Here is a 60948-nt window from a genome sequence, read left to right as displayed (position 1 = left end):
CGACCCCCTCCCTCCCCTGACACCCACCGTCCACTCTCCATCCCCCTGAGACACGGACCCCATCCCTCCCCCGGCCCCGGGGCCCACCACCCACTCTCTGTCCCCCTGAGACACCGACCCCCTCCCTCCCCTGGCCCCTGGCGCCCACCGTCCACTCTCTGTCCCTGCGAATCTGGAGACTCCAGGGACCCCATCTGGGTGGGATCCCGCAGTGTTTGTCCCTGTGTCCGGCCTGTTCCACTCCGCGTCACGGCCCCCAGCTCCATCCATGTTGTACCAAGAATCTCCTGCTTTGCTAAGGCTGAGTAATATTTCTGTGTCTTATTTTAAAGACAGTGCAACCCTTTCAGTCTCTGGCTATGTTGCCAGACCTCTTGATAGGCCAGATGCCCACCAGGAAGGTCTGAGTCACAGGCTTCCTGGGGAAGGAGCCTCCTCTCGGGATCCCTGAGGGCAAGGGGAAGGCTTTCCCCAGGAACCCCAAAGGTGAAGGCACGGAGGGCTTGGTCTAGTTTCTATGGGAGACGGAGCCGTGGAAGGGCCGTGCTGGGCAAGGAGGCATCGGAAATGGGGCTGAGAGATGGGGCAGAAGTCGCCTCTGTCCCCAGCCCACCAGCCTCAGTTAGGACTATCTTGGGCACATGGAACAGGGCAGGAGTCTTCACCACCCAGCGAGGCAGCGGAGCGGGGCTCGGAGCTGGCCTGGGGTCGTGGTGCCACCCTGGGGGCCAGCTCCTTCTCCCCCTTGGTGAGTAGTCTCCGTCCACACGTGCTCACTGTTGCTGGACCCGCAGGCCTTGTGGCCACATCTGTGCAGGACAGAGAGGCCAAGAGCAGAAGGCTGTGCTCACCCCGTCCGTCCTCTTCAGCAGGAGCACGGTGGGCTCTCCTGAGCTCAGCCGGCAGGGTTCCTCTTCTCTGTCATTGACCAAGACCGTGCCCCATGGTCACCTTCTGGGAAATCAAGCCTTATAGGAAGGCACTTAGCGACCCCGCAGCAAGTGGGGCTCCGTCAGGAAGAAGGAAGGGCAGAATGGGTCTTGAGTCAGCAGCTGGCAGGGCCCCCACATCCTGCTCCATTCGGGACCCCTGCAGGCCCGGGGGCGGGGGGTTGTGTTGGAAGGAGAGCTGAGAGCCGTGGTTGAAGGTATGGTGATGTGGGGGTTCGCCTCTGGAGAGGAGAGAGCGGCCGGCCCTCAGGGAAGCGTGCAGATGTCGGTGTGCTGGGCGCTGGAGGGAGGGGAGGGTGAGGAAGTGGGCCGGCAAGGGAGCTGTTCGGGGCTGCGACCAGGAGAGCAGGGGAGGCAAGGAAAGAGGGCAAGAGGGGATTTTTAGCCCCTGCCCTGAGCATGGAACTTTGGGCACAGGGAGGGCTCCCCAAGGAGCTTCTTCTAGGGAGACATTGCTCTGTGAGGCGATGACTCCTGTGCTGCCCCTCTGGGAAGCTGAAGCACAGAACAGTGTTTTCCGAGGCCTCCAGGGCTGAAGGGGGGGCTTGTTTCTGGAGTGTGTGTGAGCCCTGAGTCATGAGGCTGCTGAGATTAACGTCACGGCTCTTAGGGGGTTCTCGGAAAAGTAGCCCTAACCAGCTGCTGGACCCAGATGCGCGTCACCAGCCCTGGAGGCCCTGGCGCGCACTCCAGGTCGAGGGGACTAGCGGGTTGGAATCATAATTTTTTGGGAGAACGGACTTAGGACAGAGTGTCTTTTGACGTGGGACTTATGCCTGGCGCACTGCCCAAACTCCCCAGTGCTCAGTGTGGCCAAGGGAGTGAGCGGAAGCGACATGCGCACGTCCTGGTCTTGCCCTTGGTAGGAGGGAACGTGCCCGTTGCCTCACTTTTCCCACAGGCGAGTGGTGACATGGTCACTCTGGGCCACTGTGGAGGGGGCAGCCCCAGAAACCCTGCATTGCCACCCGCTGCTCAGGCCCCATTCTTCCTGTCTCGTTTAGGGCACTGTCGGGGTCCAGCCCCCGGAGCCCAGACAGAGCCAAACCCACCCGCACTGGGTATGCTTCCCAAACCAAGGCTGCTTAGAAGATCCATCAGGAGGTCAAAAACTAGAATTAATATTTCCGAAATATCTTTAATGAGGCGCTTCTGGGTGGCTCAGTCATTTGAAGCATCTGCTTTCGGCTCGGGTCATGATCTCAGGGTCCTGGGATCGAGTCCCCCATGGGGCTCTCTGCTCAGCGGGGAGCCTCTTCTTCCTCTGCCCCTCCCCCTACTCACCGTCTCTCTCTCTCTCTCTCACCCACTCTCTCTCAAATAAAAAAATAAAAAAATAAACAAAATATTTTTAAAAAGCCATCTTTAGTGAGATATAATTTATATACCATAAAATTCACCCACTTAAAGGGCGTGATCCACGGGCCCCAAGATCTCTCATTCATAGACATGTACAACTGTCACCACAGTCAGTTCCAGAATGTTCCATCACTCCAAAAAGAGCCCCTTGCCCATCAGCAGTCGCGCCCATTCTCCCCCAGCCCCTGGCCACCTCTCATCTCCCTTTTTCTCTGTGGCCTTGCCCGTCCTGGACGTTTCGTATGAGTAGAATCAGACAGTACTTGTCATTCTGCGTCTGACGTCCTTCACTGAGCACAGCGTGCTCCAGGCTCCTCCCCAGGCTCCTCCACGGTGGACCCTGTGTCGGGACTCCACCCCTGTTCGGGGCCGGGCCGTCCATGCCGCGATGGGCCGCACTTGGTGCATCCACTCTCCAGCCGACGTTGTGTCGCTCGCATCCCTTGGCTACCGTAAAGCTTATGCACGTTCGTGTGGAAGTTTTGTGTGGATGTTGTTTGCAATTCCCTTGGGAAGATACCTCGGAGGTATTTGGCCAGGTTCTGTGGTAACACCATGTTTAACATTTTGCGGAGCTGACGAGATTTTTCCAAAATGGCTGCACCAATTTCCAACCCCGCCAGCAACGTTCTCCCAACGCTTGTTACCGTCCACGCTTCTGCTTATAACCCCCATCACATGCGAAGTAGTATCACATTATGGTTTTTCTAAACAGACTTTATTTGTTAGAGTACTTTTAGGGTTACAGAAAAACTTGGCAGAAAGTATAATTTTTATACACATATATATTCATATATATATCTACAATATACACGTAATGTGTCCCCTTATCAGTAACACTACGTGATGGTGTGACACATTTGTTACAACTGATGACTGATACATTATTATTAACTAAAGCCCACGGTTTACATCAGGGCTCTTTCTTGGCTGTACGTTCTCGGGGTTTGGACAAATGCATGACATCCTGGGTCTACCACAGTAGTGTCACATAGAGTAGTGTCACTGCCGTAAACATTCCCTGAGCTCCACCATCCACCCGCCCTTCCCCAGCCCGGCAACCACTGATAATCTTACTGTCTCCAGAGTTTTGCCTTTTCCAGAATGTAACAGAGTTGGAGTCACATAATGCAGAGCATTTTCAGACTGACTTCTTCCCTAACAATATGCACTGAGGGTTCCTCCACGTCGTTTCTTTTTATCACTGATTAATGCTCCATTGTGTGGAGTCTCAAGGTTTGCGCACCCATTAACACATGGAAGAACATCTACTTCCAAGTATGGCGATCGTGAGTAAAGCTGTCGTAAACATCTGTGTGCAGGTGTTCTGCGTACATAAGCTTTCATCTCATTTAGGGGCACCTGGGGGGCTCAGTGGGTTAAGCCTCTGCCTTCGGCTCAGGTCATGATCTCAGGGATCGAGCCCCGCATCGGGCTCTCTGCTCCTCGGGGAGCCTGCTTCCTCCTCTCTCTCTGCCTGCCTCTCTGCCTACTTGTGATCTCTGTCAAGTGAATAAATAAAAAAATCTTTAAAAAAAAAAAAAGCTTTCAACTCGTTTAAAATCCTTTAAATTAAAATTTAAATATCGAGAAGCATGATTGCTGGTTGTACAGTAGGAGTTTGTAAGAAACCACTCAGCTGTCTCCCCAAGAGGCTGCGTGGCTTTGCGGTGGCTGAGAGCTCCTGTTGCTGGCATTTGCTGGGCTCTGGGTGGTAGTCACTGCACTGGGCGGGCGGTGCTGCACCGTTGCTAAAAGCTGCGTCTCCCTGAAGACGTGGGATGCCCGGCATCTCTGCTTCCGCTCAGCAGCCATCTGAATACTGTCTCTGGTGAAGCATCCAATTCTTTTGACCACTTTTTAAGCGGGTGGTCGTCTTACTTGGGAGTCTTGACAGTTCTTTGTACGGTCTGGATAACATTCCTTTATCAGATAAGACTTTTGCAAATATTTTCTCCCAGCCTGCGGCTTGTCTTTTCATTCCCTTTACAATGTCTTTTGCAGAACAGAAATTTTTAACCTTAATGAGGTCAAATGTGTCCATTTTCTCTTTCATGGACCATGCCTGTGGAGATGTATCTAAAACGCCATTGCCAAACCCAAGATCACCTAGATTTCTTCCTATGTTCTCTTCTTAAAACATTACTGTTTTCCATTTAATATTTGCATCTATGTTCCATTTTTAGTAAGTTTCTGTGAAAGGTTAAAGTCTGTGCCCAGATTTTTTTCTTTCTCGTAGACACCCAGTTGTTCCTGTACCATTTGTTGAACAAAACAACCCTTTCTAGGCAAAATACATGAAGGAGATTAAGAGGTAATTAGAAAATAAACTGCACCCAAGGATGTAAAGTGCAGCACAATAGTGCCGCATAGCTTTGCGTGGTGACAGATGGTAACCAGAACTTACTGGAGTGAGCATTTGTGTGTAAATGCTGAGTCACTGTTGTAGATCTGAAACTAACATAATATTGCATGTCAATTACACACCAATAAAATTAAGTAAATATAAACTTTTTAACCAGAAAAAAAAAAGACTACCCTTTCTCCATTGAGTTGTTTGTCCTTCTTTGTCAGTGATAAATTGACTATTTTGTGGGTCTATATGCCGGCTCTCTATTCTACTCACTGATCTGTTTCTCTAGCCTGTGGCCAACAGCACACGGCCCTGACCAGTGCAGCTTTATGGTGCGTCTTGAAGCACTTGCTCTAATGCCCTGTTGTGTGAGCTTTTCCGGGTCTTTGCGTTCTCTGTATAAACTTCACAGTAAATTTGCCAATGTCACAAAATAACTCCCTGGGATTTTAATTAGGATTATACTGAATCTATAGATCAATCTGGAGAACATTGACAGCTTAATAATATTGACTCTTCCCATCCATAAACATGGAATGTTTTTCCATTGATTCATATTTTTTAAATCTTTCACCAGAGCTTTGTAGTTTCCTTCGTACAGGTCTTGTACATATTTTGTTAAACTTATACCCGAGTATTTTACCAGTTTTGGTGCTAATGTAAATGAAGCTCTGTTTGATTTGAGATTCCAGCTGTTCCTTGCTCGTACACAGGAAAGCCGGCAATCTTGTACACGGACCTTGCATCCTGCAACCTCACAATAACTGCTTACTAGTTCCAGGAGTTTTTTATTCTTTGGAATTTTCTACACAGACAATCATGTCATGTATGGGGGGGGGTAAATTTCTTCCTTCCCAATCTGTAGACCCTTACTGCGTTTTCTGGTCTTGTTGCATAGGCTAAGACTCCCATTGTTGATTAGAAGTGGTGAGAGGGAGTTTCCTTGTCTCGTTTCCGTCCTAGAAGGAAAGCTTCAAGTTTCTCACCATTAAGTATGTTACGGGAGGGTTTCTAGCCAGTCTCTTTTATTAACTGAGGAAGCTCCCCTCTATTCCTAGTTGGCAGAGAGTTTTTCTCACGAATGGGTGTTGGGTGTTGTCAGATCTCTTCTGCGTCTATGGATGCAATGATTGATTTTTCTACCTTAGCCTGTTGATGTGATAGATTACATTAATTGGATTTTGAAAATTAGACCAGCCTTGCATACCTGAGATAAATCTCACCTTGCTGCAGTATATAATTAATTTTATGCATGTTGGGTTCAATTTGCTAATGTTCAGTTGAATATTTCTGCATCTATGTCCATGAGAGATATTGTCCAATTTATTTTTGGTAAAGTCTTGGTGTTAAGATAATGCTGGCTTCATAATATGAGTTAGGACGTGTTTCCTCTGCTACTCTCTTCTGGAAGAGAGAGTAGAGCTGTTATTTCTTTTTTAGAATTCACCAGTGAATACATCTGTGCCTAGTACTTTCTATTCTGGAACATTATTAATTTGCGATTTGATTTTTTTTTAAGATTTTTATTTATTTATTTGACAGAGATCACAAGTAGGCAGAGAGGCAGGCAGAGAGAGAGGAAGGGAAGCAGGCTTCTCGCCAAGCAGAGAGCCTGATGCCAGGCTCGATCCCAGCATCCTGAGATCATGACCTGAGCCGAAGGCAGAGGCTTTAACTCACTGAGCCACCCAGGCGCCCCTGATTTTTTTAGTATAATACAGACATACTCATAATATCTACTTCTCCTTATGCAAGTTTTGATATAGTGTGTCTTTCAAGGAATTGATCTACTTTATCTAAAATGTCAGATTTGTGAGCATAAAGTTCTTCCTTTATTATCCTTTTACACATGGGATCTATGGTGATGGCCCCTTTTTCATTCTGATATTAATAATTTGTAAATTTGTAACTTGTCTGTTTTTTTTTAAGGGTTATTTATTCATTTGAGAGAGAGAGGGAGAAAGAGCACCGGCAGGAGGTGGAGGGGGAGAGGGAGAGGGAATCTTAAGCAGAATCCCCACTGAGGGCAGAGCCCAATGTGGGGCTCGATCCCATGACCCTGAGATCATGACCAGAGGTGAAACCAAGAGTTGCACATTTACCCAACTGTGCCACCCAGGTGCCCCTTATCTCTTTATTTCCTGGCGAGTCTTGCTAGAAGCTTATGAATTTTATTGATCTTTTCAAAGAATTAGCTTTTCATTCTTTGATTTTTTTCCTATTAACTTCCTGCTTTCAGTTTCATTGATTTCTGACATAATTTTTATTATTCCCTTTTTTATGCTTACTTTGGATCTAATTTTCCTTTTTCCGCCTATTTTCTCAGGGTAGCGGCTTATATTACTGATTTTAGAGCACTTTTCTTTTGTAATAGAAATGCATGGGATGCTATAATTTTCCTCTAAGCAGTGATTTACATGAATCTTGCAAATTTTGATAAGTTATTTTTTCATTTTTATTTTATAATTTATATTTATATTATATCATGTGTTATTTGGAAATGTGCTGTCTAATCTCCAAATATTTGGGGATTTTCTAGATATTTTTCTGTTGTTGAATGCTGGTTTAATTGCACTGTGATCTCAACAGACATTGTATGACTTCTATTCTTTTCCATTTGTTAGGGTGTGTTTTATGGCCCAGAATGTGGTCTCTCTTGGTGAATGTTTTATGAGCTTGAAAAGAACGTGAGTTCTGTGGGGTTGAAGTAGTGGATGACTATCCATGATGTTCAGTTGGTTGATGGTGTTGAGTTCAGCGGTGTCCTTAATGAGCTCCTCTTGCCTGCTGGATCTGTTCATTTCTAAGAGGGGGTATTGACGTTTCCAAATATAAAAATGGATTCATCTATTTCTCCTTAAAATTCTATCAGTTTCTTCCTTAGGTCTCTGGCACTGTTGTTAGGTACAGACACATCAAGGATTGATACATCTACTTGGAGAATTCGCCCTTTTGTCCTTACGTACGCCCTCTTTATCTCTGATGATTTTCCTTGCCCTAAAATCGGCATTATCTGAAGTTAGTTACTCCAGCTCTTTTCTCTGTTTTGGTAAGATATGATTAACATACATATAAACTGTGTAAGTTTGAGATATACAGCATAATGATTTGACTTACATATACTGTGACATAAGGCCCAGATAAGTTTAGTTAATATCCATCATCTCAAATAGATACCAAAAGAAAAAGGAAAGAAAAGGGTCCTTCTTTTTCTCTGTGATAAGAACTCTCAGGAATTTACTCTCTTAACATTTTCATCCACGCGTGCCGACCAGCAACGTCAGCCACAGCCACCGCGGTGTCTGTCACACCCCTAGTGCTCATGTATCTGCTCACTGGAAGTTTCTACTGTTCGACTACCTGCATCCGCCCAGTTTTCTTGTGATTGGTGTTAGCCGTCCCTCTACTTGTACCCTATCTGTGTCTTCACATTTAACGTGGGTTTCTTATGAACAGCACACAGCGGGGCCACGTTCTTAACCCACTCTGATAGTCTCTCTCTCAATTGGTGTTTAGGTCATCGACCATTAACGTGACTGTTGATGTAGCTGAATGAGTGTTGATCCTATTTGTAACCATTTGTTATTTGGTTTCCTTGTCTCACTTTCTTGTTCTTTTTTCCTTCCACTCTTTTTCTGCCTTTTCTCTGGTTTTGAGGATATTTTTCTGTTTTCCCTCTTCCCTTAGCGTATCAAGTACACTTTCTTTGAAAGCGCAAGCATAAGTGGGGAGGAAGGCACAGAGGAGAGAGAATCCCAAGCAGGCTCCAGGCCCAGGGTGGACCCCCACAGGGCTCGATCTCACAACCCTGAGATCATGACGTGAGCAGAAATCGAGAGTCAGAATCTTAACCAAGTGAGCCACCCAGGTGCCTAATTTATACTTCGGAGTCCACTTAAGAAGGGTCCCTCTGAGGAGATGGGGATGACCTTGACATCCTGAAATCACAGGCCTCACACAGGCCGAACACACCAGAGCAGATGCACGCCCTTCCTCCATCCCTGCGCTCTCTCTGACTCGCCCCTCTCCGTCTCTTTGGCAAAAGGGAAACAGCACACATTTCAGGGAAGAATTCACGGTCAGCAGCGGGAAGTGCTGGCACGTGTGTGACGGCTTCACTCCTCTCCGCCCTCAATGCTGGAGTGCCATTACCATGCCGTTTTGCAGAGGAGGAAACAGAGACACAGAGAGGTTAAATAACTTGTCCAAGGTGGTCCAGCCATCGGATGGTGGAGGCAGGATTTGATGCCCAACATTCTGGCCAGGAGACGGTGTTCCTGATGGTGGCACTTCCTGTCTGAAACAACAGTGAAAGGGAGACTGTGCCCAGTAAAGAACTTGCTTTCAAGAAATCATCCCGTGGAGAGGAAAAGTGAACGTGCACTTAGAGAAACATAGCATAGGCCAAGGTGGTACATCTGTCTCTGCCCGGAGGACTGAGGGTGTGTGGAGTGCCTTGGGGTTGGGATGGGGTTCACTGAAGGGTCCATGAAGGATGCACTGGGGTCTCTGGAAGTGGAGCTTCTGGAAGTGGGCCAGGGCGCTGCAATGCCGCCGGAGCCGAGCTGGGCCCACATTCTGTCCACAGTCGAGCCCTGACACACCTATGTTTGTGGTCCATTGATGGCTGCTTTGCCTCTGCAGAATCCCAGCCATGTCACTGGAGCTAAGTGAGTCAGGAGCCGGCAGATGGAGGAGCTGGAACCCCATATTGAGCTCACGACTGTAGCACCCCCAACCTCCCCTGGCATCTGAGGTCCAACTCTGCTAAGGGTTTGTCCCCAGGACCCTGACTCCAAGGAGACTCAGTCCTCTCCTCTGCTTTGCTGGCTATTATGCTCACCAGGGCCTGGAGTAAGGGTCTTGCCCTGCTCTGGAGCTGCCCCAGCAGAAGCTGCTTCAACACACAGGGCAGGTGCCGGACCCTGCTTTTCAGTGCTCTGTGGGGACCGTGAGCTGTGTTCATGTTCACAGGAATTCTTTCAAAGCACCAAGCACCCCCCGCCCATGTGTGCTGGCAGCAGCACCCCTTCCAGGCTCTCCGCTCCCAGCCCTGCCCTGTGTTCAGAAGGCTGCCAGTGAGGGCAATCAAGTGGGATGGACGGGGACCTGTCAGGAGCTTGGGGAGTAGGAGAAAGGCAGGCACTGTCCTGGGGTAGAAGTGAGTGTGGCTAGCAGACCCAGACCTGTGATAGCCCCAGCCCACCTCAGGAAGACATGGAGCGATCTGTCTTAAACAGAAAAAAAAAAAAAAAAAATCAGAGCGAAATGGACATCTCTGTGAGTCCCCTCCGCCAGAAGAGAGGCTCCCAGAACTCGGGTTCTCTCCCAGGGCCGGGGGGACGATGTCAGTTCTCAAGGCTCCTCCTGGAAGCAGGACTGAACACATGGATGGCTGACGGCCAGAAGGGCAGTGGCAGTTCCAGAACCCCGGTGCTTGCAGGCGGTCGCCCAGAGACACTCAGAGAGATCTTGTGTCCATCTTCTGGGGCTGCTGCGTTCCCTACTGTAAACCTGGCTTAAGACGGTACACACTTATTCTCTTGTGGTTCCAGAGGTCTGAAGTCCAAAAGCCGTTTCACGGAGCTGAGTGCCACGGGTTGGCTCAGCCACATTCCCTGCAGAGGCCCGAGAGGACATGACCTCCCCCTGCCTTTCCAAGCCGCATTCCCAGCTTCTGGTGCTGTGTTCCCGTGCTCCCTGGCTCAAGGCCCCATCTCCCCACTTCAGAGCCAGCAGCCTCGTGGCTGACTTTTGGTCATCTCGCAGTCCTCTGGGCTGAATCCCCCTCGGCCTCTAGCTAGGTCCTTGAGATGACCTTTACGGCCCATCTGGGCAATGCAAGACAATCTCCCATCTCTAGATCCTGAGTTCCATCACGGCTGCAGAGCCCCTTTTGTATAGAAGGGGACCTTCCCAGGTTCCAGAGAGTAGGACCTGATATCTTTGGGGCCTGTTATGTCGCCAACTATGTCACCGACTACAGGTGCACTCACACAAACACGGTGGTCACATAGATGCACACACACACAAACACACACGCTTCATGCAGGCAGACGCTGTCCAGGAGAACCCCACATTCATTTGGTCACACGTGGCTGCACATCAGTCTCACACACGCCTCACCTCCCGACCTCTCCCCATCCACTGCTCACGCCAGACCTGGGAAGCTGCAGAACTCTTCCCTGGCCCACGTGACAGCCTCCTTCCCCTGGTACTACTGTGCGAGCCCTGGTGTCCCCTCGGCCCAAGAAGCCCTTCTTCCCTGCTACCTTCAGAGTGTCACCTATTTGAGGCCCTAGAGTTGAAGGTCTAGTTCGGAGCCAGCCACTGTCTTCCCTGCCCTGCTGACACCTGCTCACGGCTCTCCCTTGCTGCCACGCCCTGTGGGTTTTCAGAGTACAGTACTGGGGGAAAAAGATTAGACAAAAATCAAAGGTCACCCAGCAAAACTCTTAAAGGGTGATTGTGTGCACATGCCCAGGTTCCTGAGTTCGGGAGCCTGGTGACTGCTGGACCGACATCTCAGTGCCAGCTGAGCTACAGCCCTTGGGGCTCGGGCATGGATGGAGCTGGGCAAATCCCCTAGAACTTGGCTTCCGTCAACCTGGGGAGAGGAGCCTTTCTGATCCCTGCGTCTGCCCCAAAGCGCTCTTCCTAGGTGCCAGACTCCATGGACCAACCAGAGGCCCTCTGCTCCGGGTGAGTGCTGGCTTTCGGGATGGTCACTCAGGAAGCCCTCTAAGGCATCCGGCTGCTGTCTTCCTGGGGCTGCTGTCTCCCTGGGGCTTCACACGCCTCATCCCCGCCCTTTCCCCAACATGCCCCAGGCTCAGAACTCTAGGAACTCCATCTGCACAGAAGGCATCAGGGGCTCTCTTCCCTACCAGGGGCTCAGACTCAGGCCCTGGTGTGAGGCTCCCCCCAGCCTGGGCCCCACCAAAGGGCGCAGTGAGATGAGTGTCGCAGGGACCTGTGGGGCACAGTCTGGCTCTCCACTGAGGCCAGCCTGGCTCTGCTGGAGGCTCCCAGAGAGGGAAGGAGGAAAAGGGAGAGTGCAGGCTCTGGTAGCATCTTGGGCTTTTGACCTGGCCTGCCCCCGCTTGGCAGGGACACAACAAGCGGGAAGGCGCCCCCTAGCCCTGGGGTCAGCGGTGGCCAGGGCCTTGGGGTAGGGGGGGGTACCACTCACCACCAGGCGGCAAAGCCTGGGAGCAAAGCCCCGCTCCCCGCTCCATGCCTCTCCTCCCCGCGAGTGTTCCCTGGAGCAACGGGGCCTCGTGGGAGCCGCTGACCGTCGTGCACCCCGGGGTCGGGTAGGGTGGGAGGCGGAGCAGGGCCGGGGGCCCCGCAACCACACGCGTGTTGACCGCCACCGCCCGCCTGCCCCCAGCATGGAGGCCCGCGCGGCCAAGGCGCGAGACCTACTCCAGGCCGCGCTCGAGGACCTGAGCCAAGAGCAGCTGAAGCGCTTCCGCCACAAGCTGCGGGACGCGGCCCTGGACGGCCGCAGCATCCCGTGGGGGCGGCTGGAGCGCGCCGACGCCGTGGACCTCGCGGAGCAGATGATCCAGTTCTACGGGCCGGAGCCTGCCCTGGACGTGGCCCGAAAGACCCTGAAGAGGGCGGATGTGCGCGAAGTGGCTGCGCGACTCAAGGAGCAGCGGCTGCAGTGTGAGCGCGGGCTCGGGGGTCGCCGGGGTCCCTGCCTCTCTGTTCCCTTCCGCCCGGACAGAGTCTAGGCCTCGCGCCACCATCCTTCCCGCTTCCCCATGCACAGTCCCACCAGGGCTGATTCTCGGGGCTCCCAAGGGGACCCCCAACTCCCTCTTGCGGCCCCCACCCCGCCCCGCCCCGCCCCTGCGCGTTGGGCGGGGCCTCACTGCAGGTCTCGCTTCCAGGGTTTAGCTCCTCGGCACTGCTCTCCGTGTCGGGTAAGTCTGTCTCGCGCGAAGCACCCGCCCCAAGCCGTGGGGGCGGGGGTGGGGGTGGGGGAGGGTACGGTGACCCTCAGGTCTGCAGCACGAGCGTCCGGGGCAGCTGGGGGAGGGTGTGCGGGAGGGTGGCTGGGCGGAGGGGCTGGGGGTGCGGCCCGGGAAACAGACCTGAACCTAGCGGGCTGGGGAAGGGGCCGGGAGGGTCCAGGGACGCGGCTCCCGTCCAAGTCCTCCCCCGTTCCCTTGACCGCCCCCCCGGCCCCCTCTCCCGCCCCCGCCAGAGTACAAGAAGAAGTACAGAGAGCACGTCCTGCAGCAGCACGCCAAGGTGAAGGAGAGGAACGCCCGCTCGGTGAAGATCAACAAGCGCTTCACCAAACTGCTGATCGCGCGCGAGAGCGCCGCGCTGGTGGACGAGGCTCCGGGGCTCGCGGAGGAGCCGGAGCCGGAGCCGGAGCGCGCTCGGCGCTCGGACACCCACACCTTCAATCGCCTGTTCGGCCGCGACGAAGAGGGTCAGCGGCCTCTGACGGTCGTGCTGCAGGGCCCGGCGGGCATCGGCAAAACCATGGCTGCCAAGAAGATCCTGTACGACTGGGCGGTGGGCAAGCTGTACCACGACCAGGTAGACTTCGCCTTCTTCTTGCCCTGCCGCGAGCTGCTGGAGCGACCGGGCCCGTGCAGCCTGGCCCGCCTGGTCCTCGACCAGTGCCCCCACCGCAGCGCGCCCGTGCGCCAGATGCTCGCTCGCTCCGAGCGGCTGCTCTTCATCCTGGACGGCGCGGACGAGCTGCCGCCGGGACCCGCCGACGCCGCGCCCTGCACAGACCCCTTCGAGGAGGCGGACGGCGCGCGCGTGCTGGACGGCCTGATGAGCAAGACGCTGCTGCCCGGAGCCCGCCTGCTGGTGACCGCGCGCGCCACCGCCCCCGGGAGGCTGCAGGGCCGCCTGTGCTCCCCGCAGTGCGCGGAGGTGCGCGGCTTCTCCGACAAGGACAAGAAGAAGTACTTCCACAAGTTTTTTCGGGACGAACGGATGGCGGAGCGCGCCTACCGCTTCGTGAAGGAGAACGAGACTCTATTCGCGCTGTGCTTCGTGCCCTTCGTGTGCTGGATCGTGTGCACCGTCCTGCGCCAGCAGCTCCAGCTCCACCAGGACCTGTCGCGTACCTCCAAGACCACCACGTCCGTATACCTGCTCTTCATCACCAGCGTCCTGAGCTCGGCGCCTGCCACGGACGGCCCCCAGATGCAGGAAGAGCTGCGGAAACTGGGCCGCCTGGCCCGCGAAGGTACGCTCCGGCACAGGGCGCAGTTCCCTGAGAAGGATCTGGAACGACTGGAACTTCGTGGCTCTAAAGTGCAGACGCTGTTTCTCAGCAAGAAAGAACTGCCAGGCGTGCTGGAGACAGAGGTCACCTACCAATTCATGGACCAGAGCTTCCAGGAATTCTTTGCAGCGCTATCCTACCTGCTGGAGCACGAGAAGGCTCTCGAGGCACCAGCTGACGGCGTAGGGGCGCTTCTGCAGGGGGACACCCAGCTGCGCGGCCACCTCACGCTCACCACGCGCTTCCTCTTTGGGCTGCTGAACGCGGAGCGGCTGCGTGACATCGAGCGCCACTTCGGCTGCGGCGGCGTGGTTTCCAAGCGCGTGAAGCAGGATGTCCTGCGCTGGGTGCAGGAACAGGGCCAGGGTCACCCGAGGGCGGCTCCCGAGGGCACTGAAGAGACGGAAGCTCCGGAAGGCTCCGAGGAGCCAGAAGAGGAGGAGGAGGGCGAGCTCAGCTACCCGCTAGAGCTCCTGTACTGCTTGTACGAGACGCAGGAGAGCACCTTTGTGCACCAGGCGCTGCGCGGCTGGCCAGAGCTCCTGCTGGAGCGAGTGCGCTTCAGCCGCCTGGACCTGCTGGTCCTGAGCTACTGCGTGAGGAGTTGCCCAGCCGGGCAGGCCCTGCGGCTGGTTAGCTGTGTGCTGGTCCCCCCGCAGGAGAAGAAGAAGAAGAAGAGCCTGATAAAACGACTGCATGGCAGCCTCAGCGGCAGCTCGTGAGTCCACAGACCCTGGGGGGGGGGATGTGCGCCCTGCATCCATCTGCGCAGGGGGAGGCCGCCCACGCCCAGAGGTCTGTTCCCCCAAGGAGGAGCTCCAGCCTTCTCAAGGAAGCCTCCGATGTCCATCTGTCCATCTCCCTCCCAAGGGGCCCTTGCCATGCCAGCTCCCAGCCGGTCCCCTTCGAGACAAACCTCTTACCATGGCCATGTGGCTGTGGTCCAGCTTTCTAATAAGTTCTGGAATGCACTATGCCAGTTGTGCCCTGAGCTTTGTACCTGCTGTTCCCTCCACCCAGAACACTATTTGCTGCCTGTCGTCAGTGCTCTGGCAGGCTCCCCCAGCTGGCCTGGGACCCCTTTGTCCCCAGAAGTACCCCATAGACCACTATATGCCATGACTTCTGCCCATGTCTATCCCCCTCACCAGACCCTCAGCTCCTTCAGGGCAAATCGTCTTAGCTCCATCCCGGCACTCAACCCAGAGCTCAGCATCTATTGACATAATGACTGTCGGGGTGTTGGCAGGGGCTGGGGCTGGGGACGCCCACCGCAGGTGCAATGACTGACCCATCTCGGAATGACAGCGACACCCCACACGCACAGGCCGGACTCACAGAGGCCGCTTCAGCAGGGAGGCACATGAGGCCCCAGAGGAGCAGCTTCCCTCTGGGTTTGGAGTGAAGAGGGTGGAGGGGTCCCGGCTCAGTTTGGGGCTGAGGACGGAGGCAGCTCTGACACCTCAGGACCACAGGAAGGAGGGAGGGACTGGAAGGCAACAGGTGGTCTTCACCTTGGTCTCTCTCCCACCAGTTCACAAGCCACCGCGAGAAAATCCCAGGCCTCTCCACTACGTACACTCTTCGAGGCCATGACTGACCAACACTGTGGTCTTCACAGCCTGACGTGAGTGACCGAGCCCCCACCCTCCCTTGGAAGGGATGCAAAGCAGGATAGTCTGGGCAGGGACAGAGATGTAGCCCTGGCTGGAAATGGCCAAGGGGACTCTGGTGTCCCGGGATGGGGTCAACAGGCTGTGCCCACTCAGGATGGGGAAGGAGGAGGGGGTGCGGATCGGGGCTCCCTCACCAGCTTCGGTGGTCATGAGGAAGGAGGCTTTGGCCGCAGGTTGAGTGGAAAGCGTGGTGCAGCTTTGCATTCTGGGGGAGGGATAAGGAACACCAGAATGTATTTTCCTTCCAAAGAAAGGCTGCGAGGAGCTACTAGAAAGAGGGGTTCCTGGGCAGCCCCTCTGAACTCTCCCAGGCAGCGGCGGGAAGTGGAGGGAAGTACTCGGGCCACAGGCTTTGAGTCCCGGCTGCCTGCCACCGAGCCCTTGGGCAAGCCAGTCTGTCTGAGCTCGTTTCCACCCCTGTGAAACTGAGCCGGTAGGTCTTGCCTCAGCAGGCAGCTAGTAGTGGGGCATGGTGACACGGTTGGCCTGGTGGGAGGGTACTCCAGCAACCTGGGAAGAAACAGAGGGCAGTGATCAGCAAGCTTGGCCCACCTAAACTCAGTGCATGAAAAGGTTCATCACAGCATTGTTTCTAAAGGCAGCGAAGTAGAAACAAGCCAACCGCTTGATTGCTGGGGACTGGCTAACTGCATTAACCACGGCCCCCCCAAACTCAACGGGCGGCGACGCAATTAAACACGTGGCAGTAAGATCTAAACGGGCTCTTCAGATGCTGGGAGAGAATTGTGCCGTAAGGGAGAGGTGTGCAGGCCTGCCCTCGCTCGGATGGCCCTGGCAACCCAGGCACACATGCGGAGACAAAGGACAGATCTCTGCTGCTGCTGAGCCAGCCCATGCCCGACTGAACCTCCCCCTCCCCACCCCCACACAGGAGTGGCCAGTTTGCCCAGTGGGCTATAGCCAAGCAGCCAAGGGGCCTGAAGCCAGATCTACGTGCCTCTTGCCCACAGGCTGTGCCGCTGCAGACTGCCGGACTCCATCTGCCGAGACCTCTCCGAGGCTCTGAGGGAGGCCCCCGCCCTGAGGGAGCTAGGCCTCCTCCACAACCGGCTCAGCGAGGCAGGCCTGCGGGTGCTGAGTGAGGGCCTGGCCTGGCCGCGGTGCGGGGTGCAGAAGCTCCGGTGAGACCTGGCCTGGGAGAGGCCACGGGTGGGACAGGTTGTGGGCCAGGGAGGGGGATGTCCACAGCGGTCCTGAGGCTCCTCCTCCCCCAAGGGTGTGGCAGCCCGGCCTTCAGGAAGCCTTTCAGTACCTCAGCGGCGTGCTCAGGCAGAGCCCAGCATTGACGACCCTGGAACTCGGTGACTGCCAGCTATCAGAGCCCACAGTGACCGAGCTGTGTGCCGTCCTCCAGCACCCGGGATGCCGCCTACAGACCCTCAGGTAGAGGCAGGGGTGGGAAAGGTGCTGGGGACTCAGCCTCTCAACCATGGGTTGGGCCGGGTGCCTGGGGACTTCTCCCGGATGCTGAAGGGGAAACCCTCCCGCCCCCCGCCCCCAGCAACCACTCTCAAACCCAGCCCCTGGACAGCCATGCTCCAAAGCCCTGCCCAGCCCTTGGCCTCAGCCGCTCTACCAGACTGAAATGTCCGGGTGTCATCTGGGGCCCATGGCAACTCTGGGCCAGTGATCCCAACACCCTTTGCTCCCCAAAAGACTCTGGGCCCAAGCCCCTTCCCCCAGCCTCTGACGTCCCTGAGTAACCACCTCCTGTCACTGTGTCCCTTCAGCACTGCCTGGGCCAACAGCACCATCACTGCCCCCCCCCCCGGCCTGTCACGGTCCCCCTAGTCCTAGCCTCAACTTCCCCACCTACCCCCTCCCGTGCTCTGTGCGCGCGGCCACAGGCTGACCTCCGTGCAGCTGAGCGAGCAGTCCCTGAAGGAGCTTCAGGTGGTGAAGACAGCAAAGCCAGGCCTGGTCATCACCCACCCAGCCCTGGACGGTCACCCCAGGCCTCCCGCAGGACACAGCAGTGCCCTCTGAGTTCCTGAAGGCCGGGGGAGGGCTCAAGTCAGCCCTACGGAGTGGACTTCCTCATCCCAAGGGCAAGAGGACACTGCTGTCAGCTCTGGGCAGCTCTTTTGAGCCTGAGTTGCTGGGGGCAGGCAGATGGGAGGTGAGGACGCACGTGGTCCCTTACCTGGTCGGGGACAGGTCCCGGGACATGCCCCTCCCCCCACACCCTGGGCACATGTTACCTCTCTGTCCTCCACACCAGCGACCCCTCCTCCCCCAAGCCCCCACTGCTGCTCCACCACCTGCCTCTCCTGGGGCCTCCAGCTGTCCCCCGCCCCCACCGCAGACGCCTCCAGCAAGAACAATGGCACTGAGCGCCCCAGTCATGGAGCGCCTGCCACAGGTCCGCCTTCACCTGGTGCGTTCCGCACAGACCACTGATCCCAACCCCACCTGCACTTCGGGCCCCACAGTGCAACTCTGGCCCTGCTCCCGGGGGGCCATGTGGGGGCTGACCCTGACCAAACGTGGGCAGGTTGCCATTCCTCCCCAGGGATTCGGGTCTTTGAAGCTGTTGCTGAGGCTGTGTGGTCCCAGTGCAGAGGTATCCGCTCACGGCTAGGCCTTCGGGGATGGAGCCCAGGGCGAGGCCTGGAGCAGCCGCCGGGAAGGGGGGGGGCGGGCTGTGCTGGCGCGGGGTTGGTAGGCCGCCTACCCCTACCCCACACACGGGTGACATGTTCCGCTTTGGATTTGCTTCTGTCGGCTTCTGTTGCACATAGTCAAGCACCCTCACAAGGGCTCACCTCTTTTCTCTGGCCACCAACCCACCTGTATGAGGGGGGCTCTGTTCCCCATCCCCTGGGAGAGGAAGCCGAGTGATGCCGGAGCCGAGCCACAGCACTCAGCCCCCCGGTGCTCGGGTCTCTGCTGCACACAGTGGGCCCGACCAGCTCCTCAGACCTCGGTCCGGGTGGATGAGAACCACGGAGTCAACACCTTCCCTTCCTGGGGGGACGTCCCCTCCATGATCACCTCAAGTCCAGCGTTCACCCCACAAAACAGACAAAAATCCCCGAGCCTGGCAGGAAGAAAGACAATAAACGTGTACAGACGGGCCGACCAGTGCTTTGGGGGAACATGAAGTCGTGCAAAAGGCAGACAATGGAGTCGAGGCTTTCGGGTTACAAGGTCAGGGGTCTGGGGAAGTCTAACGGAGGACAGGGCATTTGAGAACAGAGGGATGTGAGCACCAAGCCCTGAGAGCATCTTGAAGGAACTTGCTCCAGGGAAAGCAAGAGCCAAGTACAAAGGTCAAGAAGAGAAGTGTCTTAGCCCCCTCCTCTATCAAGACAAAATACCACACACTGGGGACTGGGGAAGGGTTTATTTCTCACCATGCTGGAGGCTGGGACGTCCAAGGCCAAGGTGCCAGTCATCCTGGCATCTGATGAGGGCCCTCTCCATGGTGGCAGAGGGCTGTCCTCTTGCTGTCTCTTCACATGGCAGAAAGGGAGCCAGCTAGCTCTTGGGCCTTTCCTGTGAAGTCGCTAATCCCACTCCTGACAGCTCTTGACCTAATTACCTCCCAAAGGCCCCACCTCCAAATACGGTCACACTGGGGATTAGATTTCCGCTGATGGATTTGGGGGCACACATTCAGTCCATGCCTGGGCTGTTGCAGAAGCAGCAGGGAAGCTAGTGGGGCGCCGGACACTAGCGCAGGGGATCAGGGCAAGTTCAGGGATGCTGGCTCCTCCCCGTGAGGTGGGCACCACTGCAGGCTTCTGAGCGGAAGACACAGTCCCACCGGGTCAGTCTTGGGGTGGCTGTGGCCCAGTGTTACCAAGGACCATAGAGGGCAGAGGAGAAGCACATGGTGAGGGCTGTGTTTACCCAAGAGGATGACTTGTTCTCAGAGGTTGCAGTGGGGAATGGGGAGAGCTGGCAAGCCCTGGCCAGCGCAGAACCACGGACTCGGGACTCGGGACTCGCTGGGTGGAAGTGGGTGTGGGCCCAGGAGGGGCCTGAGCAGCTGGTCCCCCGCAGTTCCCTACACCCGTACTGGGGGAGGTGGCAAGTAGAGCTGGTTGACTCGGAGTGTCTCTGGCTGAGCCCGGTGGTCAAAGCACGGGCAGGGCAGAGAGGCAAGTCGGGCGCCCAGGGCCCAGCTGGAGTGACCGCATGGGCAGGTGGGGAACCAAGTCTGAGAGCAGAGGCCCTGGAGAGTCAGAGGGTGGGGCCAGAGACGGGACGGCTCCTGGAGGATCGCGTCGCCACCCCTCCAAAGGGGAGACACGGAAGCTCGCGGAGAGACGGAGGAAACCGACGCCGGAGCGGGGAAAGCGCCGATCAAAGGCCCTGCCCCTCTCGTACCCGCCCCTGGACACCTCCTTGGGGTCCGAGTTCAACCTGTGCCTCCCGCGCACTTTCCCGCGAGCGCCACCCGCGCAGCAGCAGCACAGGGTCTGCGCACGGACCAGCGCGGCCTGTCTCCCGCCAGCTGCCCCGCCCCGGGGTGGGGGCCCGGCTGTCCCGCCCTGCGCGGCCCTGAGGGCGGGACCGCAAGGCCTTCCGGCGACGGGGCGGCGGCGAGCTGAGTGTCCTTTGGCCGTGGAGGGGCGCCGCGGAGCGGGCTGGAGCCTGGGGACACACAGGGCCGCGGTGAGCCCCAGAGACCCTCCCCAGCCTGCCTCCCGGAACCCCGGCTCCTGCCACCTCCGGGCCCAAGGCCGCTGGCCTCCGCCCCCACCCCCACCGCCCCGACGGCCCGGGACCGCGCTGCGGCACAGACACCCCCTCTCCCAAGCCCGCCTTCCTGAGGACCACCCTGCGGAAGACAGAGGCCTCCTCACTCCCCACTGACAGGTCGGGGCTCCTGGGGGTGTGGCTTGGAAACAGCTGGAAGGTGGGAGTTTGGGGACCCAGCTGGGTGTCTGGAGATCATTGTCAGGAGTTGAGCATCTCTTAGGGTGGAAAGTGTTTCCTGGGGGGCTCAAAAGTGGAGTCTGTGGAAGACCGAGCTGCCCAGGAGGCCCACACCCTCCCCACCAGCTGTCCCAGGCATCAGCCAAGCTGTGGGGTGGGAGGAAGGGGGCTTGGGACTTTACAGACAGTCAGAAGAGGGAGGCCCAGCCAGTTGTGGAAGCCACTGACTCCCCCTTTAACAGGCCCCTCTGCTGAGCAAGGCTTTCCATGGAGGATGCCAGTGAGGACCCCACCATATTCACTGCCCGTTCTCTGCCCAGCGACCCCCGGCTCTTGGCCACCATGACCAACACATACCTGGGCACACGTGTGTATCATGACACACTGCATGTGAGTGGCGTGTACAATGGGGCTAGCGGGGACACACACCGGGCCGTTCTGCCAAGTCCCCTCAATGTCCAGCTGGAGGTCCCTGGAGACACAGATCAGCTGACAGAGACCTTTGTCCTGGACACGAACACAGGTAACCGGCACCGCCCTGTGCCCCCCTGAGCCATTGGCCGGATGGCAGCCCCACCCTGCCACCTTCCAACTCAGGATGCCCGACTCCCGGAGAAGAGGAGGGCTTCAGCCCTGCAGGCCTCCCGAACCCGGGCAAGCTTGGCGTCCTCTGTCGTCTGTGCCGCTGGAGCTCTCCAGACAGGCCGGCTGGCGCTCAGAGGGCGGCTCTGCCTCCCTGAGGGGCGAGTGGCTTTGTAACCGTCCTCACTGGCCCTCAGTGGGGCATGCAGGTTGCCCTGACCACACCCCCTGCCGCCCATTCCCAGGCTCCTTTCTGCACACCCTAGAGAGCCCCAGCTTCCGGGCCTCCCAGCGCATCTACGCCCACCGCGCGCTGCCTCACGTCATGGCATTCAGTGTGTCCATCTCCCGTGTGGCCGTGGGGGACGGCCCCGTCACGGTGCTGCTGCGGTCCACCTTCTCCCCAAAAAGCCCAGACCTGGACCTGCATCTGGGTCCTGACTTCCAAGGAGCCCGGTGAGGAGGGGGTCATGCCTGGCCAGGTAGACCAGGGAGGGAGCTGGTCCCTTAGACATGGCCACACTCTTGCAGGTATCTTTATGGCCGCACGCTAACCCCGGAGCAACCTGGGGGTTCCCAGCAGGAGGTACACATGCTGTGGACACCAGTGCCCCCAGCCCTGACGCTTGGGGAGAGAGAGCAAGACCGGACCTGGGAGTTCCTGACCGTGGTGGGGGGCAGCCAGGCTGAGGCCCGAGCCTGCCTTACCGAGGCCCTGCGGCTGCAGGCCGGAGGCACTCTGTACCCCGCCCATGCCCAGGCCTGGGCCCAGCTCTGGGCTGGCTGTGGCCTGGATGTGCTAGGGCCCCTAGCCCTGCGCCAGGCCTTGCGTGGTGCCCTCTATTACCTGCTCAGTGCGCTGCCCCAGCCCGGGGCCCCGGGATACACCTGCCACGGCCTCAGCCCTGGGGGCCTGTCCAACGGGAGCCGAGAGGAATGCTACTGGGGCCACGTCTTCTGGGACCAGGTACGCACCAGTCCACCCCCGGCACACAGCAGCCACAGACGGGGCGGCATACGGGCACAGACGATGCTAAGGGCACAGGCAAGCTGCTATCTCTGCCCTCCCTGGGATGGGGCTGTGAACTGAGGAAGCACAGAGGCCATGGCAGAAGGGAAGGCTTCCTGGAGGAGGTGGAATCTCAACCAAAGAATATATGGGCATTTGGTGGAAAAGAGTGATTCGGGCAAAGGGGTCAGAGGGTACAAACAGCAGAGCTGAGGGGGTGCGGGGCATCTGCAGGGGCAGAAGGAGGAAGAGCCGTTGCAGGGGCTGTGAGGGCCACGGAGACTTGAACTGGAGAGACGCTGCCAAAGGTGTACTCTGGGAGGGCCCTCGTGGCTGCTGAGGGGGCAGAGGAGGGTCGGGGCTCGGACAGGAGTGGGAGCCGGGAGAGCCTGGGGCTCGATGTCCGTTGAGCGTGGGAGGGTCCGAGCTGCTGCCCCTGCTCCTCAGCCTCCTCTTGTGGCCCACCCTGGTGAGGCTGAGTCACTCACTCCAGGTCAGGCAGCTAGTGGGCCGTGGTGCCACCCACGCAGCTTCTGGCCTGAGCTCCCGGGGGGCCCCCAGGTGCCTGCTGAGGACCAAAGCCGAGGAGCACCTAGTCTGGAGGCTGGGACATGGGTGGGGGGGCAGGTGCGAGTCATGGGTGGGGGGCAGGTGCGGGGGCAGGTGCGGGTCATGGGTGGGGGGCAGGTGCGGGTCATGGGTGGGGGGGCAGGTGCGGGGGACCCAGGGTGGGCAGCACAGGAAGAAGCTGGACGGAGACAGGAGCTCTCAGGGAGGCGGCGTGAGGAGCACTGGCTCTGGCCAAGGCAGCATGTGGGCAGGGGAGAGACAGAAGGGGTGTGAGAGCTCTGAACATGGGGCCCTTCCTTACTCGCTGTCAGGATCTCTGGATGTTCCCAAACATCCTGATGTTCCACCCAGAGGCCGCCAGGGCCCTCCTGGAGTACCGTGTCCGGACCCTGAGCGGGGCCCTAGACAATGCCCGGAAGCTGGGTTACCAGGTGAGGGGGCCCAGGCACCCACCCTGTGGATCCCCTGAAGTACCTGATGTCCCCACATCCCTCCTAGGCCTGCACCCATCACCTCAGGCTCCTCTGTGGGTGGGGAGAGCACCGGGAAGTGGGTGGGCCGTCCCTGTGCGCCAAGGCCCTAGAAAAGTCAGGTCTGCTCCATGCCCCCAACCTCTCAGGGAGCCAAGTTTGCCTGGGAGAGTGCGGGTTCTGGTCTGGAGGTCTGCCCTGAGGACATTTATGGGACGCAGGAGATTCACATCAATGGAGCCGTGGCATTGGCCTTCGAGCTGTACTACCATGCCACCCAGGTGAGGGGATGCCATGCCCACCAGGTAGGACCACGCACCCATCCAGCGGGGCCGTGCTCTGCAACCCCCACCATGACTTGTCATCTGGGGCCGGACCCTCACTTCTGGGCACTCAGGAGGGTGGGCACTGGCAAGAAATGCAGTAACCGATGCAGACTGGTCACTGGAGGCGTGGTCCTTGTCCCAGCTCTCCTGTTCCCCCAGGACGTGCAGCTCTTCCGGGAGGCTGGTGGCTGGGATGTGGTCAGGGCTGTGGCTGAGTTTTGGTGCAGCCGTGTGGAGTGGAGCCCTGAGGAGGGAACGTACCACCTGAAGGGTGAGGGCGCGAGAAGGGAGCGATAGTCGTGGGGAGGGGCTTGGTCCCGGGGAGGGCGAGGCACGGACAGCTGTGGCAGGGAGAGTAGGTGGGGCAGGTGTGGTCCTCGGTTCAGCCGGGATCTCCATCACCTGATGTGGTCAGGCCCACACTGGCTACTGGCATCAGGGGCAGGTCCCTAGGACCCTTCACTTAAGCACCATCCTGTACTTGTGTGCCCAGGAGTCATGCCTCCCGACGAATACCATTCAGGAGTCAACAACTCCGTGTACACCAACGTGCTGGTCCAGAACAGGTCAGACCAAAACCCCCGGCCAAAGCTCCACCACGCAGAGGTCCAGCTGGGAGGGCTCAGGCCATACCCTCTCCCTGCCTCTGCCCCAGCCTGCGCTTTGCTGCTGCCCTGGCCCAGGACCTGGGTCAGCCTGTTCCCAGCGAGTGGCTAGTGGTGGCCGATAAGATCAAGGTGCCCTTTGACCCGAGGCAGAACTTCCACCCTGAGTTTGACGGGTACCAGCCTGGTGAGTGCACTGGGAGCTACCTCAGGGCCCCTTCACGCCTCCCACGGGATCTGTGTCCGCCCTGGCCGTCCCCTACCTGAGGGAGCAGCCCCCCTTCCTGCTCCCACCTGCGTCGGCAGCACCCGTCCCTCCCCAGGAGAGGAGGTGAAGCAGGCTGACGTCGTGCTCCTGGGTTACCCCGTCCCTTTCCACCTGAGTCCTCACATTCGCAGGAAGAACCTGGAGATTTATGAGGCTGTGACATCTCCAAGGGGCCCTGCCATGACCTGGGTAAGGAAACTGCAGGGGTGTGGGGGGGTGGTCCTCACAGCAAGCCCAGCCCTCCCCCACTAGTCTCCGTCTCCCCTCCCCATGTGCTGGGCTTTGCCCCAGCATGTCCTCTGACCTCTGACCCCAGAGCATGTTTGCCGTGGGCTGGATGGAGCTGAAGGACCCCTGGCGGGCGCGGGACCTCCTGGAAAGATGCTTTGCCCACATAGCTGAGCCCTTCAAGGTAGCTGGGTCTCCATGTCAGCTCACGTGCTTGTGTGCCTGGTGCGGGGAGCTACACACCCGCCTCCCGCTGTGGCCCTGGGGGGCAGGGGTGGGAGCGCAGCAGGGGCAGGTACCTGGGGACACATGCCTGACCCTTGGAAGCAGGGGCAGCAGCTCCCGGGGCCCATGTCCCGGGAGTCTGGCCACTAACTGCCTTGGCACATGCAGGTGTGGACGGAGAACGCAGACGGGTCAGGCGCCGTGAACTTCCTGACAGGCATGGGGGGCTTCCTGCAAGCGGCCCTCTTTGGATTCACAGGGTTCAGGTGAGTGCATGTCTGGCCCAGAGCAGTCCCCCCCCCACCCCGCCCACTCTCATGAACGGCTTCCCTCCCCCCAGGATCACCAGCGCTGGCGTGACCTTCGACCCCATATGTCTGGCCGGGGTGTCTGGAGTGTGCATCTGTGGCCTCTCTTACCAGGGGAACAAGCTGGACTTCTCCTTCTCCAAGGACTGCGTGACAGTTGAGGTCAAAGCCGGGGCGGGACCCTGGGCCCCACCCCTGGAGGCTGAGCTGTGGCCAGCACACACTCGCCTCCCCCTGCTCCCAGGTAGGCGCCGCCCAGACTCCCCCAGGGGTGCAGAGCAGGTGAACCACCAGGGTGAGGGTAACCCCAGCCATGTGCCCCCACTCCCTGCAGGGCACAAAGTCTCCTTTTCCTGCTCAGCTGGACGGATACAAAGGTCAGTCCCAGAGGCAGCAAGTTCTGCTCCAAGAGTTTCCTAGGAGAATTTTTGAAGATGCTAGGCACCGGCCCCAAACCCACAGGAACCCCGTGGGACACAGCTGGGTCCTCCATCCCCACCAGGGCCCTCACCCTGGCGCCGTCGTGGGTCGTGAGCCCTGCACCTGAACAACCTGGGCTGCGGGGCTGGCTCCTGGGTCCTGGGATCTGGCCTCCCTCTGTGGGTACCCCAAGCCGGCCGCAGCCAGCCCCCACCCTCAGGGCCTGCTGGTCCCCTTCCTCCCACCCACTCCCCACCTGGCAGCCCGGCTCACAGGCTCCGCGGAAAGTCTGAGTTCATTGGCCCCAAGTTGAGGATGGTCCGCCTCTAGCCTGAGCCCCTCCCCAGCCTAACCCTCCCTGGCCTGCAGCTTCCTCGCGGCCTCCCACTCAGCCACATCTGCGCCTGCCTGTCTGGGCTGACACCTGCACCCGTACACTCCAGGGTGGGGCCAGGGTGTGGTGGACGCTCTCCGGAGAAGGCAGAAATGGGGAGGGTAGCCAGGCGGGGAGCCTGAGGCACGGTCCCCCGTGGGTTCCCTGGGACTCTCAGTTATAGACCAGAAAGCAACTTCATGTGTCATACAGACGAGGTCAGGCATGGCTGAATCCAGGTGCGCTCAGCTCCTCAGCCCATGGCTCCTCCAGCCCTGCGGCAACTTCAGTGGGTCTCCGCCACCAGCCTTTCCTCAGCCAAGAAGAGAGGGGGCGGGGTGCAGAACAGGACCCCACATCTTCCCTCTGACCAGCCAGAAGGACTGGGGCCAAGAGTGCGTGGGTTGAAGGCCACCGGCCTGGGCCCATCTGTCCAACAGGCTGCCTCTCCGCCTGGGGCCTCAGCCCCTTGGTTGGCATGTCCCCCCGGGGTCCTTGGGGGTTTCTTGAGAATGAGGTGAGATGGTACCGCCGCCAAGATTTGGGCGAGGCCGTGCACCTGTGCCAAGTCTACCTGAGGAATTAAAATCCCATGCTGGGACAAGTGCGTCTGCGATCAGGAGCTGGTGGTCTCCTTCCCTCTGAACAGGAGGGCTGCCTGAGGGACAGGGCAGGTCGGGAAGTGCAGTCGCACGCCATATGGTGGGTCTCCCACTCCCTTCCCCTATCCTCCCTCCGTTCTTGGTGGAGAGTTGGTCCAAGTTCTCCAGGAAGCGGCCACTGGGCATCCCAGCTGTAACGGACAGAGCCATGTGGGAGTGGGGGCGTCAGGGACCCAGATCCTCGTGTCCGGTTCACCATGGGGAGCAGCACGAGGGAGGAGGGACGGCCTCCGAGGGAGCTCCGCTGGCCCAGCTGCAGATCTGCGTGGATGTCCATGCTGGTCCCTGAGAGCAGTAGCCTCAGAGCCTGAAGCCAGCACCTTGGCAGGGCTCGTCCGGGGCCCCAGGGCTCTCCCTCAACGGTCAGCTGCGGGCAAAAGCTGAGGCCGACCTGCGAGAGCGGGGTGTGGCAGCCGGGACCATCCTCAGAGAGTGGATGCTGGTTCCCACAGCCCTGGAGCAGCTGTGGGCACAGACATCACAGGTGAGCTGGTGGGGGACCCTGCCCTCACAAGGTGCACACAGCCTGACACTACTGCCCGCAGGCCACACATGGGCACCTGCACCTGGGCGCAGAGAGAGCTGTCCCTCTGGGGGACTGTGGCGAGGTGGTGGGGCACAACGGTCAGGGGTCCGTGGCAGCCAACTGCCTCAACTTAATCAGGGCCCCTCAGCCTGCCCGGGAGATGGCCTGGGAGAGGGCGGGCCACCGACACACTCTGTGTCCTTGGCACTGGGCACAGGCCAGACTGTCTCTGTTCCCCACACCAGATGTGGGGACCGGCAGACCATCCCATGCTTAGGGACACGTACCTGGTGACAGGCAAGCTGATCCCTGCTCCCAACCCATGCATCCAGCCCCGGTTGTCCCCTTCATGAGCCAAATCTGGAGCACAGGATTGGTGCTGTGTCCACCCTGTCCCAGCACTGGCACACTGCCCTTACCCCTGGTCCAGTGTGGGAGCAGCATCCAGCGTGGGCCAGTGCACCACCTCTGGCCCCAGGCCCTAGGCAGCACACACCCCTGCCCGCACGGGCTGGCTTGGAGCAGCGCTCACTCCGGCACGGGGCTGGGATGCTGCTGCTGCTGCTGCTCCTGCCGCGTGGCCAGGATGTCACCTCTGCTCGGGCACTGTGCGCGCAGCTAGGCCAGCTGTTGGCTGTCACAGAATAGGGGGTGCTCTGAGGCTCCAAGGGTAGCAGCTGGACAGACCCCCACACCCAACCCAGGCAAATGGGCCGGCAAAGGGGGCTCCCTGGGTGGGGTACTCAAAACCCCGACCGCCCTGCTGTTAAGGCCCCTGCAATTAGCCTGCCCTGTCATTGGGCCGGCCACAGAGAGACCTAAGGGACTTGGTCCCAGCCACACGGGGTGTGTGCATGTGTTCAAGCAAAACCCATCTTTGCCAGGCTCTGCCGGCTTCCAGGAAGGGGGAGAAGGTGCGCAGAGGGGGTGGGGGTACAAGGACATGTGCCCCAAGAATGCTCAGAAGGTGCCCCCCGCCGTGTTCACTCCCTGCCCAACTCCGTGTGTGTGTGAGGTGTGTGTGTGAGGGTCACGACTGTGGGCTTGTGTGTCTTTGTGTCCGGCCTCCCTGTGCCAGGAGGGAGGGAGCCCACGGTGGGGACCAAGAACTAAAGGAATGCAGGCCTCACAGGGACAGACAGAATGACCCAGAGAAGGAGGCTGGCCCTCGCCTGACCCACCAACAAAAACATGAAGGGTGAGGACAAGCAATGTCCCCTTTGGGGCTCCGGCTTAACGCAAGCGCACTCCCAGATAGGGAAGGGCGCACATGTGCTGGAAGAGAGGCCACCGAACCGCAGAGATCAAAAGCCCGAGTTCCCGGACTTCATTCTAAAATATGCAGGCGTCCCCACCCCAGAAGCCACAAGCCTCCCAGCGCCAAGTGAGGGCAGCAGTCAAGTCGGGGCAGGGCCCAGCAGACAGAACCAGTCACCCTAGCATCAGGCTGCGTAGTCCAGGGGGATTTAGTTTGCATGGTCCCCGGGGTGGTTCCTCTCAGGAAGAAACCCTCTCCCACCCCAGCAAAAAGCCCAAGAGACAGTTTCTGGAACCGGGTGCTTTTAATTATGAAACCAAGCCTGAAGGAGTCTGGTTTGAGGAGAGAGGGTCCAGCCTGGGCACAAGGAGGTAGGGGAGCGGGGACTATCAGGGCTGGAGTTGAGGCCACTGGGTTCCAAACAAGGGACCTTTGGGGTCAGCATTAGGTGCCCAGGATGAGATGGTGGAGATAGGGTTCCAGGGGGTCAGGGTGGAGTCCCCAGAGCAGGGCCCTGCAATTTGGTCCTGGGGTCAGGGTCCGTAGGCAGGATGCAGACAAGGCCCAGCCCGTCAGTCATAGTCCGAGTCATCGAACTTGGTGCTAAAGAAGGCAGCGGAGTCCTTGGCCAGCCGCGACAGGTGTAGCGCGCCTGTCACCACCAGCGCCAGCAGCAGCAGCGGTGGCACCAGCGCCCACATCATGGCCAGGATGTTGTAGCACTTGGCTTTGGACCCCAGACGCCGGGCTGCCTCCAGGTCTCCAGCCACCTTCTGGTCCCGGGCCTGTGGACCAGGGGCAGGGCCAGGTCTCTATGTGCCCTGGGGGCCCTGCCTCCTCCCACTCCTCCTGTGGACCCAAAGGCCATCCTGGGCCAGCCTCAGCCTCCAAGGACCCTCTGTGGGTGGAGAATCCTGGGATGCAGAGGACCCTGAGGAGAAGCCGGAGGGCTTTTGGTCGCAGGAGCCCCCAGCATGCGAAAAGCTGTTTGATGAAAGAGACCCCCTTGGGTAGCCCCCGACCACCTCTGTGCTCTTCTGGATGGACTAGACCCCCCCTCAGGACCATAGCCCTGCCTCAACGGAGAAGCCTTCATGAGGCAAAGAGCTTGTCCACTGCTTGGCTAAGGGAGTGGCCTTCTCACAGGAGTCACCCCCTGGAGAGCCCCTCCCCCCAGGAGCGTCTGGGGCCCTCTGGAAAAGCAACCCCCTCCGGAGAGACTCCTGCTTGACCACCTGGATGGAGTAGCCACCCCCAGAGCCACCCCCCCTCGCCCACCTGATGGAGTAGCCACCCCCAGGCCCCCCCGCACAGGCCCACCTTGATGGAGTAGCCACCCCCAGAGCCACCCCCCCTCCCCCACCTGGACGGAGTAGCCACCCCCAGGCCCCCCCGCACAGGCCCACCTTGATGGAGTAGCCACCCCCAGGCCCCCCCGCACAGGCCCACCTTGATGGAGTAGCCACCCCCAGGCCCCCCCGCACAGGCCCACCTTGATGGAGTAGCCAGCGCCAGGCCCCCCCGCACAGGCCCACCTGGACGGAGTAGCCACCCCCAGGCCCCCCGCACAGGCCCACCTTGATGGAGTAGGCCACCCCCAGGCCCCCCCCCACAGGCCCACCTTGATGGAGTAGCCACCCCCAGGCCCCCCGCACAGGCCCACCTTGACGGAGTAGCCACCCCCAGGCCCCCCCCACAGGCCCACCTTGACGGAGTAGCCACCCCCAGGCCCCCCCCACAGGCCCACCTTGACGGAGTAGCCACCCCCAGGCCCCCCCCACAGGCCCACCTTGACGGAGTAGCCACCCCCAGGCCCCCCCCACAGGCCCACCTGGACGGAGTAGCCACCCCCAGGCCCCCCCCACAGGCCCACCTGGATGGAGTAGCCACCCCCAGGCCCCCGCACAGGCCCACCTTGATGGAGTAGGCCAGCGCCAGGAAGCCGAGGCAGCACAGGTTCAGGTAGAGCGTGCTGAACACCGACCAGATCAAGTGGTCTCGAGGTGGGGGTCTGGGCGCCCCCAGGGTGAGGGCCGTGTGGGCGGCGCCGTCTGCCTTGTGGGCCGTCGGGGCCCCGGGGTCCTCGCGGGGGTACGACGTGTCCATGGGTTCCAGCGCCGTCTCCTCCTCGCTCGGGCTCCGGCTTCGACGGTGGGCGCCCCGGGCCGCTTATAGCCCCGCCGCCCCCTCCCGAAGCCCGGCCCGGCGCCGCCCGCTAAATATAACGACAAATTACAGCTCTGCGCGGCCGAGAGCGCGGCCTCGCCCCGCCGCCCCCCAGCCCCCATCGCCCGCCGCGCGAAACCCTCCCCCGCACCGGAGCCCCAGCCGAGCCCCTGCCCCGCGGCCAAGAGGAGTCGGAGGGGCCATCTCGGGGCTGCGGGTGGGGACGTGTCGCCTCAGCTGCGGAGGAGGGTTGCAGAAACCCCCCCCCCCAGGGTTGGGCTCTGTCCCCAGAACCCAGAGTTCGGGCTTGGCCATCCCGGCATCTCCTGGGCTCACCAGCGTCCAGCCTTGGCATCCCAGACGTCCCTGCCCCTGTGCTGGTGGGAGGACACGGGCCCCAGCAGGAGGGAAGCGGGGCTGAGGCATGGAGGGGGTTAAGCGGGGGAGGAGGGGGGACCCTAGCACCAGCGGTACCGCCGCTGTCGCTGTCGAGTGCGGCCCCCAGCTCTCTCTGAGCTCTGCTGTGCGCGGGACCGCCCTGGCCGCGGCCAGACAGCTGCTTCTCAGCCTCCGTGGCTGGTTCCTGTTGCCCTCCCCGGTCCACCGAGGTTTGGAAGGATGAGCTCAGGGCTCTGTTCTGCGCTCCCTCTGGAGGGCCCAGCAAGCCCTGGGCTGTCAATGCCACCCGTGCGCCCCTGACATTTACAACAAGGGGCCAGACCTCACTGTGGACCCCCGCTCATATACTGACAGAAGGGCTCCCCCGCCTCACAAGAGACCTCCGGTTTCTGTCCCCCAACTGTTGGGTTGGCGGGCTCCAGGAGTGCAGGAGGAACAATAGAAATGGCCTGCAGTGCCAGAGGCTCCCGGAGTGCAGGAAGAGCATGGAAATGACCGCTGGGGGGTCTCGCCGTCTTCCAGCCTACCCCCCCCACCAACCCTTGACTTAACCCTTGACTCTCCCACCAAAAGGATGTATGCCCAGGTCGCCGCTCCATAGGTAACCCGATACCTATGCAGGAGACAGATCAAAGACCCTGCCAACTCCCTCCCAGGGCGACTTCCCCAACTCTGCTTTCCAGAGTCGTGGAACCTCGCCCGCCCGAGGGGCCCACCTCCTCCCGGTGCAACTTTCTTGGCTCCCCTTCTCCTGAGCCCTGATACTTCACCGGAGAGAGCCTTTAATAAGCCTTGCCTTGCACCCACTTCACCTGGTGTCGTGTTTATCTCGCCTATAAAACCTTACACCAACCTCCTGTCTTCCTCAGCTGTGGTTGTTTCAAAAAGCACCACAGACTGGGTGCCTCATAAACAATAGAAATTATTTCCCACAGGTCTGGAAGCAGGAAGTCCCATCGGGGGCCAGCGTGGGCAGGTTCTGGTGAGACCTTCATCCTGGTGGCCTTCCGCTGACTTCTCAGTGTGTGCTCATGGGCGAGGGAGTTCTGTGGGTCTCAGAAACAACATGAGGGCTCTGCCTCATGGCCCCATTACCTCCCAAAGCCCCCACTTCCTGCTACCAACACTTTGGGCATTAAGATTTCAAGATACAAATTTTGGAGGACAAAAACCAGGGCCCCCACAGAGAGTGTGACTTGGGCCTGCCATAATTCCTAGGACCCATTATGTCCTACCAGTAAGAGGGGCCAGGATGATGTTTTGCCTGTTGAGGTATTGTGATTTATATGAAGAAATACATATTTCTCCATCCTGGTTTCTGGCACACAACCCCTAAAACCCTTGGCATTTCTGAAGGGATAAAGGTGTCTCTTATGTTAATGAGGGACTCTCATCTACGGAGGAGGGCTGGCTGCCAGGAGAACCAACCAAGGGATCAGAGGGCTGGTTCCAGCCCACCCTGTGACCTCTGGGGTTGGCAGCGGGGCTGAAGACCGGGTTCCATCGCCAAAGGCCAATGAGTTAGCCAGTCCGTGGCTAAGTAATGAAGCCTCCATAAAGCCCCAAGGACAAGGTTTTGAGAACTTCGGGATGGGGAACACGTGGAGACCCGGGGAGAGGGGTTTGCCCGGCAGGACCACGCACGTTTCCCCAGACCTCATCCTGGGCATGTCTGTCGGAATGTTCCTGACTTGGATCCTTTTGTAATCCGCTGGGGATCTAGCAAGTGAAATGTTTCCCTGAGTTCTGTGAGCTGCTCTGACGAATGACTAGAACCCAGAAGTCACAGGAACCTCGGATTTACAGCCACTTGGTCAGAAGCCCAGGTGACAGCCCCGACTTGTGCCTGGCCCGGAAGTGGGGAAAGAGGACAGTCTCCTAAAGCTGAACCCTAACCTGTGGGATCTCACATTACCCCTGGGTAGATAGTGACCACACTGCTGGCGTCCAGCATTTGCTTAGTACTCTCTGGGCAGTCCCCCACGCATTGGAATTGGGTTGTTAAACTTAAAAATAAAACTGCTAGTTATTTTACCCTCAAAAGGGTTTATCTGGGAATAGCAGAAAATTGCAATTCTAGAAAAAACAAGCTACGGCACAACCATAGATAAGTCCCCAGAAAAGAGCCAAGCTCTTTTATAGGTACAGGGGGTGGAGTTGGGAGGCTCAAACTAGAAGTCCGTTGGAGAGACCTGGAAGCCGCGAGCCTAGTGGCTTCTCTTTAGTTGAATTGCGATCAGCGCTTCGCGGTTGGGCTCGGCTCTCATTGGCTGAACTGTGCTGGCCTTGGCGGGGTGGTGCTCCCATTGGCTGAGCTGTGACGGGCTCTCCTGGGCTGAGTTGTGCTCCCATTGGCTGGGCTCGGCCCTCCCTCACTGGCTGGGCTCTGGTCTCCTTGGGCTGGGCTCCGCCCTCATTGGCCCGGCCCGGACGGACGCGGCCGCCCCGTCCCACCGCGGAGGCGGGGGCTGCGCGCAGGCGGTGGCGGCGGGAGACTGGCGGCCGCTGCGCGGGACGTGGGGCCGCAGGGGCAGGACAAAAAGCTTTACATCCTGGGCTGAGCCCGGGGTCCACCAGTCGTCTCGGATCCCTGGGTTTCCAGACCCGGAGAAGGCCTCCGGGCGCTGCAGGGGCGGCGGGAGCCAGGCTGCGGAGCTGGGGATCGGGGCTGGAGGGAGGCCGCCCGCAGACCGAGGGTGCGCGTCCCGTCCCGGCCGAGACCGTCCCCTCCCGTCGCAGAGGCGCTCCGCGGCCCGGATTCTGCGACCCGCGCCGAGCTCGGCCGGGGTGGAGTGAAGCCCGGAGAAGCCTGGACCCCGTCCACCGCAGGAGCCCGAAGTCACCCGTGCTCAGGGCACAGCCCGCGGCCAGTCCCGGCGCGCGGGAGAAGCGCCCACCTCCCTCCCCGATCAGGGACATCTCGGTGGCGGGGGATGAGCCGCGGTGGGAGGGGCACCCCCAGACCCTGCGGAGGGCAGCCAGTCAGGACTTGGGCCCCGGCAGCGCTGGGGCGGCCCCGCACAGCCCCGGGGCGGCTTCACTCTGGGTGTGTACACGGGCGGGGTTGATGGGGACCGCTCCTGGGGCACAGTGGGTCCACAGGACAGCGGACCTCTGGGAAGTGACCTAAAGGTCATGTGTTGCCGCAGCTGGCGGCCAGATACAGGCCAGGCCTCAGCCCGAGCCCACCCGCCCTACACGTAACACAGGGCAGAGTACAGGGGGCAGTGGGGCACATGCTCTCAGAGGCAGGATGGGGAATCTGTGAAAACACGGCACCCCACACACAAGCGCGTTTTTTTTTTTTTTAAGATTTTATTTATTTGTCAGAGACAGAGGGAGAGAGAGCGAGCGAGCACAGGCAGACAGAGGCAGAGGGAGAAGCAGGCTCTCTGCCAAGCAAGGAGCCCGATGTGGGACTCGATCCCAGGACCCTGGGATCATGACCTGAGCCGAAGGCAGCTGCTTAACCAACTGAGCCACCCAGGCGTCCCACACAAGCGCTTTATTGACTGCAGCGGTAGACTGAAGGGGACAGAAAAGGCTGCCGCCCGGGAGACAGCCTCAGGCCACGGGCAGCTCCTAGTAGCCTCCATGCTGTCTGACCATCTGCGGAATCATCAGCGATCCAGTGACAAAAAGGATGATGAGCGTGATGGTCAGCAGGAGGCCCAGGACCAGGGCACAGATGTTCAGGCACTTGGCGGTGGAGGCATAAGTCTGGGCCCCAATCACATCACCCACCATCTTCCGGTCCCTGGACTGCGGGGGAGAGATGGAGGGTGGGGTCAGGACAGGGTCCTCGGGTGCCTCCTCCCCCACCCCGGGGTGGTCCCTGCCCCGAGCAGCAGGGTCCACTTGCCCTTCACCCTCCCATTCCCCAGAGCCTGAGCAGGACCCCCTCACTGCCGCCGTGGGCCCCTCCCTCCTGGGGCCTCCGTCTCCTTCCTCAGCCTCTCAGCCTCTCAGGGGACCCCAGGGCTTGTCCTCCCTCTGCTTTGGCCCCTTCCCTGGCCTCACTCCCCAGGCCATGGGTGGGGGCGGTTTCCTGTGAGCTCCTTTGTTCTTTCTGGGAGAGCCTTAGAGCCTCCCGTGCATCCCAGGGCTGTGACTTCCAGCACTGGTCAGTAGGTCCAAGGGGAAGTCCTTGGAATCCTGGGGACAAAGGCTGCTCATGGCCATCCTCAGGCCCCCTCCTGCAGCCTCACTACAAACACACGCACGTGCACACACTCGCTCACATCGTACAGTCAGTCACACGCACACATACACACACAGTCCTGTACCCGCACGCACCAGCATGCACACACGTGCACGCCCTCTGGCCAGGCAGACCCCCGTGGGCTCACTGCTCCTGCACCTCCCGGGAGAACCCCCCTGCACACGCACCTTCACAGAGTAGGCAAAGGCCACGAAACCCAGGCAGCACCAGTTCAAGAAGATGGTGTTGAACAGGGACCAGACGATGTGGTCGGGCACGGCTGTCTCACCACGGATATTGATCACGGTGGTGGTCACGGGAGCCGAGCTCTGGGGGGGCCCGAGCACAGCCACCTCGTGCTCCTCCTTGAGCATCTTGTAGGTCGGGGGGACGCCGGCGTGGGTGTCAGAGAAGAAGGGCTGGGCGTTGTGGCTCATGGTGCGGACGCGGGTGTTATACTGTGATCTGGGCCTTCCGTTTCCCATGTAGTTTCCATTTCTCTAAAGTTTCTATTTCCTGCAGTTTCCAAAGTTGGGAACTGGCCAGGCTCCCAGAGGGCGGACCAATGCCTGAGTGTCCGGTTACAACAGGGCCAGCTAGAGGTGCGTCCTGGCCCAGACACTCTAACTGGGCCTGGGTAGCTACCCCACTTCCCTATTTAGGGAGTGGGTGGACCATGGGGTCTTTTTCAGCCTGGGACTGTCCCCACTGTTTTAACAGTTTCCTACAGTCTCAGCTTATTAATAACTGGTATTGTGGTTGACCCACCCTGGTGGTTCTTGCTGTGATCACAAGAAGCCCTTCAGCTATAACGACCAGCAAACCTGAGAACACTTTTAAATCAGAGACTGGAAACTACACAGCACAGTTGTGGCCACGAACTAGGAGGGGGTTGGACGGAGGGGAGGGGGTGGAAGGGGTGGGAAGCTAGACTAAAGGAGCACCTGACACCCCAGGGAGCTCAGAATAGAACAGCAGGAAATCTGGGCCCAAACAGTACAAAATCTACCAAGATCTTTCCCATGTGTCCACTTTATCTGGGCATGAGGCTGGCAATCTGCTTCCTTGAGATGGCCGACCCTGAAATGGGGCCTCTGATTAGTCAGGCACTTGCTGTACAAGGAAGGGGGGGGGGGTTCGGGGAGGGTAGACAGAGGGAGGGAGAGAGAGGAAGCATGAAGAGCTGCTGACTTCAAGGGGAGCCCTGGGACTGGCCCGGCCCCACTGCTGGGACCCCGGCAAGCCTGGCTGCCCCAGAGGGCAAGGTGCTTCTGGAGAAGGGGTTTTCACCCTGACACCCACCTGTGGCCATCTGGGCTTCTCCAGCCTCTCCAGGGTGACTGTGGGAGTAGGTCCCCCCCCCACCCCCTGTGGGGCCTCAGACAGGAACACCCGCCTGGGGCCAACTCCTCCTGCACAGGGCAGAGGATGGCCCCCACCCCCCACAGGCAGCCTCCAACGAAAGCTCCCACCCAATGCCCAAGGGTCCCTGGTGGCGGGGAGACCCTCCCCAGGGCCCTGGGCAGCTGCTCCACCCTGCAGGGCCCGGCCAGGTCGGGTGGAGGGACTGAGGCCTTCCGCTCAGGCTTTCTGTCCCTGGGGCTCAGCCGCCAGGTCTGACAACTGGCTTCTGCAGTCAGTCCACAGCCCAGAGCTCTGTCCCTCCCCTAGGCCACTCGAGGGCTGTCCCTGCCCCCAGGGGAGCAAGGACAGAGCTGGTGGGCAGGAGGAGGCAGCTGCGCGAGGTGGCCCTGTCTGGATCCGCCGGAGGGGCTGGGAGGTGGGGGTCTCCCCCAGCCGCACCCACAGAGACAGGATCCCGGGTCCCCCCCCCCAGGCCCTGAGCTGCCCACTCCCCCTAGCACCAGTGTGCCCGCACCCCTGAGTATCAGGGAGCCCCACCCTTGGGACCAAGGGTGTTCTGGACACGGGACGTCCTTGGGTCAGGGACCACCATCCTAGGGCCCTGGTCCCGCTCTCGTTCCCAGCAGGGGGCCGGAAACCAGCACAACCTGAGGACAGGCCCTGGCCCCTCAGAGCCCCACAGCTGAGCAGGGTGTGGGGAGATGGGCTGAGTCTCAGGGCAGGCTAGGGACTTGGGCAGCACCCCCCACCCCCAGGAGACGTCACAGCACCATCACACGCAAGTGCACTTTATTGAACTCAGCTGTAGCCAGGCGGGTCTGCAAACACAGTGCGAAGGGCTGGGTGCTAAGGGGCAGGGCCAGAGGCCCCAGAGCAGGGCCAGCAGCGCGTGGTGGATGATGGGGTCCTTGGCCATGAGCTCTTAATGGTAACCACCACTCTCCTTCATAACCTTTAAAATCATACTGGAGGCTGTAGTATAGGCAAGCACCAGAAAAACAACAGATACAGTGGTCAGCAGGAGGCCCAGGACCAGGGCACAGACGTTCAGGCACTTGGCGGTGGAGGCATAAGTCTGGGCCCCAATCACATCACCCACCATCTTCCGGTCCCTGGACTGCGGGGGAGAGATGGAGGGTGGGGTCAGGACAGGGTCCTCGGGTGCCTCCTCCCCCACCCCGGGGTGGTCCCTGCCCCGAGCAGCAGGGTCCACTTGCCCTTCACCCTCCCATTCCCCAGAGCCTGAGCAGGACCCCCTCACTGCCGCCGTGGGCCCCTCCCGCCTGGGGCCTCCGTCTCCTTCCTCAGCCTCTCAGCCTCTCAGGGGACCCCAGGGCTTGTCCTCCCTCTGCTTTGGCCCCTTCCCTGGCCTCACGTGCCATCACAGGGGAGCAGACTTTGAGTACCTTTTGCTTCTTTTGCACCAGACTTGAGGTCTGAATCCACAGTGTGAGGTTGGAGTATCCCCACTTGGGCTGGGAGGGAGAACTTCTTGGGGACAGTGGGGACATGGGCCGACCCTGCCTGTGCAGCCTCAGCCTGGGCTCTCCCTGGGAGCGGTCCCACGCACACACGCACACACTCACACTGGTACACACACGCACACCCTCGGGCTTCCCACACCCTGCGCGCCCTCTGGCCAGGCAGACCCCCGTGGGCTCACTGCTCCTAAACCTCCTGGGAGAGCCCCCCAGCGCCCCCAACCCGCACACGCACCTTCACAGAGTAGGCAAAGGCCATGAAGCCCAGGCAGCACCAGTTCAAGAAGATGGTGTTGAACAGGGACCAGACGATGTGGTCGGGCACGGCTGTCTCACCACGGATGTCGATCACGGTGGTGGTCACGGGAGCCGAGCTCTGGGGGGGGCCCAGGATGTCCACCGTGTTCTCCTTGACCATCTCCGGCTCTGAAAGGAGCAGCTGTGTCCCGGCTGACGCAGAGCGGGGAAGTGGGCTCCTGATGCAGAGACCGAGTGGGTGAGTCTGATGCGGGGACAGTGCTCAGGGGCCCTCCCCACCGAGGGCAGGTTTTTGGCTTCTCAGAAGTTTCTCTTTCCTGGTGTTTTGTAATTGGTGACTTGGCTGGCACTAGGTGGGCCAACCACGGGGTATCAGTTTCCACCAGCGCAGGGTGGCACAAAGGGCTGTGTGCTGCTTAATCTTCACTTTCTTTTACTGTAACTGATGGAAGTCATATTTTATAGAACTTGGCTTTTTAACCCATGTAATGTGCAAAACAGAGTTTGCTGTTTTATCCATTTCACAGTGTGTCAGCAGAGACACACTTGGTGTGCGACAGCCATAACTACTATTTAGTTGCAGATCATTTTTATAACCAAAAATAAGCCCCATCCGGATCACTGACTCACTCCCCATCTCCTGGTCCCCTGTGTCTGGCATTCCCTTTATCTGTTGGAATCTCTCTGCATTTCTCTCTTTCTGTCGCACGCTCTGGGAGAGGCTGCTTTCCCGTCGAATAATGTTTACGACTGATGTTTTCACTAATTTTGTCTTAGCGTCTGTCCATACTTCTTTCCATCTTACAGCCACATGATGCTCCGTCCTGTGGGTAGAAGACCTTTCTCACCCAGTAGTGACTTGCTGGACACTTAACTGTCTCCACTACTTGGCCGCTCTGAGTTACGTTGTGCCCATCCCCCGCTCAGCGCCTATTTCTCTATCTGCGGAACAGTCCCGGTGTTTTCCCCACAGGCTGCGTGGCCACTTCGGAGTGGCTGCAGCTCCAGGGATCCAATGTGGGCACGTCCCCGTCAGGCTGTGGGCCTCGCTCGCTCTGTTCCAGTGTCCTGGTCTCAGCAGGATGCGCTGTGCCCATGGCCTGCTGTGGGGGTCTGTCACGCCAGGGTGAGGTCTTAGCCCTTCACCAGCCCCCCTGCCCCGGCCGGAGACCTTTCTTTCCTGGCTTAGGGTGGGTGGGAAGGCCAACAGGGCTGGGCAGGGTCTCTCCATCCTCCACAGTGGCTGGGCTCTTCCCGAGGCCGTGTCTTTGCTCAGGAAGACAGAACGCTCCAGGCGTATTTCAGAGCACTGGCGTTCCCTCTCCTGCCAGGAGCAGAAGGGCATTTTCCTCTGTTCCTCACTCCGAGAACACGGTGGGTCTCCCTTGAGCTGTGCAAGTTTTATCCCTGGACTTGGTCTCCCGAAGTCTCCCCCAGAGAATCAGTGCCTTCGGGGGCTCCTGGTTTGCAAGCCCCTCTTCTCACCCGTTTCTCTGGTGTGGGGCTCTTCACCCTGTGCCTTCTCGGAGGGAGCCAAGACGAGTTCTCCATTTTCAATTTCTGCACCTGCTCTCCTGTTGCCAAGCCGGGAGTGAAAATCTCCAGGCTCCTTAGGTGTAGGGCTGGAGACCAGACCTTTTGTGTTGAACTGTTAGATTTCAGTGACTATCCTTTCCTTTGATTGGTTTTTCCTCTTTATAAGAATAATGTCTATCTCCAGTATGGTACTGGCACGAAAACAGACACACAGACTATTGGAATGGAATAGAGAGCCCAGAACTGGACCCTCAACTCTATGGTCAACTAATCTTTGACAAAGCAGGAAAGAATGTCCAATGGAAAAAAGACAGCCTCTTCAATAAATGGTGTTGGGAAAATTGGACAGCCACATGCAGAAAAATGAAACTGGACCATTTCCTTATACCACACACGAAAATAGACTCAAAAAGGATGCAAGACCTAAATGTGAGAAAGGAATTCATCAAAATCCGCGAGGAGAACACAGGCAGCAACCTCTTTGACCTCAGCCGCTGCAACTTCTTCCTAGAAACATCGCCAAGGGCAAGGGAACTATACAAAAATGAACTATTGGGACTTCATCAAGATCAAAAGGTTTTGCACAGCAACGTTGTCTTTTGGTCAAGATCAAAAGACAACTGACATAATGGGAAAAGATATTTGTAATCGACATATCAGATAAGGGCTAGTATCCAAAATCTATAAAGAGCTTATCGAACTCAACACCCAAAGAACAAATAATCCAATCAAGAAATGGGCAGAAGACATGAACAGACATTTCTGCAAAGAAGACATCCAGATGGCCAACAGACATATGAAAAAGTGCTCCACATCACTCGGCATCAGGAAAATACAAATCAAAACCACAATGAGATACCACCTCACACCAGTCAGAATGGCTAAAATTAACAAGTCAGGAAATGACAGATGCTGACGAGGATGTGGAGAAAGGGGAACCCTCCTACACTGTTGGTGGGAATGCAAGCTGGTGCAACCACTCTGGAAAACAGCATGGAGGTTCCTCAAAAAGTTGACAATAGAGCTACCCTATGACCCAGCAATCGCACTACTGGATATTTACCCTAAAGATACAAACGTAGTGATCCATAGGGTCACGTGCACCCGAATGTTTATAGCAGCCATGTCTACAATAGCCAAACTATGGAAAGAATCTAGAAGTCCATCAACAGATGAATGGATAAAGATGTGATATATATATATATATATATATATATATATATATATATATATATATAGCAGAATACTATGCAGCCATCAACAGAAATGAAATCTTGCCATTTGCGACGGTGTGGATGGAACTAGAGGATATTATGCTGAGCGAAATAAGTCTATCAGAGAAAGACAATTATCATATAATCTCCCTGATATGAGGAATCTGAGAGGCAGGTGGGGGGTTGTGGGGGTAGGGAAGGAAAAAATGAAACAAGATGGGATCGGGAGGGAGACAAACCGTAAGAAACTCTTAATCTCACAAAACAAACAGGGTTGCTGCGGGGAGGGGTGTGGAGGGGAAGCTGGGGACGGACACGGGGAGGGCGTGTGCTATGGGGAGTTCACTGCTGTGAAGTGTGTAAGCCTGACGATTCACAGACCTGCACCCCTGGGGCAAAGAATACAGTATATGTTAATAAAATAATTTTTCAAGAAGAACCATGTCTATCTCTTTATTGATGTCCTCGGCTTTGTGTAACTTTGCCTCCTTCGCGCCCTGGAGCAGGCTTTCCTCCAGCTCTCTGACCATGCTCCTAGGCTGTTCTGCGTCTTTTCCTGTGAGAGGCCCCATCTGACTCTGACGTGCAATTCCTGTGGGCTGCTTTCTCTCCGGAGAACGGGCCATGGTTTCTCGGCTTGCTCTTCCGTTTCTGCTGGAACCTGGACAGTTTAGACCATATGCTGCAGCAATGCCAAGTCCCCCTTTCCGGGCTGGGGGCTGCTGTCTGCTGGCTCAGTACTGAGCGCCTGGTCTGATTCTTTCATTCTCCCCACGGCCCCCGCTCGGGGAGGCACAGTGGCGGCCTCGGCCCAGTCACTCTGCTGTACCCATATGCCAGCAGGGCCTCCTGACCGCACCCCGCCGACTCCCCTGACTGCTCGCAGGCCCTCAAGCGGTTCAGCCAGGCCGTCCTGGGCGGAGTGCTCTGCACACGCGCCAGTCCAGTGCCGGCTGCGCTGAAGGAGCGTTTTATGTTTTTCCTGACGTGAGGACTCAGACTGCTTATTCCACGGTCCGTTCCTGCAAAGGGGCTGACCTCCAGCTGAGACTGAGTCTTCATAGGTCCCTGCCTGGCCTCCACCACGGCTGCACTGTTTCTGACACTGACCTTGGGCTTGAACGTCCCGTTCTATTGCAGAGGAAGCAATGGGAAGAGATTGGAACTATCTGCTTTGTGGCCTGCTTCTCTTGCCCAGCAAAACCTCTGAGCCGGTTCTTTGGAGCTGCAGGAGGGAACTTCTCTCTGAGGGGCCTCCCCTGCCCTCCAGAGGCTGAGCACTCTGTGGAGGGAAAGCCGCTTGCCTCCCTTGACTTCAAGAGCCTCCAGCTCATGACCCAAAGCAAGGACAGTCTGGGTCCCTACATGCCCAGTGCTTCAAGCCCCAGGCAGAGCCTCTGTTCCACGACTGGGAGCTGCGCAGCAGGGAGCCTCAGTCTCCGACTTCGCTCACCGGGGGCTCAGCCGGAGGCGGCCAGGCAGGACGAGAAGTGATGAGGTCCTGCTCCTGCGGGATAGAGCCCTCCGGCTGACGCTGGGGGAGAGAGCCCTGTGTTCGGCCCTACGGTCCAGAGAGGACTCAACCCTGAGGACCTGGTGGGGCCAGGTGGGGGCAGAGTGTGATCTTGGCTCCTGCCGCACAAGCTCTGACCCCTCTTTCTACATGTTTGTAGCCGGTCCCGGTAGAGGTCTCTTCACCGGCTATTTGGTTTGGGGGCCATTTCCAGAGCCTCTACAGGGTCATTTGATGCAATTATCACAGGTTTGCCTGGGGACTGGGCTTTCATGCTGGAAGGCTGCCCCCAGAGCTTCTCAGAGGCATTTCCCTGTGGGCTGACAGCTTCCTGACCCAGAGCTCCAGAATCCTGGGCTCAGCGCAGGCAGGACCACGCTGGAGAGGGTCTTGCTTCCTCTCCTCAGATTCTGAGACTGAGGCTGGGGCTGCCCCGACCCTTCCCTGCTTTCTAGCCGCTGCCTTCATCTTCAGGTTAAATTTCAGAACCCGGCAAGAATTTCTGCAAGTCATGGGCCTCATCTAGGAAATCAAGAGCTTTTTCTGTGAGCTGGACACGGCCCCCTGTGAGCGTCTCGGATATTTCCAGAAGGGCTGCCTTGCACGAGGAGACTGCTATCTCTCACTGTCGGTTCATTTCTCGTCTGTCCCAAGCGAGACAGGTGGAAGCTGGCCCGGGTTGGAGAAAGCCTCACAGAACCCCGTCAGCCCCCCTTCCTGTGTCAGGACTCCCTCAGGGGGTTCCTGCCGGTGTGGGGTCTGTCAGCCCCCGGGGAAGGGGCTGCTGTGAGTGAGTCATGTGATTCTGGAGTCCAGGCTGTGCTGCCTTCCGGAGCCACAGCTCAGGGACGGACCAAGACCCCGCTATTCCTGCAACTGCCAGAGACGGGGGAGGGACAGGCGGGAGGGAAAGGCAGAGCCACCCCAGGCACTGACCTCCTCTGCAGGGTGAGGGCCTGGGTCGCAGCCGGCACTAGGGACCGCTGGAGCGTGGGGCAGGTGTGGAGGGAGCTGACGGAGGTATTTCCTCTTGGGGCCTTGGGTTTTCCTTACACTCATTCATCCGTGAGTCGTTGCCAGTCGTTTCTTTAATATTTTTGCATATCAGCTTAGTGTCTCTCTCAGAATATCCTCTTCCCTAAGGATTATACATTTTTTTAGTGTACATACATATACCAACAAAGTATTTCTGACTAGATCGATATTTTGACAATCTCTCCCGTCAAGGTGACCTTGAAGCCCAGCATGAGCAGGAAGTGAAAACCAGAGCAGGCATGCAAATTACCAGAGTCTTGAAGGTGTGTCTCCCATCCCCAAAACCCCCTGGCAAAGGCTGGGTGATTTGCTGGTTCCAGCCTTAATCTCTGTGCACACAGGAGCTCACCACAAAAGTAACCGAATGGAAACTCAGAGTCTACGCCCAGCACAGAACACAGGGCCTCCCAGAACCGGCGCAGGAACCTCCCTAAACAAACAGCAACAGCAGCCAGAGCGGGCAACAAAGCCCGGCGGGCGGGGGCCTGGCTTCCAGCACGGCCAGGTCGTGGCATTGAAAATGTCCGGTTTTCCAGTAAAATTCCAGACGAAGAGTCACAAACACACAGTCCACACACAGAGGGACACGTTCAGCAGAGCTGCCTTCGAGGGGAGAGACTCGCTAGATGAAGATTTAAATAGGACCGGGAAACCCCAAAGACACATCGAACAAGTTAAGAGGAAACGAGAGTAGTGTTTTGCTAAACCGAGACTATGAGGAAAGAGAGAAAACGTTTTCAGAAGAATCCAGTAGAGATTCTGAGGTTGGGCAGCGTGCAAATGAAGCGAGAACTCGCTGCGGGGTGGAGAACACGCCCGGCCGTCAGGAGTCAGCGAGCGAGCGCGGAGGTGGCTAACTGGCTCAAGCGGAGGACGATGCGTCGGGCCTCAGAGGCCTGTGGGATGCCAGCCACGGGCCCACACGGTGAGAGGGGCCCCAGGGTGGAGGCGAGGGAAAGTGCAGAACGAGCTTGTGAAGAAAGAATGGGCAGAAGCTTACCAAAATCGATGAAAAAAATCCCCACTAATCCACATGTCCAAGAAGTTCCGCAAATTCAAGGATGTGCACGTAGACACGTCACAGACTGTCCTAGAGATGTGCACGTAGAGGTGTCATGGACTGTCGAAAGTCAAAGACAAAGAGACTCAGGCATCCAGTCTCGGGGAGAGGGGCGTCTCACCGTCGTGTTGGCTGGCGTTGGCCTGTGACTTAGGAGACCCTGCCTCCTTCTGTGTGCTCCCGGCCTTGAATGTTTTCCCTGGAGAAGTGTCTAACCCAACCCTTGGCCATTCTTAACCGGGTCATTTGTCTTTTCCTGTATTTGTGCCCTCTGTGTCCCCTTGAACCCGTCTGGAGATGGTGCGCGCTGACTCCTTCATCCGGCTCTTCCGACCCGTTGCTGTGCCGCAGCCCACCGCACTCCCCTAGTCCTGCTATTGCTGGAAGTCGGTGGTAGTGTCCCCACTTTCATGTCTGACTTTAGAAATCGGAGACTTTTTTCTTAGTCCGTCTAGCTGAAGGGTTGTCCGTTCTGCTGGTGTTGTCAAGGAACCCACTTTTGGTTCGTCGATTCTGGTCGCACCTAAATGTCACCATTTCCTTCCTCCGGCCTTCATTTTAGTTTGGTCCTTGTTTTCTCTGTTCCCACAGGGAAAGGCCTTGCCCTGGTCCTACTTCTCCTCTTCCTGTAGGAGTCTCGCCAGAAGGAGTTCCCTCCGAGAGCTGTTTGCCTGCTTCCCAAAATGCTCATATGTTTGGGCTTATTTTCATTCATCTCAAAGCTCTTTTTGTGCATCTTGTGATTTATTCTTCGTTTTTCTGCAGGAAATTTCCCTGCTTTACTTCTTTTTTTTTTTTTAAGATTTTATTTATTTATTCATTTGTCAGAGAGAGAGTGCGCACAAGCAGTCAGAGGCAGAGAGGGAAGCAGGCTCCCTGTTGAGCAGGGAGTCTGATGCGGGGCTCGATCCCAGGACCCTGAGATCATGACCTGAGCCGAGGGCAGAGGCTTTAACCCACTGAGCCCCCCAGGTGGCCCAACTGCTTTAATTCTGTTACAGAATTCTAACTGTATTTCATTGTGGTCAGATAAAACATTTTGTATGATTTCGAGCTGTTTTCGTTTATTGAGACTTGTTCTACGGCCTCGCCTGTGTCCCATCTGGACAGTACGGCATGTGCCCGTAAGAATGTGCGATCCTCTGTTAGTTCAGTCGGGTTGTACTTGCTGTGAGACCACCCCACAGGACGAGAATGTCCCCCCACCCTCCCCAAAACTTCTGATCCCAGTGTTGACGGTGACGAGCCCCCAAGTCTTCCAAGAGGCTGAGGTGAGGCGTATTTCTCACATGATGACGCGATGATGCGTTATGGGGAGAGCAAGGTGATCCCAGCAGGTCCACGAATGGCTTGAGGGGGCAGAGCAAGGAGGCTGCTAGAGGCTTTTCCGGTGGCTCAGCAACTGGGGCCGGGACGTGATTTGCCACGCGTGGTTTGGACTCCTCTCCAGCGCCAAAGGAGACAGCAGCCAGGCTTTCCTGTCAGCGTGATGGAGGACAGAAAGGGAGGCCAAGGGTGAGGCTTGAAGCGATCAACAAACACCAAAAAATGGAATCAGGGGCGCCTGGGTGGCTCAGTGGGTTAGGCCTCTGCCTTCCGCTCAGGTCATGATCTCAGGGTCGTGGGATCGAGTCCTGCATGGGGCTCTCTGCTCAGCGGGGAGCCGGCTTCCTTCTCTCTCTCTGCCTGCCTCTCTGCCTACTTGTGATCTCTGTCAAATAAATAAAATCTTCAAATAAAATAAAAATTTCTAAATAAATAAAGAAAAGAAAATTAGACTTTTATTATTTTTTTATTTTTCACAATAATTGCACTTCTAAAACAATACAAGGTAGCAACTTGGGAAACTGAGTCCACCCTCTCGGGCGGGACTGCTCTGCCCCTTCTGCTGTGGCCACTCTCGGTTCTCTTCTCTGAAGGACTTCTGGTCAGTCTGTTTGCTTGGCCCCTGCGGCCACAGACGTCCTGCTGAAATCTGCGGAGAGCTCACGTTTGGACAGAGATTTCCCAAACTTCGGACACAGCGATCCTCTGTCCTGGGCCGCGCTGGGGCCTGCGGGGGCTCTCCTGGGCGTGAGCACCGCCCCACGTGCGCGCTTGGCTTCCGGAATCCCCGGAATATGTCGGATTTTGTCTATTTTTTTCCGTTTTTAAGCTGAGACGACGTTCACCTAAGGGCGATGACCGTTCAGTGCCTTCACCATGTCGTGCCACGGCCACTCCTTCTAGTTGCAAAACTCACCAGCTCCGGGAACACCTACCCGCTGAGTAACCCCGCAGGGCCGCTGCGCGCGCTCCGGGCACCTCCGGGGAGCGGAGCGAGAGCACGCAGTAGCCGCCATCTGTGTGCGCCTGTCCCGCGGGGTCCCCCACCCCCGCCCAGGGCTCCTGGCCTCGCTGGGCCCCACGGCGGCGGCCCCTCGGGGCGACTCTGCGCCCCCGCGCGCCGAGGCTCTCCCTTACCCGCGCCTCGCCGGCGCTCGCCGCGCGTGGTCTTGCTGCGGGGGAGGTCGTGGACCCCCGCGGTGGTTTGGGTCGCGCTTCCCCGGTGACCCACGACACGCTCCTGGGCTGGCTCTCGGTGCATCTTCCCGGAGAAACGTTGGTTCAAGCTTTTTGCGCGATTTAAAACTGCTGGACATGTTCAAAGTTCCCTACGGACACCTCCTCCCCAGCTTTTCCTCTTGAGCCTTTGGGTAGCCCCGGGCCTGTCTGACCCTAACCCGGGCCTGTCTGACCTTAACCCATTTGCCTTGATTTCTTCTCCGACGCACTTCCTAGATGACAGCTTCTACCCACGTGGCCTTATTTATTTTGTTAAGATTGTATGTATTTATTTGTCAGAGAGAGACCCCAGCGGAGGGAGGGCCGGGGGGAAGCAGGGTCCCCACTGAGCGAGGAGCCCGCGGGGGGCTTGATCCCAGCTCCAGACTTAACCAACCAAGGCACCGAGGCGCCCCTGTATCGTTTATTTCTGCCGGAAGATTTTCTTTGAGCATTTCTTACAAGGTAGGTCTGCTGACGAAGTCCTTGTTTTTGCTTGGGAAAATACGTTTCATCTCACTTTAAAGGAGTCATTTCAGTATATGGGGAATTCCGGGTAAATGGGTTTTTTCTTCTTTCAACGTTGTAAATATTCCACTCCACTTCTTGCTAGCATGCTTTCAGAGCCGACGTTTGGTGCAATTCTTTGATTTTCTATTGATAAGGTGTATTGGTTTAGGTATTGGTTTTTAAATCTGGCTTTTTTCCATATCTTTGCACTTTGAATATGATATGTCTTGGGGTGGGTATCATGGAATATCCCATTGGTAGTGTTTTTCCCCTTAAGGTTTACGTTGTCCAGTATGGTTACTAAAAGTGGGTCCCAAGAAATTTGCGGTTAATGTTCCCTGGCATATAATTTCCATTTTACGAAATTCAGTCTGTTCTTATCTCAAAAATATGTGTCTTGCCGGAAGAATAAAGGCTTCTATTTTAAATCAGCTCTAGCGTCCGTGAATTCCAGTCAGTCGGCCGTGTTAGTATTGGACTTTCTTTGGCTCGTGCTTCTCTTCAGCCCCTTTCTTACTTTCTCTGACCAGACGATCCGTGCCCCAGTCCCATCGCAGGGTCTGCGCCCCTGTTCCTGAACTCCAGATGCTTCTCTCAGAGCCCAGCCCGCCACCCGGGTTTGTTAATGCCAGAGTCTGTCCGCGGTGGGAGCATGCACCGGCAGCGAAGCGCCTTGAAGACTTCACCCTCTGCTACCGGCTGGCTGCACCTTTTCTCCGTGCATTTCGTTTCTGCGTGTGTGTCCGCTGCTCGTATTTCGTCTCCGTGAATTCACGTTTTCTTAATTCATTTTCTGTGATCTCACTTGACGGCTGAGTACTGAATGATACATGGCTATGTCTCTCTATTTAACTATTTTATCTTTCATTAGTGGTTTCTAGATGAATTCTGCTCTGATCATAGAACACACTATCAATTATTTAAATATTTGAAGTGTTTTATATTTGCTGAACGTTTGGCAACTGTCGAACTCGAACAATTCCACAATTTCAACAGATCGTTCGTTTGTACGCCGCGGCCTACGCAAACACGTGGAGTGCAGTGTTCGTGGAGCCCAGTAGGTCAATTTTCTTAGTGTTTTGTTCAGATGTGTGATAATATTACTGAATTTTTAAAAAGATTTTATTTATTTATTTGACAGAGATCACAAGTAAGCAGAGAGGCAGGCAGAGAGAGAGGCAGAGCAGGCTTCCCACAGAGCAGGGAGCCCAACGTAGGGCTTGACCCCAGGACCCTGGGGTCATGACCTGAGCCAAAGGCAGAGGCTTAGCCCACTGAGCCACCCAGGCACCCAATATTACTGAATTTTTACATGTATTGTTTTCCCTATCAAATTGGTTTTTTCAGCCCTGAGGGGTTTGTGTTAAATATTTACACTGCGGTTAAGTTTTCATTGTTTCTTGTTGTGTTCTTGTTCCCATGTATATGTGCTAAAAAGTTACATATTTAGACTTGTCAATGAAGTACTTCATTAATCCACATCTAATATAATTATGGATATTTCTGGATTATATTCCTCATGTTCTCATTTCTCACATTTTATTTACTGTTTCATTTGAGTTTCTAGTTTTAAGAATATTTTATTTATTTGAGAGACAGAGAGAGCACAAGAACTTGTTTATTTGAGAGAGTGAAGGAGCACAGAGGAGGAGCGGAGGCAGAAGCAGGCCTCCCAGAGCGGGGAGCCGGACGCGGGGTTTGGTCCCAGGGTCCCGGGACTGTGACCCAAGCCGGGGGCAGGCACGGTGCCGACTGAGCCCCCCAACCCCCGAGCTTCTGAAACGCGGTTCTAGCTAGCTCTTGCAGAATGCACCGCTCACAAAAGTCTCTGGGGGCACAGGGGCACAGGCGTGCACGGTCCTGTGGGCCAGTGGTCATGGCTTTGCCTTCATGTCACTGCTGGCTGGGGCCACGCCACCTTCCTCAAGCACGTTTTTGGCTACAGCAGAGTTACAAGAGGCCAAACCCCATATATAGACATTTTCAGGACACTGCTCCCTTCACTTTTATTGATTTTTCATTGGTCAAAACGTGTCCGTCGCCAGGCCTGACATGCAGGACCGAGTCCCCGACCAGGCGCACGGCTGCGAGGCCCAGGCCATGGGCTCACCTGTTCCCCTGAGCACCTAGTGTTCTCTTGCCTCTGTGTCCCAGCACCCTGCCGTTGCCCCATCTGGTCATTTTGGAATGATGCCACTTTGCTGTGTAAACCCTCGTCAGCATTTTCTGTCTCCAGAGCGGGTCCATTGTTCCCGCCTCATCCCGCCAGGAACGGCACCAGCCTGGGGCCAAGGGGCACACGACCGGGTTTCCATCAGTGCTTCTGCGGGTATGTCCTTGGGCCCCCGAGCACTGGCCGGTGTCCTAGAAGCTGTGCCGTTTGCCTCTTGGAGGACGCTCTTTGCTCATGTCATTTGCCTCCTACTGGGGGAAACTCCAGGCCCCGCTGGATGGGGTCAAGACCACTACTGTCCCTCTTGTCGGCCGAGCTTACACTCCGGAAGTACGCTGGAGACTCCGTCAGGAACGCCGTGATGACAGCTAATGAGAGGCGTTTTCTGAAGACCAAGCATTTTATTATGTGACATTTTAGACTTTGGCTTGCACGTTGGTTTGAGTAATTTTCTCCTCTTTCCCGTCTGTCAGCCCTGACTGGTGCAGGCATCAATTAACCCTGAAGCAACAGAAAAACCACGTGGTTTCTGAGATGTTTGCAGCTAGATGTTTGCAGCTATGCAGTTCACTGCATAGCCAACGCGTGGGACACACTCAGGCCCCCGACTGGGGCTGGGGCAGGAGCCGTTGGGGGAACCCTTCACGCCCTGGACAGGACTGATGGTCGTGGGCCTGAGAAAAGCCCAAGGGACAAGCATGGGAACGACCCAGGTGCCACAGCAGCCTCCCGGGCTTGGCTCTCACCCCCACACTCAGGCCTGGAGTGCCCAACCCTTGAGGGAACGGTGCTTTGGGCAGGGGAGGTCGGCATCTGCCCCAAGCCAGGCTGCGCTTTGCACAGAAGGGGCTCGTGTGGTGGTAGACACAGTGCGGTGAGAGAGCCCTCGGGGGTCCTCATCTGAATTCATCCAACTGGGAAGGGCTGGCGGAGTTTCAGTCACCTGCTCCGTGGGGTCTGGACCCGATCTGAACAAGGGCCCCCGGGGACAACGAGCCACAGCCCTGAGCAGTAATCTGGAGAAAGGGAGCGTCTGGGTTTCCTCATGTTTCCCTCCACAGGAGAGCACAGGCACGCTTTGCCTGGGTTTTCTCAGGGGGTGGGAGGGACTCAGACTGATATAATTTGAGGTGTTTCCCATCTCGTTTGGACCCCAAGATGAAGGTGGCACCTAGACTCTCTCTTCCTGGCTCCGGAGGGGCTGATGTCACTGGACGTGGGGGAAGCCTCTAGGCCTGGGGCGTCAGCGTGACCTTGCCTCCTCCCTGAGCTCCTAGAGCTGGGAGCCTGCTCGGGACCCTGCGCAAAGGGGAGGGCTCAGATGGCCGCTGGGGCAGGATGGGCTGCGGGGGCCCCAGCTCTCCCGAGCTTTGACTGATGAGTTGGAAGCCGAAAAAGACCACCGTGCAGAAGGGCAGGAGAGAAACCTCGCAGGGAGTCTGTTTCGCGGGTCCCACCACCACCCTTCCTCCCACGCTACCCGTACTTTGGAAAATTAGCTTCTAGATAAAGAAACTTAGTTGTGTACGTAGATAAGGTTAAAATTAGAACTTAAAATATTGTACATTTTATACTCTATATACTTCACAATTTTTAAAAATTGATTTTGAGAGTTTATTCCTTACCTTTGTGGGGTGGTGGACTTGGAGTACTCCACTTTTTCCCATGCGGTTTCATTTTAACAACAGTTGTGTTTCATAATCAGCACAGAAAATTCCTTGACAGTCACAGACCACTCTTATGAGTTAGCAGGAGCTGGCCCCACATATCCCTGCTCCAGGACATGGAGGCCACTGAAGGTGCACCACATTTGGGGGTCAGCATCTTAACGTCCTTGAGCTTGCCCCTAGAGCCTGGGCAGGAGCCGAGGGACAGTCGTGGGACAGCAGCTGGATGACACGGGTATGGCAAACGGCCTCACTGGTCTGGAATGTTCTGCCTCCGGCCCCTCGTGCAGGCGCTGGACCCACTCGAAGCTCTGACTTGGTGGGTCTGGTACAACCCTCCTCATGGTGAGCAGGTCGGCCCCAGGGACACCTGGTGGCCGGCCATTGTCCCCACCTGGCTGTGGGGGTGGTCCATGGTTCCTACCCAGAAGGCCACTGATCCAGTGTGAAGATGAGTCCACCACCACCATTTATCTCTGTTCTCATTACTGGTCTGAGCAGTGGAAAATGCCTCCTGGGAGGGGACAGGGGCCCCACCAAGAGCCTGATTTGGGCCAGGACTCCATTCAGAACTTGGCTTCCATGTGCCCTCATGCAGTAACTTTCTGCCATTTTGTCATCTGTCTTTCTCTTTGTCTGTCAATTCAGTGCCCGCATGAAACAACCATTATCGTCACTCAGGAAAATGGTGGCACAGGAAACCCCCAAAGCCCATCCTTCCACCACTGTAGCAAGTAAACTGGGGAAATGATCTGAGCTAACATTTTCCCACTCTGGGCAGTGGTAACAGCTGACAGAAATCAGAGGAAAGCTTAATCAAGAAAAAGTCGTGAAATCCCAGTGCAGTGGTTTGTGGCATTTTAACTCATGCCCCACACCCAGCTGGGCAGCAGCTGCAGCCTGTCGCTCACTCTTCCACAAGTCTAAAGAGGAGGAAACTCCCTGGAGGAGGCCAGCCTCACCCTGACACCAAAGCCAAACAAAGACACTGCTAGGAGAAAACCGTAGACCAAAATATCCCTTATGAGGACAGATGGGAAAAGACTCAACAAATTCCTGGCAATCTGAACTCAGCAATATAGTAGAAAGACCATACACCACGACCAAATGGGATTTGTCCCAAAGGTGATTTAAGAGATAAAACACAATTATTAGGGCGCCTGGGTGGCCCAGTGGGTTAAAGCCTCTGCCTTTGGCTCAGGTCATAATCTCGTGTCCTGGGATCAAGCCCCGCATCGGGCTCTCTGCTCCACAGGGAACCTGCTTCCTCCTCTCTCTGCCTGCCTCTCTGCCTACTTGTGATCTCTGTCTGTCAAATAAATAAAATCTTTAAAAACAAAAAAGTTTAGTTCTGTGCACACAGGATGGATTTCATTTATTTATGCTTTAATTCCTTTCAGCAATATTTTGTAGTTTTCAGCACACAAGTCTTGCATCTATTCGGTAAAATTTCTTACCAAGTAATTTTTTATGATACTGTTGTAAACAGACTTCTTTTCTTAGTTACATCATAGGGTTGCCAGTTGGTACTGATTTTTGTGTATTGATTTTATCACCTGCAATTTTGCTAACGTCTTTAATATTTTTCAGTGATTTTGTCAAGTTTTTCTGTTACAAGATGGTGATGGTTTTACTTTTCCCAATCCTGATGCCCCCTTCACTTTCTTGCCTTCTGCCCCAGATGGAGCCTTCGCTACAGTGTGGGATGCGTGTGCAGTAAGCAGATGTCCTTGTTCCTGATCTGGGCCGGAGCTTTCAGGCTTTCACCACCGGGTATAATGTCAGCTTGAACTGCCCATAGATGTCCTTTATCAGGTTGAGGAATCTCCCCTCTATTTTTAGGTTTTTACTATGTTTTTTATCATGAAAGTTTGTTGGATTGTGTCAAATTACTTCTTCTGTCATAACTGAGATGAGTCTGTGCTCTTGCTTCTTCTCTTGATACAGAGCATCACACCGATGATTCTCTACGTTGAAGTGTGGTTGACACACGATGTCAGATTGGTCTCAAGCGTGCGACACAGAGACCCAGCAAGTATGTGTCGTGCTGTGCTCGCGGCAAGTGTGCTGCCGTCCTTCACCTGCCAACACCGTTGCAGCGTCCCCGGCTGTGTTGCCTCTGCTGTGCCTTCCGTCCTCCTGACCCATTCCCTCCCTAACTGGAAGCCTGGGCCCCCCACTTCCCCGCCACCTCCCTCTGATAACCATCAGTTTGTTCTCTGCGTTGATGACTCTGATTCTGCTTTTTTTAAAGATTTTATTTATTTATTGGACAGAGAGAGAGACAGAGATCACAAGCAGGCAGAGAGACAGGCGGGGGGCGGGGGAAGCAGGCTCCTCACTAAGCAGGGAGCCCGATGCGGGGCTCAGTCCCAGCCCCCTGAGATCATGACCTGAGCTGAAGGCAGAGGCTTAACCCACTGAGCCACCCAGGGGCCCCCACACCTGAACTCTTAACATGATTAAGATGGCAATACCAACTAAATTTATTTACAGTTTCGATGCAATCACTATCAAAATTCATACTTTTTTTTTTCCAGAAATGGACAAGCTGATCTTAAAATTCACATGGAACTGTCAGTCCAAAACAATCTTGTTAAAACAGAACAAAGTTGGGGTGCCGCTTTCCGGCGACGCACAGGAAGACAATGAGGCACAAACACGTCTGCTGCAGGAGGGGAAGGGGCGGGGGGGCGACAGGAGAGAAGACCCCTTGGTCTCATATTTACCAGAAAGGAGGGGACAACCAACAAGACCATGAGTCTTGTAGATGAGTAAGAGGAAAGGCGAGGTCTGTCTGGTCCCGCAGTCGGTGACCTAGAGGGAGCGAGCCCATACAGAAGGGTTGTCTGCAGGGGCTCTCGGGGAAGGGCATAACGGAAGTGAGGCCGGCGGCCCCCAGCTCGGCTTCCAGGGCGCGTATCGTCCTCTCCCCCAGAAGCCTGCTCCCCGTACCTGTTTTCCTTAAGCCTACATCGAGCATGCCTGGTGGCTAGTAGGATTTCTAATGGGTTCTATTTTAAGCAGTACATTGTTCTGAGGGACGGTTACATAGGGGCTCATACTTCCTGATTTCAAAACAGACTGCGAAGCCACGGGAACCCAGACAGCGGGGCACTATCTCGAGGACAGACGTACAGACCAACAGAAGAGAGCTTAGAGTCCAATCATAACCCCACAAGAGGTACGGTGAACTGACTTCCAACAAGGGTGCCAACGGCGCTGAGACTACGGAGACCACGCGGCAAGGGCGACAGTCAGACCACTAGCTTACAGACCACACACAAGTCAACTCGAAACGGATCCAAGACCCCACAGAAGAGCTTAAACTACAGAACAGACAGAAATATGAGAATAAACTTTGGGACCTTGGATTAGACACCGGGTTTCTTAAATGGGCCATTAAGCACCAAAAGAGGAGAGATCAATTGCACTTCAGCAAACTAAAACATCTGCACGTCACAGGTGAGAAGACAACCTCCAAGAGGACGGAGCACAGGTGAACCACCAGACCAACAGCCAGACGAGTAAAGGGACAGACTTGACCAGGAACAACCAACGAGCAGGTGAGAAGGCGCCGGCAGCAGCACGCACCAAGGAAACCCACGGCGGACCACGGCGACACGCCACTGCCGGTCAGCGGGACTGCTCTCATTTTGTTGAGGTAAAAGTGTTGGTGAGTGAGGAGAAACCGAGGCCTCGCACCGGCTGGCGGCCGGCTGGCGGGTCCTCACAGAGCTGCAGGGGGGCGCCCGGGAGGCTCAGTCGCTAAGCCACCTGCTCTTGGTCTCCGGGGCCGGGGCCGGGCTGTGCGCTCAGCAGGAAGTCTGCTTCCCCTCTCCCTCTGTCCCTGCTCGTGTGCTTTCTCTCTTTCTGAAACATATAAATCGACCTTTTCAAAAGAAGTGACACGAGCTGTGACACGACCGTCACTCCACTCCTTGGAGCACCGAAGAGGAGTAAGAACGTGTCCACACAAACGTGTCCAACAGCATTATTCCTAAGAGCCAAGAAAACTGGAAATGCCCAAACGTCCATTGATCGATGAATAAAGAAGCAGAATACATTATGTCCTTACGACACGATCTCTGTCAGCCAGAGAGAGGGTCGCAGTTCTGACTCCTGCTGCGGCTCAGGGGAGCCGGGAAGATATCAGTTCGGACAAACAAGGCAAAAGAGGCCCAAAATCCCGCTAAAGGGGCGCCCAGAGCAGCACAGGGGGGCCATTCTAGGGTGGGGTTGACGCCACGTAGTTTGTGCTTCGTGGGTACCTGATGTCTTTTGATGTCGGGGGTGGGGGGCACAGTCCGAACTAGTCGTGACAGCTACACACACCAGAAGCATGAAAGGCCACGTGTACACTTTCCCTGGGTAAAATGGCAAAAACTTGTTTGGCAAGTTTTATCTTTTTAAGTCAGATCATAGAACCCTTAAAGAGATCGTAGTAAAAATAAGTGACGGTGAGGCAAAAACACCTCCCCTGGCAAGGACCCTAACCCGCTGGTGGCTGAGCTCCAGCCCCTCGCCACCCCCTCCACCAGCAGGGACAGTCCGCTAACTCCCCATCCCCCCGGCTGGGCTGCTGCCTGGGGATCCCCTGGCTGGGCCGCCGAGTGCCCAAGTGCACGGGCACCGGCTCCCCGGGCTCCCACAGTGTGAGCGGCAGCGGGACCACCCCAGGGAGGGTGGGCCTTGCGGGGGGTGGGGGACGCTGCAAGGACCCGCTCCCATCCCTGCGGGGCTGGCAGGGTCCGGGGAGGTGTGCGGCCACAGCCCCCAGGTCCCAGCCGGAAGGGCAGGTGGGCCTCCCACCGCAGCTCGGGAAGAGGGTCCCAACCCGCACGGCCGCACCGAGCTGCGCCCACTGGGGTGTAGGGTCCTGCAAGGCGGGCCACCCTCTCTGGCAGCAAACACACCCCTTGGACGAGGGGCTTCTCAATCACAGCTGAGCGGTGAGGCACCTGCAGGCCAAGCGCAGGTCACTGGACCGTCCTGGCTGCTGACCGTGGGGCACCGGGAGGGCGGCCCAGAGAGGAGCCGGGCGGCGTGGGTGGGGGGCACCCGCAGCCCAGGTTTCTGCAAACAGCACTTGGGAAAGTTTTTGCCCTCCGGCTTGGTGTGGGGGGATCCCAGGAGGGCATGGATGGGCAGAACTGCAGAGATGCCCGGGTTCAGTCCAGAGGGGGCAGTGGGGGCGGGGCGGGGGGAGCATAGATGTGTCCTGGGCCGGAAGGCAGTTGCCTCCCTGCCCACTCGGCTGGGGATCAGGGCAACAGGCCCTCTTCCAAACCAACACCGAGGCGCGGATCCGCCAGCGCCCCTCCTCCACCCGGGGTACCCCCCAAGCCCTGTGGCGCACCCTCGAGGTGGGGCGCTGCGGTTGGGGCAGGGATACAGGTGTGGTTGAACCACAGCAGGGGTCGAAGTGTGCAGCAGAGGAAGGGGGAGGTATCGCCAACCCACCTCACACCGCTGTCCCACTGGTTGTGGGTGAGCGTCGGCCTTGGGGCATCCGGTGTCCACAATTCGGAGGCCAAGGCAGGAGGAGGTAAGGATGCTTCCCCTCAGGGCACGGGTGCACCGCTCTCTGGAGAGCAGAGCACTGCGAGCACAGGGTGCCCGAGGAAGACTGTGGACCCCCGTATCAGGAGCCCTGCAACTCTCCCAGCCAGAGGGATCCTGGGACGCTAAGGACATTCTGGACCCAGCGCCCGCCTTCTCCAGATAAACCCATTCGGTCAGGACAGCGGACCTCTGGGAAGAGGGAGCTCGACCTAAAACCAACGTCATGTGTTGCCGCAGTTGGTGGCCAGATACAGGCCAGGCCTCAGCCCGAGCCCACCCGCCCCACACGTAACACAGGGCAGAGCACAGGGGGCAGTGGGGCACATGCTCTCAGAGGCAGGATGGGGAATCTGTGAAAACACGGCGTCCCACACACAAGCGCTTTATTGACTGCAGCGGTAGACTGAAGGGGACAGAAAAGGCTGCCGCCCGGGAGACAGCCTCAGGCCATGGGCAGCTCCTAGAAGCCTCTATGCTGTCTGACCATCTGCGGAATCATCAGCGATCCAGTGGCAAAAAGGATGATGAACGTGATGGTCAGCAGGAGGCCCAAGACCAGGGAACAGACGTTGAGGCACTTGGCGGTGGAGGCATAAGTCTGGGCCCCAATCACATCACCCACCATCTTCCGGTCCCTGGACTGCGGGGGAGAGATGGAGGGTGGGGTCAGGACAGGGTCCTCGGGTGCCTCCTCCCCCACCCCGGGGTGGTCCCTGCCCCGAGCAGCAGGGTCCACTTGCCCTTCACCCTCCCATTCCCCAGAGCCTGAGCAGGACCCCCTCACTGCCGCCGTGGGCCCCTCCCTCCTGGGGCCTCCGTCTCCTTCCTCAGCCTCTCAGCCTCTCAGGGGACCCCAGGGCTTGTCCTCCCTCTGCTTTGGCCCCTTCCCTGGCCTCACTCCCCAGGCCATGGGTGGGGGCGGTTTCCTGTGAGCTCCTTTGTTCTTTCTGGGAGAGCCTTAGAGCCTCCCGTGCATCCCAGGGCTGTGACTTCCAGCACTGGTCAGTAGGTCCAAGGGAAAGTCCTTGGAATCCTGGGGACAAAGGCTGCTCATGGCCATCCCCAGGCCCCCTCCTGCAGCCTCACTGCAAACACACGCACGCACACACTCGCTCACATCGTACAGTCAGTCACACGCACACATACACACACAGTCCTGTACCCGCACGCACCAGCGCGCACACACGTGCACGCCCTCTGGCCAGGCAGACCCCCGTGGGCTCACTGCTCCTGCACCTCCCGAGAGAACCCCCCCTGCACACGCACCTTCACAGAGTAGGCAAAGGCCACGAAGCCCAGGCAGCACCAGTTCAAGAAGATGGTGTTGAACAGGGACCAGACGATGTGGTCCCGCACAGGCGTCTCCGTCGGGATGTCGATCACGGTGGTGGTCTTGGGAGCCAAGCTCTGGGGGTTCTCCATGATGGCGGCCTGATGGTCTTGCTGGACCGTGTTTAAGCTTAGCGGACGTTGCGTCCTCTCGGGGGAAGGAAGCCCAGGGAGTGCAATTAGGTTGCCAGAGTCCTAACCGCTTGCAGGGTGAGGCCGGGCTGTGGGCAGTGGCCCAGGTAGGGCTCAGCCCCAAATCAGGGTCCCCTCTCCCCATGTCAGCTTCCTTCTGCTTTCTCTGAAGTGTGTCTTTCCTGCCGTTTTGTAACTGGGTGACTTGGCTGCTGCAAGAGGCCGACCAGCCCCCGAGGGTCAGGTTCTGAGTGCTCTGTGTGTGCAGGTCAGGCCCAGCGGCCTGCGTTGCCTCTCCCAGAAGGAGCCTCCAGCGTCTCTCCAGGTCCCGAGAAGCGAGATCACTGGGTGCTCCAGAAGGTGAGGGGCCTGTGCTGCTGGAAGACCGCAGGCTCCTGGCCCGGCGGTCGCTGGGAGCTCTCCTCCCTGGCCCCTGCCCCCATCAGGTCACCTGCAGTGGAGGATCTTGGGGGGAAGGGCGGAGAGCTGCTCTCGCCAGGGGCTTGCCCCACCGCAGGCCCTTCCCTAACTTGCACTCGCACCCCTTCCACCTGCAATCCACCGCCACGGAGAGATGAGTTCATCAGAGCAAGAGAAGCGTTCCACCTACGGTAAAGCAGGCCCTGGGTTGGGGCTGAAGGGATGGTCGTCGCCCCTCAGACACCAGAAGGAACACTGGCTGGCTCCTTCCCCAGGCCTCGTTCAATGTCCCTCCAGACCCTGCTGCTCTGCTCCTGCGGCCCCCGGTCAGCATCCGTCCCCATCCGCACTGGAGCTTCCAAGACCCCCAGTGCCTCTGCCCTGTCCTGTAGTGTGGCCACAGCTGGTGGCCCTGCTCTCCGCACGGCCCCCCAGGGCTCCTCCCATTTGACTCCCACTCCTGGGAGGGCGTCCAGGCTGGTTGGGTTCCAGTGGAAAAGGGCAGTAAGTATAAAAACTCATCATTTTGAAGACTTGGTGAGAAAAACATTTTTGATAAGATATGTGTTTCATTGATGATGTCTTTTACTGATTAGATGTTGAGATACCTTACATTTATTGGCTTAAATAAAATAGATCATTAAAGTAAATCTTACTTATTTCCTTTTACTCTTTTAAAATGTGGTTACTGGAATATTTAAAATTGGGTTTGTGGAAAATAAACAAAACGGATGAAAGACGTAAACGTGGACAGGAAACCGCCACAATCCTAGCAGGACCGCCCCAGCACCCTGCCTCTGTGACCTCTTGGTCGCGAGCCGCTTCTTGCTGGACGAGTCCCCGGAGGCCAGGATAACAGAAGCAAAAATGAACTACCGGGACGTCAGGATGCAGAGCTTCTGCGCAGCAGAGGAGAGTGGCCAGGACCACAGGGGTCTACCGAGCGGGAGACGTGTCTGCAAGTGACGCACCCGGTAAAGGGTCCGTGTCCACAACCTGTAAAGAACTCCCCAAACTCAGCCCTCAAACAGCAGACAGTGCAGTTAAGAAATGGGCAGGAGACACGAACACTTTCCCAAGAAGACCCCCGACGGCCCACAGAGACGGAAAAGACGCTCAACCTCACTCAGCGTCAGAAAACGCATCGAAACCGCGGCGAGACGCCACGTGGCGCCTGTCAGAATGGCCGGAGTGAGTCGGGAAACGCCAGGTGTCGGCGAGGACGCGGACAAAGGGGAGCCTCGTCCCTGCGGGCGGGACGCGAGCTGGGGCAGCCGCGCGGGGACGCGGCGGGGAGGGTCCTCGGGGAGGGGACATGGAGCTGCCGCCGCCCCAGCGGTCGCGGGCTGGGGACTCCCCCGAAGGATACAGAGAGAAGCCGTGAGGGGCCTGCGCGCCCCAGCGTTCCCAGCAGCGCTGTCGACAGCAGCCGGGCGAGGGAGACGGTCCACGTCCGTCTCCGCGGACGAGTGGGTACAGACGGGGTGTGTCCGTATGTCCGGGGCATCCCTCGGCCGTCAGAAAGCACGACCGCTCGCCGTTCGTGGTGACGTGCGTGGAGCCCGAGAGGGTAACCCTGAGCAAGAGAAGTCAGACAAAGTGACATGATTCCTCTCAGATGTGGAATTTCAGAAACAACAAATAAGCAAAGGGAAAAAAGAGAGAGAGAGACAAACCAAGAAACGGACTCTCAGTTAACCCTAGAGAACACACTGCAGGTCAGCAGAGGGCGGCTGGGCACGGGGATGGGGGGACCCGGGAGGACATCTGGGATGCACACTGGGAGCTGGACGCAGTGCTGAGTCGCTGCACTGCACACCTGAAGCCAACGGCACACTAAGTGGGAACTCATGGGAACTCAAATAGAGTTGGGTTCATGGCCTGCACTCTGCTGAAGTCACAGCCACGGGCAGCATCGGAAACCCGGAAGGCGGCATCGAGCCAGGTGTAAGGAGGGACGCGTCTCAGGGGGACCCACCTTCCCCGGCCCCGAGTGTCTCGGCCGCTCTCGAGCAGGCTGGGCTCTCCGTTGAGTC

The 60948-nt window shown here is 57.6% G+C and overlaps 6 protein-coding genes and 2 long non-coding RNA genes across 14 annotated transcripts; 3 read left to right on the top strand and 5 right to left on the bottom strand.

Moving 5' to 3' along the window:
- Positions 1-11501: 11501 nt before the first annotated feature.
- Positions 11502-18705, top strand: NLRP6 (NLR family pyrin domain containing 6). Of its 2 annotated transcripts, XM_082749500.1 has the most exons (7): positions 11502-12336; positions 12564-12596; positions 12881-14648; positions 15465-15557; positions 16578-16748; positions 16843-17010; positions 17475-18705. In XM_082749500.1, exons 1-7 carry the CDS (start codon positions 12057-12059, stop codon positions 17611-17613), a joined length of 2652 nt encoding a protein of 883 aa, XP_082605626.1. In that variant the 5' UTR covers positions 11502-12056; the 3' UTR covers positions 17614-18705. The 2 variants fall into 2 exon arrangements, with proteins under 2 accessions (XP_082605626.1, XP_082605627.1); XM_082749501.1 differs by lacking the exon at positions 12564-12596 and having other exon boundaries at positions 11502-12398; positions 12883-14648.
- On the bottom strand, positions 15824-16726 carry LOC309873580. Its single transcript, XR_014316421.1, has 2 exons — positions 16565-16726; positions 15824-16116 (listed from the first exon to the last, which is right to left on the bottom strand). It is a non-coding gene; the product is annotated as an uncharacterized lncRNA (long non-coding RNA).
- A 998-nt stretch (positions 18706-19703) lies between the features above and the next one.
- PGGHG (protein-glucosylgalactosylhydroxylysine glucosidase) lies at positions 19704-26520 on the top strand. Of its 3 annotated transcripts, none has more exons than XR_014316420.1 (14): positions 19704-20454; positions 20757-21037; positions 21342-21552; positions 21628-22063; positions 22987-23106; positions 23295-23426; positions 23631-23742; positions 23965-24037; positions 24127-24263; positions 24400-24533; positions 24661-24756; positions 24966-25063; positions 25220-25349; positions 25440-26520. XR_014316420.1 is itself a non-coding variant. In XM_082749496.1 (14 exons), the coding sequence occupies exons 2-14, from the start codon at positions 20782-20784 to the stop codon at positions 25523-25525; spliced, it is 2103 nt and encodes a 700-aa protein (XP_082605622.1). In that variant the 5' UTR covers positions 19704-20250; positions 20757-20781; the 3' UTR covers positions 25526-26520. The 3 variants fall into 3 exon arrangements, 2 of the variants coding, with proteins under 2 accessions (XP_082605622.1, XP_082605621.1); XM_082749496.1 differs by having other exon boundaries at positions 19704-20250; positions 25138-25349; XM_082749495.1 differs by having other exon boundaries at positions 19705-20454; positions 25138-25349.
- A 2109-nt stretch (positions 26521-28629) lies between these two features.
- On the bottom strand, positions 28630-32929 carry IFITM5 (interferon induced transmembrane protein 5). Of its 3 annotated transcripts, none has more exons than XM_082749498.1 (3): positions 31680-32929; positions 30259-30559; positions 28630-29129 (listed from the first exon to the last, which is right to left on the bottom strand). In XM_082749498.1, exons 2-3 carry the CDS (start codon positions 30448-30450, stop codon positions 28917-28919), a joined length of 405 nt encoding a protein of 134 aa, XP_082605624.1. In that variant the 5' UTR covers positions 30451-30559; positions 31680-32929; the 3' UTR covers positions 28630-28916. The 3 variants fall into 3 exon arrangements, with proteins under 3 accessions (XP_082605624.1, XP_082605623.1, XP_082605625.1); XM_082749497.1 differs by having other exon boundaries at positions 31722-32929; XM_082749499.1 differs by having other exon boundaries at positions 31626-31688.
- Positions 32930-34204: 1275 nt separating this feature from the next.
- On the bottom strand, positions 34205-37559 carry LOC309873575 (interferon-induced transmembrane protein 3-like). Its single transcript, XM_082749492.1, has 2 exons — positions 35299-37559; positions 34205-34671 (listed from the first exon to the last, which is right to left on the bottom strand). Exons 1-2 carry the CDS (start codon positions 35593-35595, stop codon positions 34492-34494), a joined length of 477 nt encoding a protein of 158 aa, XP_082605618.1. The 5' UTR covers positions 35596-37559; the 3' UTR covers positions 34205-34491.
- LOC309873576 (interferon-induced transmembrane protein 1-like) lies at positions 37248-45323 on the bottom strand. Of its 2 annotated transcripts, XM_082749494.1 has the most exons (3): positions 44513-45323; positions 38192-40173; positions 37248-37592 (listed from the first exon to the last, which is right to left on the bottom strand). In XM_082749494.1, exons 2-3 carry the CDS (start codon positions 38372-38374, stop codon positions 37398-37400), a joined length of 378 nt encoding a protein of 125 aa, XP_082605620.1. In that variant the 5' UTR covers positions 38375-40173; positions 44513-45323; the 3' UTR covers positions 37248-37397. The 2 variants fall into 2 exon arrangements, with proteins under 2 accessions (XP_082605620.1, XP_082605619.1); XM_082749493.1 differs by lacking the exon at positions 44513-45323 and having other exon boundaries at positions 38192-41620.
- An 8851-nt stretch (positions 45324-54174) lies between these two features.
- On the top strand, positions 54175-59562 carry LOC309873574. The gene is made up of 2 exons (XR_014316419.1): positions 54175-54650; positions 54932-59562. It is a non-coding gene; the product is annotated as an uncharacterized lncRNA (long non-coding RNA).
- Positions 57399-58453, bottom strand: LOC309873573 (interferon-induced transmembrane protein 1-like; the record flags this gene model as incomplete). Its single annotated transcript, XM_082749491.1, has 2 exons — positions 57399-57671; positions 58298-58453. The coding sequence occupies 2 exons, from the start codon at positions 58451-58453 to the stop codon at positions 57492-57494; spliced, it is 336 nt and encodes a 111-aa protein (XP_082605617.1). The 3' UTR covers positions 57399-57491.
- Positions 59563-60948: the final 1386 nt, after the last annotated feature.

This window comes from Mustela nivalis (genome assembly GCF_964662115.1).
Source record: "Mustela nivalis genome assembly, chromosome: 9".
Classification (NCBI taxonomy): domain Eukaryota; kingdom Metazoa; phylum Chordata; class Mammalia; order Carnivora; family Mustelidae; genus Mustela; species Mustela nivalis.
This window is presented reverse-complemented; position numbering and strand designations above follow the sequence as displayed.

Coding starts and splice junctions, on each gene's coding strand:
- LOC309873575 (XM_082749492.1), bottom strand. CDS start 35,595: ATGGGAAACGGAAGGCCCAGATCACAGTATAACACCCGCGTCCGCACC. Junction 34,672..35,298: donor CCTTTGCCTACTCTGTGAAG/GTGCGTGTGCAG, acceptor TCTCCCCCGCAG/TCCAGGGACCGGAAGATGGT.
- LOC309873576 (XM_082749494.1), bottom strand. CDS start 38,374: ATGGTCAAGGAGAACACGGTGGACATCCTGGGCCCCCCCCAGAGCTCG. Junction 37,593..38,191: donor CCTTTGCCTACTCTGTGAAG/GTGCGTGTGCGG, acceptor TCTCCCCCGCAG/TCCAGGGACCGGAAGATGGT.
- PGGHG (XM_082749496.1), top strand. CDS start 20,782: ATGGAGGATGCCAGTGAGGACCCCACCATATTCACTGCCCGTTCTCTG. Junction 24,038..24,126: donor AACGTGCTGGTCCAGAACAG/GTCAGACCAAAA, acceptor CCTCTGCCCCAG/CCTGCGCTTTGCTGCTGCCC. Junction 25,350..25,439: donor TCGCCTCCCCCTGCTCCCAG/GTAGGCGCCGCC, acceptor CACTCCCTGCAG/GGCACAAAGTCTCCTTTTCC.
- NLRP6 (XM_082749501.1), top strand. CDS start 12,057: ATGGAGGCCCGCGCGGCCAAGGCGCGAGACCTACTCCAGGCCGCGCTC. Junction 12,399..12,882: donor TTCCCTTCCGCCCGGACAGA/GTCTAGGCCTCG, acceptor CCCCCGCCAGAG/TACAAGAAGAAGTACAGAGA. Junction 14,649..15,464: donor GGCAGCCTCAGCGGCAGCTC/GTGAGTCCACAG, acceptor CTCTCCCACCAG/TTCACAAGCCACCGCGAGAA.
- IFITM5 (XM_082749498.1), bottom strand. CDS start 30,450: ATGGACACGTCGTACCCCCGCGAGGACCCCGGGGCCCCGACGGCCCAC. Junction 29,130..30,258: donor CGCTGGCCTACTCCATCAAG/GTGGGCCTGTGC, acceptor CCTGGTCCACAG/GCCCGGGACCAGAAGGTGGC.